Here is a 57,025-nt window from a genome sequence, read left to right as displayed (position 1 = left end):
TAGTTGAGAAAAGAAAAACAAATATGGCAAGCGCAGGAAAAAAAAGTTAAGGTTCATGAACATGTCAGAGGTTTTTATCACTCATGGATGTTAATGATTCTCTTAAATGTGTACAACTGCACTATTAAGTATGGTAATTAGTTGGAAATAATCACCATTGATTGACAATAGAACATAGTATTCAAAATTGCAATACACAAATTCTAAAATTTAAACATTTCAAAAGCAGGAATGAGACTCCCCCTTTCCAATACATACATGTTTCATGCATGCTAAGACTAGTTTTTGGGGTTTTTTTGGTCACGGAACCTTTTGATAGCATATTCCAGGGTGTTACAACATGAGTTGATGGTTTTGTATAAATGTGTAAAAAAAATAATTAGATCGTCTCAAACATATTTGCTGAACTGCATGCCTCTCACTATCAAGTTTTACACATATTAAAATTATTATTTTAGGAAATCATGACACATTTTCTTTCGAAACTGTTTGTTTTCTCACACGCTTCCGTACACATAAGATTAAAAAGTTTAAGACTTAATTTAACTCGGAACAGATCCGATCTGGGGAGACGTACTGAGCCGCCAACTCTCTCTGCCTTCCTCCACCGTGCCGACGTCATCGGGAGCACGTGGGTTTGTTATTGCAGGAAGTGAAGATGGCGGCTCAGTCGATCCTCTCAGAGTCTGTGCTCGGATGGTCAATTTTCACCATTGTTTTGCTGGTAAGCGAAGTCAGAGCTGTCCAGTCGCTTCGTGAAGTTCAGAAGCGTCAGAAAACTCCGCGTTAGACGTGTCAGTAATGAAAGAAGGGGTTTAAATATGCCATGTTAGCGGGGGCGGTGCTGCTACAGCATATGGACGTTGAGGTGATATTAGCTAACTTTAGCTATAGCATGCTTACAACTTGCTGTTTTACAATCGATCAGAGTAGCTTTTAGCTCAACATAGATTATTTCTTGAAGAGGAGTCGTTACTCTGTATCTCACATTGTTGTGTAGCAGCAACCCGATTCACTTGTGGCTCGTTATTACACTTGATTTGTTATTGTCCCTCGAATACATTATTTGGATTAATAATTTAGTGCTGCCAAGTGGGGCAGGCACTCCTCTTTACCGTCGGCACTTTTAACACAACCTGTTTGATTCGGGGAGCACATTTAGTGACCCATTTAGAGGGACTCGAGTGGTAGGCTCCTTAAATGACTGTCTCAAAGTTGTGCGGCTCGGTAATCTGCGGCCCAGTTTAGCACTCATTACATCAGCTGTCACTCACTGTCACATGGCTGAGTCTGAGGCTCACAGGAAGAATGCCCGGATGCCAAATAACCTGCTCTGTTTCTCTGCCCAACGCTGGCATCCCTCTGATCTGAAGTAACATTTCAATAAATCTTATTTGGATACAAAGCCCACGTCATTACCTGGCAAAACAAGCATCTATCTATCTATCTATCTATCTATCTATCTATCTATCTATCTATCTATCTATCTATCTATCTATCTATCTATCTATCTATCTATGATGATCACAATGCCTATTGAAGCAATAATATTCTCAAGCTTTGTTGTTCCAAAGGAAGTGAAATATTGGGAACGCTGTGTGATGAAGTTCACACAAATCTGTCACTGTAACTCAGATCAGTTAAGCTTAGAATACATGTAAAATGATGTCATGAATACCATTGTATTTCTTGGTTGTTTTAAACTTTATATAACTGTATTCTGCCAATAATGTCCTCATTCAATAACAGTTTTGTTATTTTGGATTCAATACACTGTATTAGACACCTTGAAAACATGTTGAGATGGGATTAAAAATAATATCCTAAACTAACTTACATCATTCGTATCTATTTGTACTGTGTTTGGTGTAATACTAATATTTTTGGTTGCACAATTGCTAGATCTAGCTTGGATAAACTTTATACATTATGTATTCACATGGGATTATCGTATTGTGACAACGGTTGTTTTTTCCCCCCCTGTTTAGGTAATCCTAGCATTCTGCTGGATCTACATTCGGAAATTTCAAAGCCGTCAGGAAAGTGAGGTTGTCTCAACCATCACAGCAATATGCGCGTTGGCCATCGCATTGATATCATCTGCACTTTTGCCAGTGGACATATTTCTTGTTTCATTCATGAAGTATTCTAATGGTACTTACAAGGTTAGTATTCTGAAAACTTTAACATTTTCCATGATGTTAAAATGTCATTGATATTGGTTTTGTGTAATCTTAAAGCTGAGATCATTTCATGGTAGTCATTTTGTGCTAAGGTACTGCTTTTGATTAAATCACCTCAAAGATTTAACAAAGTGTGCAATGACAGTTCATTTAAACAGCAGGTAATTTGCTGCTTTGTATGATTTGCTGTGATTGTAAGAGAGTATTTGTATTATGGTTCCATTTAGTCACAGTCATGTTAACATATGCAAAGGCCATTAACTCACCAGGAACACAATATCTCTCTTGGTCAATTAAACACAATTTCTTCATGAGTACACCTTACAACAACAAAGAAACTTCCATCAAATGAAGAGATGCTTCCTGCTGGAAATACACAATGCTAATATCACTATTACATTTTTATATATTATAATTTCAGTGACACTGTGACATGGTAGGATATTTAAAAAAAAAAGTGATGGATTAAGTATTATTTTAGCTTTCCGTTTCGTATTGTGTATCATGATGAAGCAGAACATGACAAACATTTATTTTTTGGCAGCTGTTCAAGAACATGTTTTTGGGCCTATTTTTCAGAAATTGCAGGAAATGGAAGATTATGAGGGCCAATTTTTCACATCTGTGCCTGAATAAAATTAGATTCAGACAAAGGCCTGACAACTTCATCCCCCTTGTGGTTGTCAGTGTTGTGTAATTTTCTGTTTGTATCTAAATTTAGTTTTTGAACCCGGAACTGCTGTGGCCCACATACTGTGAGGTCTATAAATACTTGGACATTGACACCATGTGCAGCATTTTGGCTATGTACACCACAACAATAAATATAAAATGGAACAATCAAGATGTGCTGTAAATATTGTATCTCAGTTTTAATTTTGATGGTATTTACATTAAAATATGTATGAAAACTTTGGGAATTAAATCACATATATGTGTAATCACCCTCAAATTCAGGCACACCTCGATTGTTTCACATCACAACTATTCTGTTGAAGCAGAGCCAAAATTATATGCAAATATTTATGAACCTGACTGTAAATTCAAATTTGGCATGATCTAATGGGAGTTTTGGTGTCATTCAGATGTGTGTTACAGTTTTGTGTCAGTATTTCATGCACATTTGTATTCTAAACTTTGATCATAATACTGAGCCTCATTTACACACTGCATATTTGCTTTTCTTTTGGTAAAACCCAGGAATGGGCAGCAAACAACGAGACCAGAAGTCAAATTGAAGACACTGTGTTATATGGATATTACAGTAAGTGGATTTTTGTTGTTGTTTTTTTTTGGAGTTTTTTGTTTGTAAATATATTAGTTAAAAAAAAATATTTGGAGAGGAACTTTTTTTTCCTTTTTTTTAGCAAAAAAAAAAACAACCTTTCTTCAAATTGGTTCTTTTGTTTTTGCATAATACTTGGACTTGTTCTGTTCTTTCACCTTAAATGACTTACCTCAGTCTCCTCTTTGAATTAATGGTAGTGCTAGCTCAATCCCAATAACACCCGGGGCCTGACTCACCTCCACAGTAATCCTAAAGGGTTAGCAGTCTGACTTCGGGATTCACACTGACTCTCTGTAACTCTCAGTGGTGACTCATTTTCACACAGGTCAACTGTGGATCTGGGTCGTAACTTTGGCTGCACGTCTGTGTTACTTCCCCCGGGACTGGGTTTCATCCGCGAAATGACTTGAGGACCTTTTCAAAGACTATTCAATATTGAGAATCACTTCTCGACTGTATTATATTCACATACCCTGATGTGATCAAAAAAAAATATTTAATTGTAATTGAACTGAGCCAAGAAGATGAGGAGCCATCAGTGGCAGTGCTGTTGAAATATTAGACAATATAAAAGTCCTCTTTCCACAAGTTAATGTGATTTCTGGGTTTTTAAATGGGGCAAAATATATGAAAGTCACCCCACTTTCATGAACTGTAGTTTTCTAAACGATTTCACTTCACTGCATCGTTGCTTTTTTATATATATTTACTCATGTCAGTGCAATTATTTACAGTAGTTGACTTCTACTTATTTTCTTGTCTTACCATTTCTAACATGGATATGTTTTTGTATGCATGATATGTATTCTGTTAGACTCTTTGTTTTCTGTGTGGCCGTTACAGCTTTGTTTCCCTCTGGGGCCATTTGCTTCATCATGTATGAAGTCTGCAGCTTTGCATTTATTGATGTTGCATAAGATTGCATGTTTGTTACTCATGCTTCGTGTGAGGACAGGACACTTGGAAGACTGCTGTGCTTGAAGAAGTGGTTAGTTGGAATTACGAGCACAGATTTGGAGTTTTGTAAGTCAAATATACATGTCTGCTTAATTCTGTTGTGGCCAGTGCTTCATAGAAATGTAAAGGGAAGTGCTTTGCTCTCTGAGCTGTCATTATTAGTTGTGCCTGTGCATTGGTTTGGATTTACTCCACATGAAGAATCTTAATAGTTAAATTGAGCCAGTTAGGTCGGGTTTATTTAGAAAAATCAAGTACAGACACAGGCGCAGATGCACACAGACACTAAGTAATAATAGTGTTGGTTGTTGGTTGTTTGTTGTTTGTTGTTTTATACAAAAATGACTGCATGTACAGTCCACCTATGTTTTTATTTTATGCCATCCAGTTTCTTGATGGGCAGGCTTGGTTGACAGGTTCTTGGATAAGTTAGCTCTACTTTTTAATGATTCATGAAATATGGAGACATCTTTAGTGCTGATTTAATCTTGATTGACAATTTTTTTTTTAGCAAAGCTGAGTCTAAAAAAAATACACCTTTTGTCATTATTGTATCATTATCTTAATATCAAATTGGACATACACATATCTCTGCAATAAATACAGATTGACAGGGTTTTACATATGAAGAAAATGTGTAATGAATAGCATTTATTTTGAAAATGTATGTAACTGCATGATTACTATTATTGCATTTAACCTTTTTAACATTTGAAATGATTTCAAAAGATTAATGGTTTGACATAGAAATAGGGCATATCACATGTCCCATTAACAATGTGCTGCCCTTTTCAAAAAACCAAGATGGCTATCTAAGAATTGGTGCTACGTTCCACAAACAAATATTATCGGGCTGTTTTAATTTTCTCAGTGGAAGTCTTTAGGCATCACTCCCCAGGACACTTGTGTTGCTTGTAGTGATTGTCACATTTCGAATAGAACCCCAGAAATTGGAACATTTCACTGGCAGTGATGCTTAGCTGTTGGCTGGTGGCACACTGCATTGTATCATTAGCAGGTTGGTCGAGGATGCAGTCAAGCATCTTTGACTCATCCAGCCGATCTCCTTGCTGTAATAGACAGCAGGTCTAGTTCCCATATTTGTGTGCGGTTCCAAGTCATGGTGACAGTATCTGAGCCGTTTTGTTGATATATTTCAAGCTGTAGGCTCTTAGTATCGCTGATATTTCCTCGTCATTGTTATGCTGTAGCTTAAACATGAGTTTGTTGCCTTTTTTTGATGTCTTGTGCTGCAGATTCAGTCATGCCACCGACAGTAGATCATGCGTTTTCTAACAGATGCTGGCTTAAAATCTCTGTCAGCAACACTGTTACGTACCGTCTGTTCAAAAATGCCAAATGCAAGGACGACAAGCTGTCTCCTCGCCCAGACAGCCCAATCAAAGACACCACTTCCACGGGTTTAATGGCATCAGAAAATTGGCTTTCACAGACCATGAAGACTGCATGTGAATCCTACATTCAGGCGGCTGAAGAACATTGTCTTCTGGATGCATAAATAAGTTTTTATACATGAGATTGATTTTCTTTCGTGCTATGTATAGGCACTATTAGACATCCTCTTAAATGGAAAGTTTGCTTTTGAGAGATTTTAAGTATGAATAATTCAGTAGGCTTAGTCGTCAGTGCAGGGCTGAGTCTTGTCAGTAATTTAATTCATTTAATGGCCCAACTGCCAAGAAACAGTTACACTCAAGAAATTTGTCACACATCAAAAGAAAAGCACTTGTAGTTGTTTTGGTAATTGGTTTATTATGTATAGCTCTGTCAGACTTGAAGGTTTATGAGTAGATCTTCACTCACTGGTCCTGTCGTTGGTTTGAGTGACAGCTGAAGATACACTTCATACTGTGGTGCATATTTTTACAAGCTTCTCGCAATATGTTTTATGCCGCTCGTTCAGCAGGTATTGTAGTTTTTACACAGACGACTGAAAGGGGAATTAAAAGTCTTCCCAGCTTCTTTATCCTGCACAGTGTTGTGGGGCGCTAGAGCTGATTGTGGAGAGGTCACAAGTCCATCATTGGGCAAACACAGAGAGACAGACATATTTGTAGTCAGCAGTTGGCATCAAAAGCATGTTTTTGGACTGTGGGAGAAAACAGGAATACTTGGAGAAAACTCATAAGCAGGGTAAACATGCAAATTCCATACAGAATCTAAACCTAGACTTAAACTGGGGACAGATTCACTATGAGGAAAGACAGATCACCACTATAGTATTTATTTGACTGCTTTAGGAGAGAAGTACTGCAAGAGCATGGGGAGGATTTTACTTGTTTCCCCTGGGAAGTGCATGAGCACATTTGATCAATGAAGAGTGTTTCAGAATCCTTTGTTGTTATTGATAATATACTGCCTGCCTTGGAGTATGCTTTTGAAAAACACTGATACAGAGTGAATGTTTTTTAACAGAGCAAATACATTACATTGGTGAAGCTTTTAAAGCTACTGTGACATGGTTGTCAGTTCACCGCACATGTTATGCTGTTTGCTGTTATTCTAAAACCACCATGATTATAAGTCATTTTAATAGAGTATTGCTCTTGATTCAGTAAGCACAGCCTGTTGCATACTGCACTGATATATTAGTTTATGGAAAATGCACACAATTTCTGTTCGAAAAAATTAAAATACAATAAACCAAATTTTTGCTCTGTACCATTGAACTCTTGATGTGTCTGTGGATAGAGAGAGACCAAACTCTGTTGTTTTCTTCTTTTTTTTTAATGGGCATCACATTATGATTTGCCAGTAGGTGGAGACCAAGCTCCATGTGTACTGTATGCACAGCTTCCTCACAAATCTAACCTTTTAAGTTGAATTTTCCTTCAGGCCACAATTGACAGTGCTGTCCATTTGTCTCTTCACAAATGGTATAATTACCAGGTTGACAGAGATTTCTGTTTCCCTTGGTGAAGCAAGTCTCTCTTCAGGGTAGACACATTTGCATTCATCGATGGTCACAGTTAATAACCATGTGCCTGTCCTTCATTATTTACACAATAACTGGAGGCATTTGATGGCTTTACATATGTGTCATTTGACAATTTGTCTAACATGTAAATTATGTGGACTGGTGTGATTATGGAAAATCTAAAGCTGGAATTCTAAGTGCGTATCTTGCAGCGTCAATCATTTCTTTGCTGGACAATTAGCCTGAGATGCATTGCAGCATTTTACAAATTTTGCACCATTTTAATGGTTTTTTTTTTAACCTTTATTTCATTTTTTAAAATGTACTTTTAACAGGATGACACTTTTCTATTCACAAGAAAATCAATGGTAGTGATACTTGTTGCATTAGTCGGTTATTTTGCAGCATTTAATTCATTAACCTCAGTTTATATTTAGGCTCACTTTGTCTCTGTTATAAAATCTGTGTTACTGTGTCATGTGATGTGTAGATAGTATAGAATAGAAGTATAAGTAGGTCAACTAAATGCATTCCAGCCATATTGCAACATGGAAAAGTATGTATGAATTCACAAGTGCAATCAGAAGGCGTTCTCTGCAAAAAATGACAGGAAGATGGCAGTTCCACCAGAGTACATTTCTAATGCTGTGAAATGGAAGGAGATTCTGCCTGGAAATAAAACGTGACATTTTAATCCCACCCGTTGTTCAAAGCTTCTACATGGTGTAATTTTGGATACAACATACTTTTAACTTGACAAAGGGGATGAGTATTTGCAGCGCAAACACCAACTTCCTTTTCAGTGATCAAATACCTTTTGGTGATCTTTCGTGACCCCCCCCAAGTTTGAAAGCTTAGCCTTTCAATCTCCGGTCTCTGTCCATTTATACATTTCCTTGGCCTGCTCAGTACTTCAAAGCAGTGGTGCATAAGACCCTTAAGCAACAGGGCAAAATACCCCTGGGCCCTTTAAATAAATCATCGGCTTTCTCCCTGCCTTTTTATTGCCATTTGTAGAAGTGAAGCTCAAGAGGAACTCGTCATCTTGGAAATAGCCAACAACGACTTCCAATTGCCTTGTGATTTTTGCCCACCTGCATATGCCGACTGCATTTCATGGAAAGGCTGGAATGTTGACAAATTGTAGTTATATTTTGAGAACAGACCTTCAATAATATGAATACAGGCAAGTGAATACACATGTAGAAAAAAAAAAAAATCTAATTTGCTGCAGTTTGTAATTCCCCACTTCTACCTTTAAACATTTACTCACATTTCGATAGTGGACAAACTGTGAAGTCTCAGGTCACTGTCATGAATAGAATTCTCTAATAGTATGATCATTTGTATAGCACGGATGAAAGTGAATACTTGCAGCTGATTTACAAGGACTTTTGTGATAAAACAGTATTTTGATTTAACTTTTTTGCTGTTTAAATTATCCACAATCCTTTAACAGTTATTTCTGAGTAGAATCGCTTGACATGTAGTACACAAATACTAAAGTCACCACCAACAGAAATCAAACTTAAACTGACAAATACACAGAAACAAAGTGCTGTACGTGTCTGTCAGAAATCATATGTTTTTAAAGGCATGATTCATTCTGACAGTCGTCATGATAATAAATAAAGTTGAGTTGGCATATATTTCTATGTGTCAACTAGGTTATTATGCAGTGAGAGATCTATATACATTCCAAATGTTCTACATTCAGAACGACCACTTATAACAACACACTTTTCACCGTACATATAAAGTATTGATTTGTTTTAGTGATCAAATGTAGTCAGTTTAACTGAGATACGGTCCTTGAGAATCATGCAACTTGATGGTTTGTTTGTTTCGTCTGTACGTTGGTGACTCTCAGGGCCTGTCTACACGAGAACGCCATTTCATGTAAATGCACGTTTTTTGGTCGATTTTCCACACGGGGTGGTGTTTTAGGGTCCAGAAACCTTTTTTTTTTTAAACACAGGTCCCAGAATGGGGAAATTCTAAAATGCCAGCTTGGCTGAGAGGTGTAGATGGTTAACATGTACATCTGCGGAAAACAATGATGTCATTTTTTTGAGAACATCGGGGAGAAAAAAGATTATTTGGGCTTGTGTGGACATAGCCTAAATTCTGTGTGTATGAATGTGTTTTTGGGTGATTTTGTGACTGTGTTGTAGACAGAGCATATCCAGAGGATGGATGGTTGGTGGATGGATAGTGGTACAGATAGCCTGCAAACTAAATAAATAATGGGCGTTGGAACAGATGTCCTTGTATTAAATACTGGTGCTTGTTGCGGTGTTGAGACACTGGTCTTTTTTGTTTGTATATAGCATTGGAGTGGCAAATGGATAATGTTGTTACTACTACAAACTGTCAGCACACTGCTTCAATGCATCTTAAAATAGACAAGTCATGAAAGACGTTAACTTGATGTGATGTTCTTTATTGTTTTGTTTGCGTTAATATGTTTGAGATATTTAATAATAAGCAATTAACCCACAGCAGCGTGTTCACTTGTTGTATAAACATAATTAAAGATACCAGTTCAATGTCATAAATGACCTTTAGGCAGGCTAACATACAGTGTTCTGTTGTTTTGCACCAGTTATATAATATAATACCTGTTTTTCAGAGAGGCATGGCTATCATGTTGCAGTGTTTTTTACTGCCATTCAAATTTATGTTGCATACTCACCAGTGGGTTAACCCATGTTTGGCCCTCTAAAGAGGTTGCCTCCTTGATATTTACAGCGAAGAAGAATGCACGCTCGTCGTGTCTTAGCTTTCAGCAAGTGGCAGCAGTGGCAGATCTGTCTCGGGGAAACTTTTGTCAGACACTGTGTTATGAGAATTTCCGCATTATCTGTGATGTGATGCATTTTGCTTGTTTCCATGGAGCAATTGTCCTGGTAAATGGCCACGGAAAGGCCAGGTCATAGGTCTGGCATGTATAATTATAACTTATATGTTGCTTAATGAATAATAACCGCTACGTTAGAATCAATTGATACAACAAAGAGGTAAAGAAAGAGTACCTGATATTTCCCCAGCTGGTAGACTGTAGACTTGTACAGCAAACCATTCTCCAAAATCTGTTGCCTTTGTTTTGATTTTTGTCTATGTGTAAACAGGAATTTACAGCCCATATGAATCCACACAATATATGAAGGGTTAAAAAGTTTTAAATTATTTAGTCCCTTCTTCTTGTCACTTGGATGAATGTGCTAAACCCTGGTCTCTGGTCAGGCGTTCTTCTCAGGATCTCATAGAGAGTAATGGATGATTCATGGTAATGCAATATGACCTATTCTCTCGGTATGTTAATATTCATGGTGTTATGATTAATTTTACCTATTGGTTTAACCTGCAAGCATATGCTTGCCACTGCATATTGTGCATGGTGTGCATTTATAGGCTCCTGGCATCATCCTGAACCCAGTTTGTCTGGCTGTAAATGAGTGTAAATGAATATCTTAGTGGAGCAGCGAGCATGCGTTTATTGAAAGTAATGCCCTATCACAATCACAGCTGGCAAAAAGCAAACCTCCACAACAGTGACGTTCCTTTGTTTGCAACAGAGAGAGAGAGAGGGGGGGGGGGGGGGGGGGGGGAGTGAGAGAGACAGTTTGTGAAGTGCAGCTCCTTTCACACAGGGCCATGCTTGTATTGCTTGAGGCCAAACATTTTTCAGTGATATGAAACGGTTGTTTTCCACGTGTACATTGAAGTTGAAGTGTGATACCAACGTTATGGATCAAATGGTTACCAGACGCAAGATTCCGATTCGTTTTTCCCACCTCAACTTTGTACTTTCTATTTCGACAGTCACATCTACAGTTGTGTGGTTTATCATGCCTTGCCGGCATTACTTAGGGACATGCATTTATTATAATGCGCAGGCCCAGGTCGTGTTATTCAGATATCAGTTAAACTCTAATGTTCTCATTCCATTTGAGTTTGGTGACTTTGAATTCAGGCGAAGCTCATACTTTAAATCGTAACGATCAGGTTAAATGTAGAGAACAGCTAACCGATGTGCTGTGTGGAAGCTGTTTGCATTCATACACATTTCTTTCAGTTGTAACTTGTGCTAATGATTCATATTATCACCTCGAGTGGTATTGAACAATGCCAACTATGTTGCTGAACACATCTTTGCGACATGCTTTTCTTTTAACTTATTTTGGGGTTGTCTGGGATTTGTGCACCCACATCCATTTGCTGCAGAGGGAAAAGCCCCCAGCCTGAAATAGAATCTCTCTATTTAAGTGTTTTTGCCTCACCTCCGGTCTATGAATTTCTAATGTAGCTGGATGTTGGTCTTTTCTCTCTAAAAGCTGCGAATACCAACAAAAAGTAAACAAAGAGACTGAGATCAGAGACAAGAGAGGTTCTTCTCAAAGGACAGGTGGTTTGCATCCACTCCAAAGGGAGAGTGGCACCAGCTTTAGCAAATGAAGCTGATGTTTTTTTTGTTGTTTTTTTTTTATTTGTGTTTTTATTTTTATTTTGCCAGAACTGATTATTACTTGCTTTGTGAAACACACTCAGAGCATTGGCAGGAGAATAACATGTTTTCCCTCTAAGTGAATCAATGTTTCAGTGCTGTGTGTCATAATGTGAAGAGAAAAAGCACCACAGCTTGGTTCACCGAGAACTCGTGTCGGCCTGTCTTATCATTAAAAGATGAGAAAAATCTGTTCAAAAAAACCAAAAATCCGGGTTGATATTCACATTTCACAAGTCTCCAAATTAGTTTTTGGGATTTTTTTTTTTACAAAGAAGTTATGCTGTAAAACAAAACCTATGTAGAAATACTATACGCAGACACATGAACATCTTTAACATGTACCTACTTCTCTGCTTGAGTGTTTCTACCTTAATATTTCCTTGCAAATATTTTCATAATCGCAGTCCAGACCATAAAAAGGCACTTGTCTAAACCGAGGTACAAAACAAACCCTTAGGATGTTAAAGGTGGTAGCTAACAGATTATAAAATGGATGAAAACATTTTACCTAGCATTGCCTTGTAGATGCAAATATAGCAGTCAATTTTCAATTAATCTGTTTGTCATTTGTTGTTATTATCTTTATTGTCTCACAATTTGATTCCTTGTTCATTTGCAAAATACCTCAAAGTGACTGACTAGATTGTAAACAAACCCCAGGTCAAAGGAGGAAAAGCTGTTGCCCAGATTCAACCTCCTTTTGTTTTTTTCTACTCTAAGGCTGAGCTAATATTACTGCCAGTTCCTGTAGCTTTTGTCAGACTAAAATTGACCTTTCAGAGGTTGTTGACTGATTTTCTTTTTTTTTGGGGGGGGGGGGGCTAAAAATGTGGTCATGCTGCAGAGATTGCACTTACACCTGGCTGACACCATTGGCCGATGTGATTACACTCACATGCTGATGTGCTGTGCATGCATCTTGCATGAACCTGAGCTTTCCCGGTCCAGACGAGTCATGTGGATCCAGATTTCATATCTATGCCAAGTACAGATGGGATCATAGTGTAGGTTTCATCTCTCAGTTATAAGATACCATTACAAAACATTGTTACTCTGTTAATACATCACAGGCAATAATGAATAGTCTGTTTCTATAAAATACAACTATGTCTAATGTAAGTTTCTCAACAAGATGTCATGGGAGATATTCATCACAAAAAACACACTCCAAATAATATGCTAAAACTGTTCTTTTCTCAAATCCACAAGCATGCTCGAGTGATCAGATGTAACTGGTATTAAAGATGAAATATCTGGACTGCAACTCCAGGAAAGAGATTCGAGAAGGGGACTGAGCACACAACGTCTGGCAATTAAAAACCATGCACACACAAAAATGAAAGCAGAGTGCTTTCCAGTAGGCTTATCTGCAGAAATTCTGCCACATCATGGGACTTAGATGTTCAGTGGTTATTTTTATATCAGATACTGCTGTGTTTGGTTAATGCCGTCTCTGTTCTACTGTTTCTCTTGCCCCTTTGGGAAACTGCACTCTTTCACATGTACATTTTACGTAACATAAACTTTGTGGGCTTCCTTTGATTCATAATCCAGCTGGTTGGGATTTCATAAATGTGCAGCTTTGTGTTTGAGTTGCCAGTTAAGTTCATTCATCTTTATCTGTTTATTTGTTTCTCACTGAAAAATAGTCTGAACATATGTGTTCATACATAAAGTGGATGGATCTTGGTGACTAGTGCAGTTCCATCCCATATCGAAGATTTATAAACAAATATCACAATTAAATAAAACTGGCCAAAGGGACACATTGACTGCTCTTAAATAAGTCTCATTTGTCTCCTTTATCTTAAGCAGACATCCACATTCACATATTCACATATAAATTCAGATATGATTTTTGTTTGCGATTCAACAAAGAAAACATCATAAACATAGAGATGCTATTAGATTATTCCTGAGGAGGGATTCCACAGCATATGCCTTCCTGAGATGTTTTGATGTGAATTTAACATTGCCTCCAGCCAGGCAAATGGACGAAGAGGGTACATCTTAACTACAGTGATATCGAACTTGCATGAGGGAACCGTGCTTTCTCACCAAATCTCAGAAATACACAAATAGCTCTAATTTATATACATCCAATGCACTGTACTTGACAACAATGACCTACAATATCAGAATATTGTTGTCATTTCAAAACAGTCAGGTAGAGCAAGTTTGAACACACTGATGTGTTAAAATGGTTATACTATTTCATTTTTAATAACATTCAGAAGGTACCCAATATGAACTGAATGTGCCACAATGTAATACTTTAGTGACTCTTTCTTACTTGTTTGTTTTTTTTTGCTTTATATCCACACAGCTCTTTATTCCATCATACTGTTCTGTGTCTTCCTGTGGATCCCCTTTGTATACTTCTACTATGAAGAACAAGATGACAACAACAAAAACAAGTGCTCAGTAAGAACACACACTTTCTTTTCAACACACAGGAGAGTCCTTGTGCTTTGATGTGGGAAATTCAGATTTTATTCTGGTGTTTCATGTGTATCTAACAAAAATGTATAGGAGTGATGTGCTGAGCATGTTTCGGCTGCATCTTTCATTCTTCTGAAGTCAACGCAAGCTGATTTGTTTCGATTTACTTTTGACGTACAATGAAATCAAATGTCTTTTGCTCTATTTGTTTAAATTTTGTTTATGTCTCTTAAGCAATTTACCTTTTGGACATTGTTGATGTTATTTTGGTGCTGTTGCTTTCCTCATCTAAAAGCTACTTGTTATGAATATAAAAATGTGCTATTTGCCCTCACTTATAATGAAGGATTTTGTCCTTTTACTACCACTGTATGTAAAACATTATACTATGACAAATAATTCAGCAATATTTCCAAATAAATTACTATTATCAGCCTTGCATATTGATGGCTTGAGAAAATGGCGTAAAAACAAAAAGAGAATATTAAAAAAAACAAAACAAAACCCTGCCGTTATTAAGACTTCAAGCCAATTTATTCGATGGGGATTGGAGACGTAACATACAATGAAAAGCAAGTTGTGGCACAGTAAATAGCCACATTGCTAAACCTTTTCAGATTTTTTTTCCTGCCTTTGTTAAACTTTTTCACTGCTGCATTCAAACTGTGGATGGTAGTGGTTCTTACTTGTCACCTGATAACATTTTAATCCTCAACTTTATGAGATGTGTTAGCAAATGATTACAATATTGAGTAATTACTGAGTACCAAATACCCCCCCCCCCCCCTCGGTGTGTCACTTTTGTGCTGACTGAAGCACTTTTTTCTCCCAGATAGGAAGGTCTATTGTATTGCTACTTTAAAAGCACCTTGAATAGCATTAGGAGTTGCATGTTATCTCCACCAGGTCAAACGAGGATCGACACCGACTCTATAGCTGCCACTCATTACAGTCACTCCCTAAATGGAGTGTGACCCCCTTTTTCCTCCGTCACAATGAATCAGAATATTTCACTTCACGGCCGTGATTGACCAGTTAACATTTTTTTCTTTCATTACAGCAAGTGAAAAACGCTCTGAAGTACACAATTGGATTTGCCATTGTCTGCGTGGCGCTCCTTTTAATTGGGTGAGTTGGAGACACGGATGGTTTCTTGTGCCTCAGTTCAGCAGGTAAACCGGGACGGGTGCGTAACATGATGAGCCTTTCAGGAGTGAATCTCACATCTAGATTTGATTTTTGTCCATGTAAGTTTAAACTAGATTCAGTGAATTATACATTTACAAGGAATATTGGATCCTTTTTTGACAGTCTACATTGTGGCATCCACAATGTGGCTGGAAAATATGTCCTGTCACTGCATGAATACCCAGCCACCGTCTGTTTATATTCAGGTTTTACACTGGCTGTGTACAGTCGCACAGTCACAACATAATTGATTTCCTTCGCCGCCGTGACAGCGACATACCTTGTATCCAACCTATACGATTGAATGCGTTCTCTCAACCATTAAATGGTGCCATGGAAGAAGGCTTATCTGCTCTGGGAAATTAAAGGACATATGGCTATACCTTCTTCCAGACTAAAGTTTGGACATTTTTATAGACAGAAGCAATTTAGCTCCATTTTTTTACCCCATGAATTGGAACTATTGCTTCTTGGCAGTTGTTATTTGGGTTCTTTGATTCTCTTCAACGTAATAGCTTTTGTCCCAAACTACTACTGTACCACCAGGAGACGTAAGGCCATCAGGTGTTGTCTGTTGACTCAAAAGTTTCTTCCCGAAATTTCCAAGACTTCTTTTTTTTCCTCCTTTTGTTGTAGCTTGCAAAGCTACAAACTCCTGAAATGCTCTGTTATTTTACTGCTGCAATGCTCCTCCCCCCCGGACTATTATACTGTTAAGACATTATTTTTGTCTCGCTCGATACTTACATTTTCTATTATTGTGAAAAACTATAAACACCCATTCACATGCATTGATTGCTGGTTGATTGACTTATTAATTTAATGAATTTAAACTCAAGAGGGCGCAGATGACAGAGATTGTAAATAATGCAGTTTTAATTGCCCTTAAGACTTTGTTTGGTCCACCTTCTCTTAGAAGCCTGGCCATACGGCTCTACAACAACTTAAGACAGACCAAACAAAAACTGGTTTCTTTGACATCCAGATATTTATTGTCCGAGTTAAGCTTGAAGAAATCCTATCTTCTTGAGTCAGATATTTTTTTATTTTAAATTGTTTTTTCGCCTGCTCACTTCTTCCTGGGTCATGAGATGTGATCTGCATGTTTGATTCGTCTTTGGCATATCACTCCCTGAAGCGCAGACACTGCCCCTCCAGTGACCTTTTACATCCTTGTAAAGATCAGCACCTGAAGAGCAGTCGGGGCTTTTGACCTGTAATCATTAGAACTCAAAACACTTTCTGCTCACTTCTTTAAGCTAAAGCTTCAGATATATGGTACTAAACAAAGCAAAAAATGTGCCAACTAAAAAAAAAGTTATGGATAAAATTCTCCCAATAATGCCAAGTAGGAACCGCAACATTTTTCCTTTTCAGCACGCTTGCAGTCAGTTTTTCTAAGGATGTCTGCAGGGAGGTTTATTCCAAACATGAAAGCTCCTGTCTCTTTCTGTAACCCAAATAGATTCCACTACTTTACAGTTCTTCTATATGCTACGGAGCGTTCCTGATGACATTGTCTGTGTGGTTGGTGTTGTTTGCTGCAGTAGACATTTGAAGCAAATTAGATGATTTCTTGAATGGTTTACTCAAAAGCTCCCCAGAGTATACAGTACAATTTTGTAGAAGTTTTTTTTTTTTTTTTTTAAATCAATATGAAAAATGACACATGACACACGAGTTAAAACTTGTTTTATTTTTAGGGTTTAGCCATATGATATCCAAAATCGATGTCTTGTAGTTTTACTGTTACAGATGGTTTTTTTTTTCTTTTTCTTGCTTTTAACAGCATTTTTAACATGTGATTTGTACAGTGTCCTTCAGTGTTTTGAAAGGTGCTGATAAATAAAAATATATTATTATTGTAATTAGATGTGTTTTCTGATGAGACATATTGAAACATTAAAGTTAATATTTTAGTTAGTTAGTTCATTTGAGCTTTTCAGGTGTATTTTTAATGTATTTTACTCTACCTTTGGTGAAGATTTTAAAACTGTTATTTAATTTAAAAAAAATTGTGTTGTCCTGAAAGAATCACCATACAATAGTAGAGCACCATTTTCCAATTGACAATTTCAACTTAAATACACAATGTTAGTTTTGTTTACAAATATCCGTGGACTTGCCATTGCCCTGCATGTTTCTTTTTGTTGGTGATTTCCATCTTCATCTTCTTTTCATATTGTATTTGGTCTTTACATGTTATTCTAACATGAAATACAACACCAGATAAAGCTATCCTTGCCACTCATATGCTTGAAAGCAACTCGGTAACTATTCCTAACTCGATGTTTCATTGCTTTCAGGGCTTTTGTTCCTCTCCAGGCGCCACCGAGCCAGAATTCTACACAGTGGGAGAAAGTGCAGCACCTTTTTGAGGAACTGGGAAGTAGTCGTAAGTTAAATCACATCCTGTTTTGTTCAACTTTTCTTTTTGTACTTGTCAGATTTTAATTTCCATATTACATTGTGAGTCAGTCACTCAAGTCTTATAAGCATTACTTTACTAAAGGGTTCAATTCTCAAATCTGCATCAATGCCTGTGTCTGTTATCCAGCTATTTTAACCACAGTATAAAGTAAGAATGAAGTTTTGTTTAGATAACTCAACAAGCTCGTTTCAAGATGCTGTGCAATGCCAATCAAACCAAAAAACATGTGTCCCTGCAAACAGAGTTTATGAGCTGCGTGTTGTAAATAGTGGGTTTATCCTATTGAAGTATTGGCGGGACTGTTTTTGCAACCAACATACTCTCTCAGCTCCTCCACCCTCTTCATAAATCAGCACCTTTACTGACTGTTTTCACAGCGGGTTCCCTGCTGGGTTTTTGTCATATACATCGTTACCTCACCTGGCTTCTTTTCATTTTCAGAATGCTTTCCTTCCACCCAGTGCTACACTGATTAATAATCGACACTGACAAGAACAGCCGCAAAGGGAACTTTAATACAGAGGTTATTATAATACACAGCCATATTGTACCCAGCTTTATCTCTTGAACTATAACAGTACTGCCACTTTATTTTATGAGATCAAGTTTAATGCAAATTAAGATCAGTCAATTGTCTTTTTTTAACTGAAACCTAGCTGAAGACTGAAGCTCCATCCACATGAAAGTAGACGTTTCCAGCCAACCATCGCAGGACTGAAGCATATGTGCTAAATCATTAAGAACCTCAAAATGATCCAAAAGGGTTTTGTGTTCTAGGCTACCCTGACTATGGTCTGAATTCTTGATGGTACTTTTTAAATTCTATCAATTATGTAGTGATTTGCACAATCCCCGTTTCACTGTCTTTCTTCATATGACTGAACACAGATTGTTTGTTCGTGATAGAGCTGATCTTAAATAGTAATAGATTCCTTAAGTATTTCTATCCTCATATTTTTGGATTTGATTGCCATGAATCGTAGTGAAAAAGGCTGCTATTAACTAATGCACTCGTTTCTGGACTAATGTCAGAAAGAGGGCATATTTCCCGACTCTAAAAATCACATTTTAACAATATGATGTGTGGATGTACTTTTATTTTTTCAATAAGTACTTCACTTAACTCATGAACTGTGTCCCAAAATTCAAGAGCAGAAAAATAAAAAAAAAATCTGAACTGATCAGGTCTTCTGGTTTTGTTCATTTTTGTGTTTGAGGTGAGGTTGACCACATTGTAGAAACACCTCCCATGGGCTTCTTCACTTGTTGAACAATTCTCATTAATATGCTCATTGAAATGAAGAAACATTGGCAAATGTGAACTCTTAACAGTCCTTTGGCCTTTTGCCACCTTAGGATCAAGGAGGAAGTTGAACCATCTGCCTCTCCGCATAATAGTGGACCCCTACATGCTCTCCCTAACCTTCCTACTTTGGCACAGGGGGAAATTGCTCGGCTGCTGAGGAAATGTGAAGCTCATCCTTTCTCTAATTCCCCGTCTCTCCACTCTCCAGATGGGAGGTTAATTGTGTAAAGAAAAGGCACTTTGGCCGCATAACCCTCCTGACTGTGTTGCAACAACTGTTCATTAAGGCCTGTACATCTTCAGTGGCTTCTGCATTACATGGGTTTCAACGATCCAGTGGTGCCTGAATGTACTTTAGATCAGGAGCTCTTAATGTCGTTATTCTGGACCATACAATGCAATCTTGTATTTTTGGTCACTCCTCATGGGGGAGTGAAGAGGGCGGGAGACTAGCACGCTTAACTTGTACTGCCTCTTTTTCCCTTCTCCAGCAATGAGAAAAGAAGTAATAAACTCATGACCCTGACATACACACATGTATATCCAGTGTGGACAAGCAGGTCTTAAACATAGCAGTGATTTATTGTATCTGGCCCTGACTCACATGGGGCATGGGAATATTACCATGTCACCTGTGATGACAGATGTTGCACTTAATGAAAATGAATCATAAATAGATAAAAAAAAAATACATTGAAGTATTTTTCAAGCTCGAATAAGATTTCCTTTGCTTGCCTTGCAGTGTCTGTCAAAATGATCACATAAAGCATTTTAGATGACCGGCATCTTAATCTGTATTGCTCGATTTTTAAAAATATATCATGTAATATATTTACACATAGTTTGACAAGACCTCTGCTTCCAAAGGATATCATTACACAGTCCTTGATTATCTAATTGCTCTTCCTTGTTATGTGTGAAACTCAACATCAAAGACACTTTCAATGTAGTTATTGCTCCAGCCACTGGTTTTTCTACTTATGCAGCAAAGGTGAAGTATTACGAGGGTTTTTCTACATTTAGCTGACACTTTTCCCCTTTCTCTGGTTTTATAAACACTGTGAATACATGGAAATCAGATAATGTATTCATCAAAATTCTCCAGATTAACCAACACTGAGCATTCAAACACTTTTTTAGACTTTACATTTACAGGTACATAGTAGTAAAGGGTGACTAATTATTAAGGTAATATTTTATTGGACGAGAGCTTGTGCACAATTTTGTTTTGTCCAATCTGCATTTCATTACAAGTTAATTACTGATATTCAAACAACTGAAAAAAAACACACATGGATCTAGTTTTTCACTTGATCTCTTGCATATTTCTTGATTTGTTGTTTAATGTCGTTGCTTCAGGAATCAACTTTATCAATATCACAGTTTTGTGTTTCAATGATTAAGGTGAATATTTTTATCTTTGTAGAAAGTTACATTTTCAGTACTGGCCCATGTTTCCAAAATTGTTCCTTTTCTGAGGGATTACAACTAAATATCAACTGAAACTTAAATTACTTAGCTGCCCCATTTCTCCAATTTCCTTGCGCATAAAGGAGACCGATGATAAGTCATCCAACTTAATTTTTTTCTGTGCTGCTGTTTGATGGCTCTATGTGGTTCATGGTGCTGCATTGGTACACTCTCTTCCATCACTTGAATGTACAGCTTCCTCCTGGTTACTTTTGATGATTTTACCATTCTTTCGAAATATGCTGCTCAGGCTAAGAGTGCCACTTAATAAATACCTTTCTTTACAAGAGCCTGAAGGGCTACATGCAGGGTGAGATAAGAGCTAACTCATTCCATTGCTGGTGGAATCAAAACTGTACAGATGTGGAAGCCCTGCTGATAATAGACAACATTCCCTATGTTTAATCCCCGGAAAATCTGCTCAAGAAACCTAGGAAGTCTGGCAGCAAACATCTATCCTTCGCTTTGTGCAGAGTTCATGAACAGAATGTTCTCTATGCAGAACATCAAGCTATTGTCTACTTTACCAAGCTCACTGCTAAACAATGGCAGCGAAATCGCAATGCAACGCTCGGGAATAGGAAACGCGTATTCACATGTTAATGTTCTGCCCAGCTGTCAGACTTCAAAGTTTTGTTTTTGCATATAATACAATAGGGAGCAGGTATATAATTTATCTCCATTTTCCACCCCTTTGTCCTGCTGCTTGTGAAATGTCTGTAAAAGAAAGTGATAAATGATACAAACAGCACAAATTACACATGCCCTGAATACTTACTTAATATCCCCAATAAAATGGCACTGTCGAGGAGAAAAGCAAACAGAAAGCCACCTATGCCGGTGTTGACAGGTGGGCTGGGTTTTATGAAGTTGCTGCTGAGAGGATGTGGGATACCTATAAAGGGACAAATGTGTGGCTTTTTACACGGAGCCCTATGACAGGTGGGATCTTGACAGGGGAGTGAGGCAATCAGTCTCTTCATCAATCCCTGTCTTCCAACTCCAACTCTGACAGCTGGTGTGACACCTACTGTTGCCCTTGCCTGATGGGTGGTCCTCTTTCTGCCTCAATCAAAGGTGACACACATCAACTGAGCCTACATATATTGAACGGCCCAGCTGTTTAAGCGCTTATTGTGATCAATGCACAAAAAGACAATGATGACAAAAGCGGTTGACCAGATGTTTCTCCAAAAGGAGACCATGCATTCATTAAACTCAGAAGCTAAAACAAGGACGACCCGTATACCAGCATAGTGCATTGTCCTTGTCCAAGAGAATGACATGGCTCCCTGGTGCTTCCAAGAGAATTAATTTCCTGATTATTCCCTTTAAGAGCATTACCACAGACATGGATCCTTGCAGTTGATAATGGGCTACAATCTGTAACATCAGCTGTGCAGTTGTTTGACTGTGATCAAGTCTTAAATTTCTTTCACTTCTATGCTTGTTATTTTTTTGAGGTTAAGCATTTTCCTGGGGCATTTTTTCCCCCTGCAAAACATCAAAAACATTGACAATTTCTACTAAACTAACATACTGAATTATTAATCTAGAAAAATGCAGTAATTAAAGATTGTTCATTTGCAAGTTTTGGGGAATCACACAAGACATTTTTTATTTTTAATAAAAGTGATTCGGGGAAGTATTCAGTGCCACAACAAATTCTAATTCAGCGTTTGTTTAAATCGCTCATCCAAACACTGGACTTGCTAAGAAAATGGATGTGAACTCCTCGGAATTTCATAGTTTCTAGAATTATTAAACTATAGAATTCAAACATTTTGTAATCTAAAGTTTGCTGTGTGTGATCAAACGTTCATCCATCACTCTATGAATCCTTTTTTAGCTTCTAGAGAAAGTCCCCATTCACAGAGAGAACACGCAAACTCTGCATACAATCCTGGAACAAAGCTGCACAGATCAAACTGAGTGTTTCGCACTCATGACTTGACTGTGCAGCCCAAAGATTACACTTCCTCACTTTGATGATCACATGTGTCAACCAAGTAGCAACTTATCCACTGTTTCTTTCTATATATTGTTTTTCATTTACACAGAATAATTAAATCCAGATGCTCTCTATGGACAGTTTTCACCGATTTATAGATTGAGATGGAGAAAGTTTCTACTGTTCTTAGATTCCATCTACTTCTGTTAGAAATCTAGATACAACCGTGACATTTCACAACCGTTGCATTACCTTATTGACACATACAGTTTAGAAGAGAGTTGGAAAGTTAATCTTGCTCAAAACATGTCAAAAGAATGAGTGGCTCAGCTTTGGGTCTCTCCTGAGTGAAGGCAGGTATATCCTGGACAGGTGACCAGGGAGACAGACATGTACTGTTGGAGGAGATGCAGAGAAAACCTATGCACAGGAAGAACATGCAAGCACCACACAGAACTGACAGACACAAACACACGATATTCTTGTATCGAGTTAAGAGAGCAGCCCCCAACACATAACAGACATTCAAATTAAATATCTTAACACACTCTCTGTGAAATTTGTTGTTTGCACTTATGGTAAATAGTTACTAAGTACCGCATTGGAGGTGTTCTAAATGCTGTCCTGTTTTTTTTCACCTGCAGATGGCCTGCCTGCTCTGTCCTTCTCCATCAGCTCCTTGACCTTGATTGGCATGTTGGCAGTGATCACTTACACGGTGAGTAGAGACCGGAGACACGTGGCTGGTGCTGTTTTATATACCCATTGGAGCGAAATATGGCTGTGTGGTAATTAAGTAATCATCCAACGGGGCGATATACAAATCTTGCCAAGTCTTCCCTGCAATAAGATCTGTGGTCATTGAGGCATCTGTCTTATAAAATGTTTTTAGAGGCTATGGAGAGAGACTGAACAGAATATTGTCTGATTAACATTATGTTCTAAAAATATTTTTTAAACTACAGTGTAGTTTCTTGAAGTTTTCGTGCACAAATGGATTCCCATATTCTGGGTTGCAAAGCCTTAATGATGAAGTGGCCTTTCAAAATTCGTATTGCCTTGTGGTTTTAGAGCACTGGCACTCAATTGCTCAAATTGCCCAGACTGCTGTCTTTTCACCTCAGCACATGATACTTTTTGCATGATGAATTGGCTCTCCTCGCAGGCTTATCAACCACTTATCTGCTGTCTATTTATATATATAGATCTACCTCACTGTCCATTAATATATGCCTATATTTTGATACCCTCAGCATTCTGCGGTTTTTCATTTTTTCCTAGATCACAAAAAAAAATTGACTTGTTAATGCTGTCCATTTGTCATAGCTGTTATCTTGGTAACTGGACTGTGATTTTCCCCTGGAGCTGGTAGCACTGGTGTCAGAGTGAAGTAACAGAGAGCAATGTCTGCTGGGGAAAATACAAAAAATATCTACTTTGGTATCAACCCAGGGAGTGTGAGGTAAATTGACAGGCAATGCTAATCTTTACCATTTCTGGTGAGCTCAAAGAGTCCTATTTGACAAATTACACAACAATTGAATGTGGAGCCCTTAATGAATAATACACAACCTCGTCAAGTAAGTTGTAGAAACAATCTCCCTTTAGGACATATAATCCATCTCAGCTGGGATTTTATCCACTGCTTTCTCACTTCCCCTCCCCAACACTTTACTAAAGAGCATATAATTACCTAGTACATTTTCAGGATGGAAGTGTGCTCAGATTCAGTGCTGGCCTATGTTGCTATGGACGCTGCATATGCCTTGTGGGAATCAAAACCCCCAGTGTGTACTTGTTTTTCAAGTTCTTTGTTTTGATGAAGTCAATCAAAGAAATCGAGCCTTTGGGCACCAACAGCAGCTGCCCCTCCTTTTTTCTTTTTATTTCACCAACTGAATGCAGTTGTTCTTTTTATCTTTCTCTCTATCCCTGCTTTAACTGTATTTGTGTGTCTAATAACTACAAGCAGGAAAACTGTACTTTGTGGCAACCTACCCACATTTACAAGTATCTGTGTGATTTATCATCTGTTACTTATGGAAAGCCTGATTAACCTAATGGAATCCAAGTTATGGGCTCTGTAAGCAACAGAAATGTTGTCCATGACTCCTGTGCAAATTTATCACCCACCTCTGTGCAGACCAAGGCCTTCTGCTGTTAATGCAAGCAGCTATGCGATGTAAACAGTATATAACACTGCTGCCTTGTGCACAAAAAAATTGAGTGGGGAAAAAAATAAGAAGATCGTAGGTTTTGTCCTTTGCTTTAATTTTTTTCCTTGTGTACACATACTCATTCAAAATAGTTTCACGCACCATAAGCAAACACTATCTTTCAGTTTGTTTACATTTAGTGTCCAATTCTAAATGAAAGCTAAAATTATTGCTTCTTGTTGAAAATATGTTTTCTTACCACCTATGAAGATGATGTCGATATACCAAATGAAGATTACATTTACCACAATTTTTATCTTGTGTGAACCACTTTGTATTCATCTTTTACTCTGTGCCAAGGAATTGTCAAAAAATTGTTCTCACATTAAGTATTTTCTATTTTCTATCATATTCGCTGCTTTTCTCTTCCTGTGTTTGATGTCTAATGGCTCACCATGCACTCCAGGGTGATCACTTACTTTGCATCTAATAGATATGTATAAGCAGCTTCTGCAACAACAGCAGCACTATGGGCTTGTGACTGCTGTTACAGGTGTGTAACATACAATTGGAAGTCTTGACGTCTTGAACATTTCTCTTGAACTCTTGAACAACACTTTACTTTGAAGCATTTTTAACTGGGATCACTTGGATATACAGATGGAGATATGGCTCCAATAATTGCTTTATCTAAATCTTTCGTACAGACGCACAATGTGCTAAACTCAGCACACTGTAAGTATGATTTCATACTCGTCAGTCACCTATTTAATTTGTAGTTGTTGGTTGTTTTCTCTGTAAAAATAATTAAATTTGAGTACTTGTAATTAGTGCATACCTCAATCATCTGCTAATTATTGAAGATATATGCCAGTTTACTCTGTGCTGTGCACATGCATATTCCCTCTATGTTATTGCACTCTGTCCTTGATTGTACCCAGCAGTGATAAGATGAGACTGATCAGAGGCATCTCAAAACTCATGCATCCTTTGCCTTCATTTAAAAGCCTGGAAAGCATAATGATTAATGACTGTCACGAGTCTTTCATTTGTAGATCTAATGCCTGTTTGATATATTCACAGACCGTGAGATTGACCTGGGTAAACGGGCTTTCCAAGCAACCTGTAAGATTATATGTACTTATAATGTATGCCTGTGGTTTAACTTATAGTTATATATAATAAATATTCATGAATACAGTTCTGCTGATCAGCAAATGATTCATCTACATTTAATTTTTAGTATGAGAAAACTACTAAGCATGACATCAATTATTCTTATAGCTTTTGTAACTTCAATTGTTTCAAAAACATTAAGTGCTGATGGGTTAAACTTAAGAAATTCAGACACCACTGATTGTTGATGGCATCCTGGGAAGCCTGTCAATCAATCTCAGCAGGCCTTTGCATAACATGGTTGCCATTTGAAGTGATGCAGGCTTAAGAATAATTAATATTTTGATAGAGGGTCTGTGTAGGACAATTATTCCTGCTTATCATACAAGAAAACCCTCAACCCAGTTTAACTTTTTTCCCTCCTAAATTATTTGATTTTATTAGATTTTTTTTACTGTATTAACAATTCCATGAGTTCACTTTTAATAACTGCAAGATATAGTTGGCACAATCTGGCAACTCCTACAAACTGTTAAAACAAGCTTAGCTTCCTCACATCTGCAGCTGGAGGGATGCCACAAAAACAATGGTTTTCATCTTGTTAGAGATGTAGATGTACAAAATGTACAGCATTAAAATGGGTTTATCATTTGTGCCCTATGTAGTTCATGTAGGAGTTTAATGTTATGCTGGACAAAATTGCAGAAGCTAATATTTGAACATCAACTTTTTTGGCGCTTTCATTGTTTCACTTTTACACATTGTAAACAGATATATTAATATTAGTTATTGAGTGCAATGTTTATGCTTCATACTGTTATCTGATAATATATAGTACAGTATGAGGGCTACATCTAAATTTCAGCCTCACTTAACTGATTGTTGATCCCCTTTAGTTAACTGTCTTAGTTAACTGTTCCTGTCATCGTAAATAGTAAATTGACTTAACTTATATAATGTATCTTTTTCCGATACTTCAGCAAACTCTGCAATACCAATCCTGACTGTTGCCATGCAATACGTTTGACCTCCAATAGAACCAATTCATGGTCCAGCATGTTGGCTAATGACCCTTAAAGCAGGTCGAGACAGGGGATCAAACTCGCAACCTCGCTAATAGACGACATCCTCCTCTATCAACTGACCCACAGCCTCCCTACATTGTAACCACATCGTGCTATTTATGCTCCCATCGAGTAAAGGTTGGCTGTGTGAGTGAGGTACCTTCTGAATGTGGTGTTGAATTATCATAACTAGTGGAGATGGACTTTACATTTTATTCAAAGTGTTTTCATGTTCATGTGGGGTTTGTTTTATTCTCTATGTTTTACTTGAACATTACATGTTCTTTTTGGCACTCAATGATTAAATTGAATTGAGTCAGATTTTAAAACTTATCATGGGAAAAATATCTTAAATAATTTACTGCAGGTGTGTAGAGGGGCCTCATTTTGTCCATTCAGATCTACCCACACCATAACAACAGTGAAGGCCATCATGCTGAAGGCATCTCTGCTCTTTGGATTGGTAAAGGCTCAAATATCTCGATTTTCCTTCACAGGATCAGGAGTGTACACAGCAAGAAGCAGCTTGATGTATTGACACACATTTTTTTTTTTTTTTTTTTTTTTTACCAAGCATACATACTCCTCGTTATTACTTTTCTTTCATGTGCTGTTTTCAGTCAATGCTTTATATTTCATCGTAAACATGCTTACATGTCGATAAGGCTCTAAATAGGTTGGAATGAAGTGACAATGGCTGTGAGGCCTGAACTCAATCAACCATAATAATAGACTGTGAAGTGTCCTTGACACCATGTATCTAATTTCCTGAAGATTGAATGATCTTGACCATGAAGGAAACAAATAGTCTTTAAAGCTGTTGCTTCTTTCAAATGGCCAACATTGGATTTTTTTTCTTTTTTTCTTTCTCTTTATGTCAAGTTAATCACGTTTATTGTCTTGTTTGTGCTTTGCTTCTCAAAGTGTGATTTCATGATATAAGAGATGCTATGTGGCCACATGCAAGCGGGAATTGGAGGATTTGTCCTTATTATACATATAAATATATTCAAAGTTTTTATTGAAAATGATTGAATGCCAATCATATGCATAAAATTGTACCTTTAGAAATATGAATGCTCTCCCCTCTGTCTTAACAATGGTTCATTCCATATTTCCAGCAGAATAGTGCAAAAAAATCCATAGATACAATGGATTAGTGTATTAGTGATTAGTGTATAATTAAAAGAAATATAGAATAAACAAATAGTCATTAAGATAATATGTTAATTAAACATTTTTATTAAATAGTGTATTTCTCAAAAGAAGCATTATGGTCTGATCCCAAAATACATTTTGTCATTACTTATGTAATCTTTGTAACATATTTAACCTGAACTAAACTTACTAATTTCATTAAATGATTGATCTAAGCGGTTGAATCAGCAAAATTCCAGTTGCAGGCTCTCCTCACTAACTTCTAAGCTATCACCGCTAAGATTTAGAAATTCCAAAAAATTATAGGCAGTATTCTTGACGAGTTTCTTGTCTCCTCCCCCTTGAATAATCGATTTCCCCAGCCATTGTCGTGATATTTTCAGGTTGAGCAAGTGCTTGTTGAATGAGACATTAAGAAAAGAAGGTATGGGTGCAAAGCTTAACACATCATTAAATATAAAATACTGTCAGTATTTCATTGAAACACTGTTCCCTTGGCTGAAGTTCACATGGAGGAGCCACACATGGCGAGGAGGTCTTCAGTTGTCACGGCTCTAAATCGAAAGTGTAACTGTTACCTTAAATGACTTGTAGCACAGACACACTAACAAGACTGTTCTACATCAGGTTTCTGCAGCTTATCTTGTTCAACGCCCCCAAACTGTCTTTCTAATGAAATGGCTGGGGAATATGTGGCAACACTGACAAATTTGTAGGCTTAATGGAAATGTGTTAAGTTATGTCTCTCTTAATAGATTAGCTCTGTTTAATGGGATTATTTATAAATCGACGTGTGTGCTGAGCAGTTTCTGACAGGTATGTTGGACTGAGTTCTCTTTATCAGTGGGTATGGAGGATATAGGGGGAAAACTCCACAACCTCTCTTTTTGGCTCCTTTATCGCAAGCAGAAAGAGCAACAGAGGAGGCTTGTGTGGGAGACGTACTTCCAACTCGTTCTCCCTCTTCCCACTCAGCAGACACATGACTCTCTCAATGATTTCAGCCAGAAGCTGAAATCCCCCCTACAACTAAATGCGCACACAGTCACACACACACATTTCTATCCAAGACTCTTAAGTTATTTCCGATTATCACTGGCCGCAGTTGGTTTTAAAATAGCTTTAATAAGCATGCAATAATCTGTGAGCACTAAGAATATACACCCAGCAGAGGGACACCTGCGAGTGTGTGTGCATGTGTTTGTTTGTTGTTGTTTTTTTTCCTCTTATGTAGTTGCAGATTTGAAAGGAAAGGAAATGTTTCTCCTGGGATCCGGGACAGGTTTTCCTTTTATGAGTGTGTTTGATATTCGGAACATGCTCTGGCCTTAAGAGCTCCATGATTCATTGCAGGAGGCGACATTCGCCCGTAGCAGACATCCATAGCAGAGACTAATAATAGTGTAGCCTGACTTAGTATCCCATGTGCTTTTCTTAATGCTCCCTAACACTCAAAACCTAGTAAAAGTTGTTTCGTGTGTGTGTGTGTGTGTGTGTGTGTGTCTGTGTGTCTGTGTGTGTGTGTGTGTGTGCGTGTGTGTGTGTGTGCGTGTGTGGGTGGGTGTGGGTGTGTGTGTGTCATTTTAGCACTTGAGAGGGCAGTGTCGTTTGACAGGGTTAAGAGTATCTTTGCACAAAAGGGCCCTTTGTTTTAGCATGAACACATAAAATGGCACTTGTCCAAGTTGGTAACCGTGTGACTGCACAGTGGTTGAAAGAAAGCATTGGCCTGTTGCTACTACTTTCATTTGTATTGATTGGTGTGTTTCCTGGTATTGAAGATGTCTCTCATTTTTAATTAAAGTTCAAACCTCTTTCCGGGTGATTAAAGACCACTGGTGGTTCAAGAGCATTTTATGAATCTCTCGCTCTTCAGTTGTTTATTTTTTATTTTTTTTGTCCATGTCTGTCTGCATTGGTAAATACCACTATCCCATGCTGTATGTGCACTGCCATTGTTTATTATTCATACACTCTTATCATTTATTTAGATTCACTATCTACTATCTCACTTCAACAACAACAAAAAAGACATATATTTATTTAAATTCAACATTGATGGCACCTTGTTGCCTCTGTGTCCATCCCAGCTTTTGCTCCCTAAAATTATGTTCATAAAAATTTCATTCAATCCTGGATAGAGGGTAGAGCTGTCACATGGGGGCACTGTTAAGCTGCAAATGCATGAGGGTGATATGAAGCAGTGATATCCACACAAAATGGTTGCAGCACATTCTCCAATAAACCTCAGCACAATTATAGATTCCACCATTTTAATCTTTTTCCTCTCCCAAAAAACGACAGCCTGGGAGGCCAGGAACTATATGGTTTGCTATGTGTGCATTTGATTACCCTCATTTGACTGTTGACTGCCATGTTTCATGTTGTGGTGGGCTCGCCATCAGGCAGGAGAAGGGTATGTGTGGGTGGGTACACGTGCCATATGTGCCATCTCACTCTGACAATAATGTGTGATTATAATGGTAGTTTTGCTCTTTGTCTTTCAGGCGTACGGAATGTCTGTTATGCCTTTGAATCTGATAAAAGGCACACGGAGTGTGGCGTATGAACGCCTGGAGAACACAGAGGACATTGATGATGTTGAGCACCAGATAGAAAAGCTAAAGTCTAAGGTGAGCACCATCAATTGACACAAAGCAGTCAGACATGACAATATGAGACTGATGTACCAATTATCTTACGGCTTATTTATGAGTTTAAGAAGAGCATCATAGAACAAAACCAAAATGTGTATCTTTACTATACCAATGTTTATTTTATTAAACATGATCGATAAATTGCAGTTCTTTGACCAGTTAACTTTGACTAGATCACAACATCTGATCAGTTCTTCCATTGTTGATTTTATGCCCCTTTGTTTTTACAGAGAACACGTATAGTTAGCATTATGCCTTCTGGCCTCAGGCATCACAAGCAAAAACACAAATAAAGACATGTATTAGATGCTCTTAGTTGCCTGTGGCAACATAAAGTTGAATACAAAGGACCACTGGATTTGCCATTCCTTGTTTTGTGCCTTGTGAACACACACTCACTGTGAGTGTTGTGTGTCTTTCATCAAGTTCTAAAACAATGTAGACAAAAAGGAAAACCGAGGACATTTTTTAATGGGTAAATAGTCCAGATTTTCATATTCAAGAATCATACAGGAGGAATTGTATCACATTGTATATAACATTCCTGATTTCTTGGCATCCGTTTTATCCAATCTGAATTAGGCAGACCTCAGCATTTTAATGATACATACTGTAGGCCCACACATCTTGACATAAATAACTATAAATGCCGGGTTAAATGTCAAGTGATTTTTCTTAATGGATATTCTTCATGATGGCCAGGAAGGTCAATAACCTATATTTTTTCATTATTTGTGTGCTTTGCTTTAAACATCCTCATAAAGCTTCCAGCTATGTTATATGAGAAGAGAACATTCATCCGGCTGTGCATTTATTGATTTATTTGGTTATTTGTTGTTCTGCTTGCCAGTGTAAAGACGGACGTCCTCTATCCTCGAGGGACAGACACAACCTGCAGGAGCTGGAGGGCAAACTCCAGGTCCTCCATAGGAGGGGGAGACACCTGGAGATTGCAGAGAGACACTGCTGCACTAAAGTGGACTGTGCTCTCAGACCTTTCAAGGTGAGTCTCCATTATGGAATTGGCTCCTATTCCCAGCAGTAAATGACACGTCCTGGCTGGACATTATTCCACACAAAGTCAAATCACATGGACGTCTGTATTTTGAATGCAAAATACACAAACACAGCCACTAGCCATGCTTCTGTTATGGCTTAGTTTCAATAATCACAGTTGGTTTAATTAATGTTGGCGCAGAAGTAGCTTTGGATGCACAACATGATAAAATGTATAATTAATTTCTTAATAGTTGCAATATTTAAAAATGTAAAACATTGTGCTTTTATTCATTATTTCATCTACTTTATCCTGAACATTTTTCTTCTTTCTAAATTCTAACCTCGACTGCTCTAGATTTGTTTCCAGTTCTACTTTGCTCAACTGCATATTTACCTGATTCCCATGGGTAGTCTCTTCACCTAATTTACTCTCAAGTCTCTCAGGGAGTCTTACATTTGTCAGGCAGGATATCATGGTTCCCACAAGGTAAACCAAAGTACCAGCAGACATGAGCAGTTTTATTATGATGATATTCAGATTTACTTTTGGAGTTTCAAGGACAGCAGGGATCATAAAACATTGCTACTTTAAGGACACCTACACTAGATAAACAGACCCTCATCTGGAGATGATCATCCCATCCCATCTTGTGATGATACCTTTAAAATCGATGGTTTTTAACCTTTGCATTGGCTAGTCATAATATTATATTTCCAGGAAGTCTGACACCAGGACTTCAGAAAAGGGTACATCTGTGGCTATCTTATACATAACATAATAACCGTCAGACATTTTTTTAATTATTATTTGAAATGATTCAGGACTGTTGGCTCTAGAGCACTTCAACGTTATAAAATCTGACCATATTTATTTTCACTTATACCTTTTTTTAATTGAATAGATGGGGGGGGGGGGAAGAAAATTTCTTTTTCTCGACGATATCACTTCTAAAAACCTGATCAGCCTTTGGTGACACATTTACATTTTTGTCACCTTGTTATATCACGCAGACAATACTCCTGTTACTCACTCACTCGCTGCTCCAGCTGCAGAGCTGATAGGAGAAGACTAATGTGGTTGGATCAAGTGCTACTGTGATGATTCACTGCAATAATCTCCATATCCTCCCATATACATTTTGTATGACGGAAACTATCTTGGAGAGCTACATAGATGCACACAAATCCACCTCATGCTCACAGCAACACAACAGTATTCATACTCAGTCTTTTTACATACAGTAAAGGTTTTCAATGGCAGTAGTTCAATGACAACTTCCAGCGCCACCATTCTTGTTCACGTTTTCCTTCCCACTGTTAGTCATTTAAGGCATTTTTCTGCGCTGCAGGGTTGCGCAAACATTTTAAACCAGTGTCTGTAACAGTCTGTCTTTAACCATGGGGGTTGCTGCTAATGACAGTCCCCCGACTCAAATTTAAGCTGTAATGAGTTGGGAGATTTATTTACTGTATACCGAGAGACTGGTGTCAAAGCCAGACGAAAGTGATTTCACTTGGCCTAGTGTTTCTCAGTCACATGCTGTCCTTTTTATATCAATCCCAGAGTTTCACTAGTAATAAAATACTGAGCATATGGAACCTGACAGCTCAAAAGTGCTTCAACTTCACTGAATACTCAGTAGTTTCATTTCATTTTCAGACGAAATTGTGACAAATAAGAAGCTTTTTAATGGAAGCACTGTGCTGTATATACTTCTCTTCATTAGAAAGTTATATCACCCAAACATTTAAGATATGAAAATATATGCCTGCTCCTTCTGATTTTAGAGAGTGTCTCTTTCTAAATGTGACAGCTGTTTTCTTATTTGACTTTATTATCATCAAACAGTTCACGTAATGAAGTTCCTCTTTCTTGTCTTCCTTCCTTTCTTTTCTTTTGTTAAATAAGGAGGCGATGGCAGTTTCATCAGCGGATTGGAATTACTGTGTTTCCTTCCTGTCTGGACACCCAACTTATTTATTTTTTTACTTGTTTATATCAAAGCAATATGATCAACAATAGTGTGAAAATAAGTGTGTTGATCATCAGCTTCTTGATTGTAATTGATGCTTTGCAGCAATTGAGGAATTATATGAAGAGATGCTTTGTCAGATATAATTTGTTGTAGTCATTGATACGGATATGTCAGACAGTTGAACATGTTTGATCAATACACTTTTGCACATATCTGATTACTTTTATTTGATGAGACAAGATAGCTTGTGATTCAATTTGTACTTTATTGAAGATATCAAGTTAACAACTGAGACATACAAAAGATAATGTCAGACTCTTTTCCCATGATGGAAAAATACATATTAAATTTAAAAAAAATGCAAATAAGGTAACCACTGAATTTTCCAGGACCTTGTCTCCCACGCAGTCTCATGCTATGAGGTTTACAAGGTTAGTTAAAGATAACTGTTACAGCTGTCTTTGCTCCGTGGACTTACAAATACATAATCTCTAAATATGTCAGTATCCATACACAAACATTAACTTGGAAGTTTCCAGTGTTGGGTGTTTTTATTTTGAGTCAGTTACATGTTTTAAGTCATTTAAGTTAGTAAAGGGTCCAAGCATGGCACCTTAAATCTTTAAGGATTGATTAAGATATGAAGGAAGAACATTTATTAATATCATTGTATTATGTTTGTCTAAAATTGCAAATTCATTGATTATAGCTTGAAAATATTGATTAAACATCCCATTGTCACGTTCTATACAGTACTGAGTCATACTTTTCCAGTTGACATGTTGTTGAATGGAATATGATTTACTCAATACACTCAATGTTTTTATCTTATTGTTGTCCATGCAAAAGGAAGCTGAGAGTTACCGAATATGTTCAGTTTCCAAATCGAGGGTTCATCTCAGAGATTTAGAATATCTAGTAAGAAGAGTACTTCCTAACACATTGCTTCCCCCTACAAAATTCTCTTATAAGGGTTCATGTTGTTCTTTTCTTTGCTCGGGCTTGTATGAGATCTTCCAGTAACATGTTTCACCTCAAAGGCAAGCAGTTGATAGGTTGTATTGCTTTTTTGGCTGCCACCAGGCTTTTGCCTCCCTGGTTGAAACTGCCCTCTCCGATCTGGGCTGGGCTCTCCTATCTCATCTCCCCACCGACCCCCTCCCCGTCACCATAGGCAGTGCTGCCAAACTGTGGCTGGCCATGCCATATGGTCTCTCCTTGACAAAAGACATGACAGAAAGGTTATATGTGTTGACACACTGGATACACTGAATACATAAATTTCTCTTTTGTTTGTTAGGCTAAAGAATCTCAGCATTATCTGTTCAATGGTTAGAAAAACATCCAAAACCAGAAACCACTTCCTCGTGTTGATATTTATTTTTGTTTGTTGCTTTGTTTCTTTTCAGATAGTCCTGGGAATCTTCTTTATCCTGGTTGCACTGCTGTTCACGGTTGCACTTTTCATTTCAAAGTAAGTCATGATTACACAAAATTGCTCACACAATACAGTGGGCAAAGCTAGGTTATACAAGCAACCATTGTGCTAAAATCTATTGAACTTGTTTTCTCCAGCTATATTTAGTAATGTTGGAGCACTTATACACAACGTTAATGTTTTGTTTTTATTTTTGTGCTTTTCAGTTTGGACAAAGCTCTCCACTCTGCTGGCATCAGCTCTGGGTTCATAGTCTTTGGCACCAACCTCACCAATCCCCTGAATGAGCTTCTCTTAGCCTTACAACCAGTGAGTAGCCTCTCATCCCTCATGTCCAAAAGATGATTATCTTCAATTAAGATATGCTTAAAGCCATATTCCCTTGTTTCCATCATCATTAAACCAATTGATGCATAATTTGAAAGCTTTATCGCTGGCCATTCTTAAATGCACTTATAATAGTTTTGATGTGTATGGGCATCAATATGCTGCAGATGAACTTTAAAATAACCAAAGCCACATCACAAAAGCAGCAACTAATTGCCTTAAATGTCACTTGGCAGTTTCTCACTTTTTAAATATTGTTTGATAGGCGTCACTGATGTTTGACTAAATGCCATAAAACAACATAAAAAAAAAAAAAAAAAGATAACGGGGTAATTATAAATACATAAGTCATTCTCAAAACGCCCCTTTGCTTTCTGTGCTATCTTCCAAATAATTGGCTGTTAGGGAGAAAGTAGAAAGAAAAAAGTCTCGCACAAGCACAAGTACCATACCATGATCAGCCATAATATTATGCCAGATATTATGTGGGTTTGCTGCGACACCATATCTGTCACTGTTTCCATGTAAGGCTGTACGTGGTCTGCACCAATGCTCAGTGAGGTGGGAGGTGTCACTCAAGATTCCCCAGCATCACATTGCCTTCCTTTCTCAGTGTATTAGAATTTGATGTGTTTCTTAGGAAAGCAATGCGCACGCACACACACACACACACACACACACACACACACACACACACACACACACACACACACACACACACACACACACACACACACACACACACACACACACACACACACACATCTGGCTGTTCAAGTGATGTAAGTAATTTATCAAAATAGGCCAACTTCTTCAATTTCTCAGTCGTCCAGTTCCGATGCTCATGGAGCCACTGTTGGTATGGTGGACAGCGCTTATCATATTCTACAACCATGCCGATGCAAAATGCAATGCACTGTATATTGTTGCATCCCAGTTAAACTCACAATGCGCGACAAGAGAGTGGACATGGGTTTGGATACAAGAAGTGTAATTTCATGTGAAAAAAACTGGTAATGGGGTCAGGAGTTTCACTCATTTCTGCAGTGTGTTGATGAGTAGTGTGGTTGTTCATGGGAGTGTTGTCGGGGTGACACCAAAAGAAAAGGACAAAGGACAAACAATTAGCTGTGTGGCATAAGAGAGCAGTAGGAGAATGACTGGGCATGGCTTAAACAATATCAAGCGAGAGGCGCACAGTTGTTGCCAATCAGCCCGATCTCCATTCCTGCTTGCAGTCCCCTGAAGAGAAAGACCCGTAATAATATGCTGACACTTTTTTATCACAAACAGCAGTAATTTCTGCAGCATGTTGAGCCATGGGGCTCATCTGCTTAATCAAGCCTTTGCTCCCCACGTGCATCAATAAGCCCTGGCCTCCCATAACCTTCTCACCAGTCCACTGCTTTTCCATTCTTGGGTCATTTGTAGTTGATCCTGATGACTGCATACCGGGAATACTACACACTAGCTCAGGGGTGTGCAATCCTGGTCCTCGAGGGCCGCAGTCCTGCATGTTTTAGAGGTTTCCCTGCTCAAACACACCTGTTATCATGATGAGGCTCTGCAGAAAGCTTGACAAGGAGCCACTAATTGCTGTTGGCTGTATTGATGTGAGGAGACATCTAAAATGTGCAGGATTGCCCACCCCTGCCTACAGTTCATAATTTTCTCAGTCATCTTGCCATCACAAACTTGCTCCATTCCTTACACTTGCCATTTTTTTCCCTACTTCTGACACATCGACCCTGAGGACCAAATGTTTACTTGCGGCCTGATTTGTCACAATCTTTAAATGTTATTCACATCGCCTGTCTGGTTATGATATTATGGCTTATCGGTGCGCCTGATAGAGGCCAATGTTCAGGAGATGTACTATTGTTAGTTTTGTTTCTCCACATAATACCCTCAGAGATCGACAAACAAATTAATCAAGTCATTTGTTAGTCAGCTCTGACAAAATATGGATCGTACAGTTGACCCAAGTGTTGGTCTGATTATGAAACACTCAATTAAAATGTTGTGGATATAAAACAGGTTATTGTACGTTTGACCCCTGGAATTGGAATCGGTTGACCGAATAAGGAAAACCCAACAGATCACTCTCTTGTGAATGATGATTATGATTGTGCCTGCTGTAGCATAAGCTACCCACCTGACTGATGTTTTAAAGATTTTATGGCGGAATCACCAAATTCCTATTTTCAACAACCTCTCAAAAGCACACTCTATTTGTTTATTGATGCTTCTGTGTTTACTGAGGTCTAATTGTTGGCATTTCAGTGTCATTTATGGATAGAGGAATCGAAAAGCTCAAATGTCAAGTGAGCCACATACCAGGCAAATGCACACAAGGATCAAAATAAATTGTCAATGGCCCCAATTTACTCTGTTTGAATATGGAACATGCATAGATGTTTAGTTATTAAAGTATGGCTGAGAAATGTGTCCTTACATAATATCTAAAGTAATGCATTTATTTTTGAAAAGCTTTTAGAAGAGAAGAGTCCCTATTACATTTTTGAAGTTTTGATTTATTATTGTTCTTCTTGGGGAAATTCTTTCTCAGTATTTAACCTATCTCTTTGATTGGTTTATCATAACTGTACTCGCTACATTATTTTCTCAATTAAAAAAAAAGAATAATCCACCTTTACTGTATATGAAATAACGTGAAGATTTGTTCATCCTTTAGTTTTGGATAGACACATGAAGATTTTTGAATCAACCACGATTGATTCAAAACGCAAATTCAATTGCTTTCACTATAACTGAAATGTTATGATTCATTTACAAAGAATACTCAGCCAGTTGGAAGAATATAAGTGAAGGAGCAATACAGATATTTGTAGGAAGTCAAAGTAAAGAATTATTTATTTTCTTCCGGCAAGTTCTAGTGAAGAAATGATTGAGTCTAAATACTTAGAAGTAGATTACAGACTTAAGTCCAGAATTTTGATATACTTTTAAGAACTTAACTGCATAGCATGCAGACTACATCCAAAATACATTGCAATTGAATGCTGAGTTGAATCAAGTGTTTCTTGTTACAGTTTTCACAATGTGCATACTAACCACCTTCAAAATGCTTCAGCTGAACTTAGCAAGGCCAAATGTTAACAAAAACACCAATTCATCAGTTCTAACTGGTTATTGTTAACAGAATGCCTCTTTGAAATACTAAAAGTCTGAATGCATTGTGTTTGTACGAGAGATGAGAGCTCACCTCTGTCTCTGACATCACAGGTTTTCCCACTGGATTACATCCTGATCACAGTCATCACCATGTACTTTGTTCTCACATCTATGGCCGGCATTCGCAACATGGGCATCTGGTTCTTCTGGATAAGGGTAAACAAAGATTCTATTTATGTTTTTTTTTGTTTGTTTGTTTTTCTTTTAGAACTTTTGCAAAGACTATACAGATATAAATAGTTGCATTTTAATGTTTTTGTTTACAGCTTTACAAAATAAGACCTAAGAAGACTCGTCCCCAGGCTCTCCTGTTCCTCTGCATGATTCTCCTCTTGATTGTCCTGCACACCAGCTACATGATATACAGCCTGGCTCCCCAGTATGTCATGTACGGCAGTCAGAAGTATCTTGTACAGGTGAGAAATAATGCATGTGCCTTTGTGCATGTATGGCTTTTAGTCTCGTGATCAGAGCGAGCTTCACAGATGGGTTTATAATGATGAGAGTGTCACTTTGTCAGCGTGCTCAAACCACTTTGGTCCACCTCGGAGTCTCCCTGGGCTAGCAGCGGGGGCTTTTAGTTTCCTGTTCGGCTTGAGTTCTGTCGCCACATATCAGACTGTGTGTCTTTTGTTGTGTGGATCTGTTGTTTGACAGCCCTTCGTGTGATCCTATGGAGCTCTGCTTTCAATTGGCATGTGGGTGTGTGCATGTGGTTCAGATGCACTCCTTTATCTGTGTTTTGCCATAAAAAAACATAAAAAAATCTTGAGTACAACCTAGTTTAAGTGAACTGCTGTGTTGCTTTGCTGAAACATCCTCTTGATAAATGAGAGAAAAGAACCCTTCAGAAAGAAAGCTCCACATGACTCACCAAGTAAAACACTGCTTGTTGTCATCTGACACTCCCGATTCACCTGCAGTTCTTGAATACATCGTCTTTTTGTGAAATGTATTAATTTAACACTGTTGCTTAAAAACATTGACTATGTGGAATTGAGCAATTAAAATGAATGTTATGATAAATTGTCATATTAACCTCTTTTACAATCCTTTTATAAGACGTTATTCTTCAAATATGTTCAGATTGCCTGAAAAGATGGCTCGATTTCTAGATATGGAAAAGGAATTGAAGAGTTGTTGGCATACACACATCTTTATCTGGGCTGTGTTACTTCATCAAATCTAAATCCCCTTATCCTGCTTTGACACTGCTTTACTTGTTTCCCACAGCATGTGATTTGATATGGCAGGCATAGTTAGCTTACTGCAAATTACATCTGATTGGGTACATTTATGTAACCACCCCTGAGTGCAGGATGAATCAGGAGTAATGGTGTTTCAGTACAAAGGTAGAAATATTGTGTGTGTGTGTGTGTGTGTGTGTGTGTATATATATATAAATTAACATGACTCTTGTGTTTTTTGATCAGAGTCAGATGCCCTCACCCGATCCCACTTCTGGGAATACTACTTTTGGTACCACAAGGATATGTGATGCAGAAGCACCAGAGGGTGAGTTTGTCATCTCTGCTACTGTAGTAAGGTACCTCTGGTCCAACACTGAGATGTTGGAGGAACTTACAACTCAGCATAAAGATTAATTCTACACATGTTAAGTCTTTACCTGAAAACAGAAAATATGGTGGACAAGCAAGTCATTCAATGTAGACCACTGTTCAGTAATCCTTTTCACCATTCATTATTCATTAGAGCGAATAATACCAAGGACAAACATTTCCTAATGCAGCACGTGACCTCTCGCTGTCCCCATGCCAACGCTTATTACAGTAAATCAGCCATGAAAACACAAATGTGTGACTATACACCATACCACTGAGCTTTATTATGATAATTTATTCATTTGGATAGAGCTCAAGTCAGGTTATTGCTGATAGTGTAGATGATACTCATTAGATATGAAGGGCCAGATGGATTTATAATCACAAAATGTGTATTTTGTTTGGAGATGTCTACATTGAAAGGTGTCAAAGGCTCCTCTCCCTGCCTTCAAGTCTCTACCTCTGAACTTCCTCTGAACATAGAGCCTAATCTACTAAAAGTTTGTGCATTAAAGTGGGTACATACTTCTGCAGCAGCCACACAAGTGTGGAAGCTGGAGATTTTGTGACAGATCCTCCGAACGTTACACACTATTGTTTTAGCATTGACTTTATGAATATGGAATATCGACAATGTCTTCTTGAGTGTGGAAAAATACTGGGAGGAGTTCATGCTCATAGAATAATGTAAAATCTTATTTACGACACCTGAAATGGTTTGTATTACGTTTACATCTAAAAGAAGGTCCAAATTGAATCAGTCTTCAGAGGAGATTCTGCTGTCATTGTGCTGAGAATCATTTCCTGAGCTGGCTCTCCACAACTTTATATTAAGATATTTCCTATGTTTCCCTCCGTGGTTTTCTTTGTTACCGAACTTTGACTTTGTGATTTATCATCTACATTATTGTTTTTATCTTATTTATCTTATCTTATCTTATCTTATCTTATCTTATCTTATCTTATCTTATCTATCTATCTATCTATCTATCTATCTATCTATCTATCTATCTATCTATCTATCTATCTATCTATCTATCTATCTATCTATCTATCTATCTATCTATCTATCTATCTATCTGTCTGTCTGTCTGTCTGTCTGTCTGTCTGTCTGTCTGTCTGTCTGTCTGTCTGTCTGTCTGTCTGTCTGTCTGTCTGTCTGTCTGTCTGTCTGTTTAAAAAATCAGATGCATGTTCTGTCACATATAAGTTCAACATGTTCAAATCTATGTTATTCAATCTGTGGTTCTCAGGTCTCAGCGCTCCAACCAATCATGGGGAACTAAATGAATATGGAAATTATGTTTCCAGCAGATAGTTCCTGTGTAAACGGGCCTAATGCACACAAAACCCTAATATGAAATACTATTATTCTTTGATGATCATCCACAAAACGCAAGCAAATTGCCCCATTTACATGTGTGAACATGCAATTTAAGACACTTTATACAGGATTGCAGTAAATAAGCCACACAGTATTGGTCGCAGAGTAGTTAAATCATGCTACTTCACATAAACTGGCAGTAAATGTAAATTCATCACAGCCATCCCAATAAAAAGGTTTGATGAAAAGAAACGCAATCAGAAGGACACCTTCAGCTGATCTTTCCATGTGGAATAGTCATAACGTTTCCAAGTCTAGATTCAATCTGTGTGAGTATTTAGGCTTTTGTGCATCTTTGTTTTTGCCATCAGAGATCCATTAGTGCAGTAGCTAATTATTTTTTCATTTAAATGAATCGATGTTTGGTCATGAATGTTCTCCCTGAAGACACAGGATGTGAATGCAATTAGAGTAACTAATGAGTGTTGATGAGTTTAAATGTCAAGTATATAATAAAGGAACGGAGTAAAGTTCATGAGTCAACAGTTACAATGCAGTGCTCCATTTTTTTTTTACAGACAAAGTCATTTCATATTTTGAATCATTTACTTGTAAATGTATTATTTATTTATTTATTTATTTATTTATTTTTTACAAATATTTTGGATTTACTTACCAAGCCTCATATTAGAACATTGTATAACAGTTGTAGTCATTTATCATTTTTTTTGTGTTGTTTTCAGGTTTAATATTCCTGTTTTAAATTAATTTCTTTCCCTCAGAAATCTCCTGAATGAACCAAACACGCCTCACATGTTATATAAATATAAAGAGAAGCACATCTCAGTTTGACTAGCCTTACCTGGAACAAACTTTTCATAGGATAAGGTAAATTAAGAGTTATATGTTATCTCCTGTCAGAAAAAAGCTAGATTACTGTTCAGAATAGTTATTAGGTCTGTGTGTCGAGTTGGAGTGAAGTCTTGGATAACATAATGATCTCCTGTAAATTCAATATTATTAGGCACTATTAAGTTGGGTTTCATATGTATTCTTCACTTCATCCAACAGAAAATGCATTAAGTTGGGCAAAAATACAAACATAAAAGTAAGGCATGAGACAAACTGCAAAGATTAGAAAAATAAAGTTGTGTCTTTACAATTCTGTGATTTGTAGATGCATACATTTCAGTTATCTACTTCCAAAAATCCTTCCATATGCTTTTGCATTAATTATGTTGGAGTTATAGAACAGAAAGAAAAAAAACAATTACCATTGGTGGTAGAGTTGTGGATGAGATATTGCTGCACCTTTTCACAGAATCTTCAACTTTGAAAAAGTCTACTCTCTGGCTAATTTCAGCACACTGCAGTACATATTCACAACCATGCTCTGCCACATACCTTTTGTTATAGGGCAGAACTCATTTTGAGAATGAAGCATGACCCTATAGTGTGTGTCATTAAAGTAGTATCTTCTCAATTCCACAACTTAGGCAGACATAGATCCTGCGAGTGTTAACGACTGTGTCTTATCAATGGTTTTATGTGGAAAACAGTCAAATATATATCTTTATTGTTAAGGTTATATGCAAATGAAACAAGGCTTCATTTAGCATGTGCCGGCACCTAATTAGGTTGGATGTAATTTATGCCTTTATTTCTGTCTGTGTGTCTGTCTGTTCATTGAACTGGTTGTGACAGAAAACTGTTTTGCAGGGATGATCGATTTGTTGATTTCTTGTAAAAACTGCAAAAAAAGGAGTATTATTGTTGAATGTTGTTTACTGAAACTGAATTGAGCCCATTCAGTGAATTGACACTTGACATGAGTCTTAGAGGAAGTGCTCTGAAAGGCTCATGGCTCATGTAAACAGGACTGATTCATTGAATTATTTTCTGATTTATGAAAGAAATCATTTGCGAAGGTTAGATGTACAAAATAGAAGTGCAAACATCCAGTATGTGTGGGGCATTTGATAGTCTGTTTAACTGTTTAAATTAGTGGCCAGTTCAAAGCAAGATTGAAATGTACTAGAAAGTTAAACTATAGAGGAAAAACTGCACAATGTGGTTTAAACCTTTGAGAAAACATTATATTTTATTTAAGAATATATAATACTGTGAGCAACTGCCTTAATTAGGTGGTTCTCAAAAAGTTTGCAGTGTGCAACACCTGAAATTATATGGAGCTCTCCAAGTACCATGATTATAACTGACCTTAACACACAGTAGCAGAGTCTTACCCTATTAGCTGTGGACTTACTACTTATACACTCTAAGCTTTGTACTGTTTTGATAATTTACATATTTTCAAATACATTTCATAAAAAAATGGTGGTGCAATAGAAATGACTCCCTGTTTCCAGAAACTCCTTTTAGCAGTCTGGTTAATTCATAGATATGATTATATTTGGATGAGTGTGTGCATACTTCAAAAAGTATGCCAACGTTGCATAGGAAAAGTTAATTTAAATGAGTTGTCTCTGAGTTTTTTAGGTAACATGCTCATGAGTTTGTATTAATTTATGTTTTGTGTGTTGTTTTTTGATGATGTGTATGAAGCTGAAAAATAAAACTGTCCCTCTGCTAAAAATTCAGACAAACCTTGAAAGAGCTATTCTGGATCATGAATGAAAGACTTGGGACAATGCATTAACGGCCATAAGCAACTAATTATTTCATTAAATCTCACCAAAGAGATTTTGTGTAATCCCACTTTAAATAGGAATGGAACTACAGAGACTTTATTTTTGTGAATGGAAATGTGTAATTCTTTTTGCTATTAAATGCATGATTGTAAATACATAGTAATTACAGCAAGAGCACTGTGACATTTATAATAAATTATTAAAAAATACAGTTCAAAGCTTTCAAATATGAATGTCAGCAACACATTATTTTCACATATTGGCTGAGGAGAACCAATTGTATTTAAAAATTGGAATCCACCTATGTTTGGATTTAATTAAAATGTAAAATAAAATATTGCAAAGCCCCAACTTTATAAGGTTTGGTATGATATGTATAATACAGGCAGGCCTCTTCAGTACCCAGTCATGTTTCCTGCAAACCAATGTTGTTGTGGTCTCTTGAAATAGAAAAGGCACTGGATGGGCCTCTGTATGCTTTCAAAAGAACATAGCATCCTTCTTTTTCACCCCTCAAAAAAAAAAAAAAAAAAAATCCAGATTTGCCATTTTCTGAACACAGAAGAGTTTTTCAATTTAACTTTTGTTGAGAGAAGACCAGCGTTTGTTTTGTGATCACATATAGCTTCTCTCAGGAATAATACAATTTAAACTTGTGAATTTCACAGCAGTCTTGGTTCACAGGTTTCTGGAACCCCCCCCCATGTTATTCTATTGGTGAAACCGTGTTCAACAATTGTACCACAATTGTTGGTTAGTATTGTCTTCGCGAACTGGAAACTGTTATGACTGTACCCTGTCTGAATACTTTTTAGTTTTCTTGCTGCAAAATAAAAATTAATTCCCAAATTGCATGAAATTATTAGAATCCTTTTCTTCACACCTAGTTGTCTCTGTGCTATTATGAGTGAAATACTTGTTTTATAAATTTGTTCAACATATTTGAAATCAGGATTGTATGTGTGAAATGTTTGCTTTATCACACTTACTGTGTTTAATAAGGTTCTATCTGATTTCTCCAGTTATGTTTACATAAGTCAATGAAGCCAACTCTGCCAACATACAGTAATTACATAAGATAGCGATCCTATTAAGGCTATATTGTGTAAAGTAATTAGCTTTTCTTTGTCAGTTTATTTGTTTTTCCTCAAATACATAATTCAGCCCCACAACTACCACAAATAACCCACAGATCCAAACAGGTTTCTGCAGCACTTGCCATTTACAACGGCACAAAAATAACATCTTATCTGATGAAATAAACATTATATTTAGCTGTATATTTGTAAGCAATAAGTCAAGCACTCCGGGTCCTATTATCATTTTGTTCCAAAGCCATGATAATCGTGGGATCTGTTAATTTACGCAGACGTTTTGGAACACTTCAACACTTTTTAAAAGCTCTGTGCCGCTAGAGTCACTTGGCCAGCAGAATATGTACTTTCTCTTTTGACCAGCATAGGGAAACTGATCCCAATTTGGCCATCTTGGAAATGGCTCCTGTTTTCACAACAGCCGTTGTACCACCTACCATGAGGAGGAAGTGTCAAGCAGAGACAGCACATGTGACAGGGACTGAACACAATCAGACACAGACACATTAGATGATCTAGTGTAAAAGTAACAGGTGACAGATTTATTTTGCATTATACACACTGTCCCTCCTTTCTCTTTTTTTTGATCCACCATATTTTACTATAATACTTCATTACTACTAGATATGCAGTCTTGTCTGTAGCTGAAAAGGTTCTTGACTGATTGAGTGGAACCAGTTTTCTATGTCTAAGATAACCGGTGCACAATTTCTGTTGTCTGCTCGGGTATAAAGCTTTATTGGAAAAAAACTCCCCAAGATGCAATAGACCCAGTATAAACAATGAGAAATGTTTGCACATCATGGATGGTAAAACATTTCAGTAATGACATCGACATGGGCCCTGATGCCCTGCTGACTACCATGATTGTCGCTCATTTGCCTATTCATGAATAAATTGTAATACATCAACACATTTGTGGATACCTGCAGTATACAAGGAATGAAAGTAACAAATCTCATTTAGTCTTTCTCATGAGAGAAGTATGATGTTTACCTGTGGATTTATCACACAATTGATTTTTAAATCTCATTATCCCTAAAACACAGAGGAATTGTAAGAACATATATGTTTGGTTAAGTTATTGAAACAAAAGGTCCTTACCATTACCATTGAAAAAAAAAATTTTTTTCCCATTTTAAATGATCCCACGATTGTGATTACAGTGCATTCATAGATTGCAAACCACAGTTTCATTTCCATAGCCTGGATCCAAACTGCCAACTCCAAAATGACAATGATCGCCTCCTCAGAGCTAGTTTATCAGACGACTTCCAGAGAAGGTGAACTGACCAGCCAGCGGTGTTGACCTCAACACCATTGAACACTTGTCGGATCAGTGACTATCACGCTAGCTTTTGATCAGTAGTAAATGTTGGCTGATGAATGGGATTCATACCACAGAATTGTGTGAACAGGCTGTGTCTGTGTTCTACTGAGGCTGACTTACTGTTGTTAAATGAAAGAATTGTTAAAATATGTCTTCCTCAGATTTAAATACTCTAATCCACCAAAAAAAGAATCAACAACAAACAAGACCTGTTTGGAAGCAGAGCACATTAGCAATTTATTTCAGCCCTGCTGCTCATGCCACACATGTACACTTGTCAAGAGTTTGGAGACACATCTCATCAAAACTAGCCTGAAGAAAAATAAAAACACAACACTTCAGTTTTTGCTCCCCTTTTTTCATGAGCTGAACTCAAAGATCTAAGACGACTTCTATGACTTGACCACAAATGACTTGTTTATCTCAAATACTGTTCACAAATATTTCTAAACCTGTGATCGTGAGCATTTCTCCCATTGCCGAGATAATCAATCCACCTCATTGCTGTAGCATATCAAGCTACTGGTTAAACAGCAGGATTTTTGCACCCATGTATCTTAGACTGGCCACAATAAAAGAACATTCTAAAGAAGGCCAAGGGTTTGCACCACTGTCAACAAAGCAAAGGGTGAGTACGATGAGAAATTGAAGATATAAAACAAGTTTAAGTAATTTCACAATATTTTTTTGTTTTGTTTATGACATATGTGTTCATTCATAATTTTGATGCCTTCAGTGAGAATTCACAATGGAAATAGTCAATAAAATAAATAAAAAAATAAGGTGTGTCCAAACCTTTGACTGGTAATGTATATTATTTACAAATACGACACCATTGAAAATTGGGGTAAAGACTTATTATTTTTGCCAAAATGGATTGTCACATAAATCAAAAAGTTATACCAAACAACTCATCCACCAATCAGCTTATTCCATACAAAATGAAACTGTCTTGTCGAAAAGAACTTTGTCTTCCTTGAGAAGGGAGAGAGCAGGTGGGGACACAAAACAAAAGTGAGCTGGTCAGTCCAGCAGACTTTACAGTCTGCACATTAGGTCGCAGAGCAGCAAATGTTCTGTTTGCTCTGATCCGGTTTTAATAACTCAGGCGTGTCTGTCAACCTTGAAGAGCATTCAGTCTCTAATAATGGCCACTTTTAAACTGTCAGTTGATATGATGGCAAATTTGGAAGAAGAAAATTGTTTTACAGGTGGTCTTTGGTCATACATGAGATTTCAAACAATCTGTTGTCTATTGGAACCAGAGATGAACTTCCTTAAACTTTCAAATCATTTTTAAAGCGCTACTCAAAGTATTATATTGTGTCATAATACCAGATTCTTCGGCTATTTGTCTTGAAGAGAAACTATGACATTTACAAATGTGAAACATGTTATAAGCTTTTTAGTTTTTATGTTGTGTGTAGAAATAGTATAAACCTTTTCGAAGACGGTCAGAATTCTTTCCTAACACCAGTATATGTTTTAGTCTGACTGAAAAAAAGCAAATGTGCCACTTGGATTGACTGTGTTGTTATATTAGTGACATTTCTTATAGACAACTGCCACCACAATAGACTGTTGTGTGCAGTTGATGCATTTCAACAATATAGTAATATTTTTCAACTTCAGTTCTGAAAATTGTCGTATACCTTTTATTCCAGAGATTTTCATCAGTGATTGTTATAGTTAAACATATCAGGGTCTGATCCAGTCTCGCAAATCATCATGTTGCTGATGCAACATCTTAATCAGATTTTGGAGACTGCATACATTTCTGTACAAGCTTAGGAAGGCCATCACTTTGTAAAATCCCCATGTATGACACAGGGTCAAAAGACAGCTCAGGCACAAAAGGGTTGAAGTCAAGCTGGTGACTGATTGGCCAATTGGTCACAGTGGGGTAATGACACTAACATCTTGGTGAGCAGGTGCTCAGTGCCAAGCTCTCCATTATCTAGTCTAAGGTCATTACCATGCTATTACTCATTTACTCAGTGTAATGGAAATGCATACTCAAGAATTGGCTGCCAACATTTGAGGCAACCTGAACCTTGAAATCCTCTCCTCTTCTCATCAGTTCATACTGTTTTTAAAAGAATATTGGTTCTGTTTGTGCATCATTGGAAGCTCTGCTCAGTTAGTGATGTTGCTTTCATCTCAATCCATTAAATTTTTTATCGCCAGCATCTTTCAAGCCACTAACACAAAGTTGAACTTTTGCAGAACCACATTTTTTTTTCCACGTTTGGCTTCACTTTGTTACAGCCTCACTCACTCTGGCTGAAACCCGCAGAGTATCTTAGTGTTCGGCTGCTCTCAGGAGTTATTCTCGCCACATGATGCTCATGCTGCATCTGCAGAGGGTGGGCTTTGATCTTAAACTCAGTCTTGCATCTACAATTAGTACCGAAGATATGACCTTGTTAAGTGTTTGGCTTGGTTCTGTTATTTTGTTGAAAATGTGCTGTCCTCTGATGATCATGTGAAAAACCTTCTTAGTATTTTTTTTTTTTTCAATCTATTTCTCTGATCGACAACTGGGTAGATGTTACAGACCTTAATGATGTCAATAATCCATCAGGGCTATTTAGGTAGCCCTCTGTCTCTTTCATTGATCCATTGAATTTTATTTAATTATTACTGCACTACTGGCATCCATTTCTAATGATTACTCCCCATCCTAAGTAATTAACTGTCCGTAACTCTTATTTTATTGCAGACGTGCCAACACCTATCATCAGTTCAGCAATCTCTGTTATTGGTTACATTAGTTCGCTTGACAGTCTGACCAATAATTCAATGACTTCCTGTCCTGCTGTCTGTTTTGGTTTTGGAAAGCAAAAACCCAAAGCTTCTCTCAGAAAGTCATCTGCATTGCACTTTGCATTATAAGATCATGTCTACATTTATAGCTGTGCATCTATAGCACTATATTTTCTTTTGGAAAGGCACATAGAAACCAATAAATCCTCCCTCAAATTTTACTTTTCATCCATTAGTTTGAATATAAATATGAGTGGAGTTATTACTTTTGTTGTTTTTTTGGAGTCATTTCTTTCTGTATTTTACACCACGAAAAGGGAGCAAAGGCAGCTTCTGTAAGCCGAGTACCACAATCACAAGTCCAGGTTTTACCTGAGATGACATGTACGGTTTCTGTATTGAATCCCACTGATGAAACTTCTCATACAGAGGAATTTTTTCACAATATACACTGATGTCTGTTTCCTAGCAACTTGCCAGTTCCCACAGTATTGTTTTAAAGAGCTTCGGGGGGGGGGGAGATGGTCACAATTCTCTGTTACCTCTGAGATGTAGGGTGCCCAAGCAATTTTCACCAGGAAACTCCCTCAACCCCAACACAAATTAATAGTAATTTCCTGTGCATCAAGGGGATCGTCCTCAATTTGCATTACAATGGAATATGTCAATCAAAAGTTAATCTCTTGAAAGATAAATGTCACAGATACATCTAACCTTTTACTGGAGGTTCACCCACAATGAATGTTTGCAAGGCATTGTGTTCAACAACCTCCACTTGTATTTGATTGTAATAAAAGCACATTTTGGTCACCTAGCTCTGGTGAAATCTAATAAAAATAAGTAGCGCTGACCAATCAGTGTTTGACAGCATATCTGCTGCACACTACCTAAAGTCAGCATCAAGTATACAGATAGTGTTCTTGCACTTCATCCAAAAACAAAATTTGCAGAATTAAAAAGGTGAAATGTTTGTGTTTGGTTTCCAATTGATGTGATCAGTGGCTTTTTGGTTAGGTCAAGATAACCTGGCTAACTGTGTATCATGTTGTCTATGCTTAGAGGTATTCAACTTTCCTGAAATGGATATTCGTCTATGAAAAGATGCTTTTGGCGAACAATAATGGTAAATACAAGTACAAAAAGCTGGGGGTTTGAAAGTGTTTATGCTAAAGGAAGTTCAACATCCTCAAAGGAGACTGGACTAAAAGTGCCCCCCTGCTTTTCAGATAGGGAGAAAGTAAAAGCATACAGTGCGGCTACGAGAGCACTTTGTGATGGAGAGCCTTTCACAAGAGCACAATGTGTGCATGTTGGGTTTATGCATGTGTTTGTGCTTGAATCCAGAGATGAAAGTTATACATAATGCATCATGCTGCGCGGGGCAGCACTCGCGTGGGTATCACGAGTCAAGGTGAAATTACCTGCACTCGCACACTGCCCCATGCTCTTATCGAAGAATGGTGATGATTTCAAGGTGAAGCCGGTCAGTGGTGTACATGATAATATATTTAGGCGGACCACTGTTGTGAACCATCTGTAGGTCCCACTTGGAGCCCTGCAATTCAGGTAAGCAGCTGGAGAACTACAGATGGCTGAGGCAGTGGAGAAAAAGAGTGGGGTCAGGGGAACTAAGATAAACTTGCTTCTTCTATTATCTGTTGATCCTCGTGAAGGCAAAGCTGATTGTTGTTACACCGCCACAACTCTCCTGGGTCGGCTCCATCTAATCTTTATTATAGATAGAACGGCACAGACCTGAGTGTTCTCTGCATCTTTAAAATTCAGCACTCTGGTGAGGGAAACTTTTGAAAGTATTGGCTTTAATGAATAAATTCTCAACCACACTGAGTTATTGCTGGGGACCTTGACGTCATGCTGCTTTGTGGAAGTCTGATTGCACTGTTCATAGGGTTCAAGTCAGTGTGAGGAGCTGTGGAAGAAACAGTGTGAGAGGAGCAGCTCAGCAGGGTTAGCGTTAATGCTCCAGATGGCTCTCTGACATAGCCAGACAGTACATTTTGTCTCTCCTTTGTGGACTCTTTCCTCCTGCCTTGTGCTTTTCAATCGACACAGGTCTTATTAGGAGTGCATTTTCTTTTTTTTTATTTTTTTCCTATGCAGCTTCATTATGCTCTGCAAAACTAATTAATAAATTTGATCTGAAGGGAAGCAGTTTTTTTCCGCTCTTTGCTTTCTTCCTGTGCTTTCACGTGAAAACAATTGGAGCACGGAGGAGAAACCCAGACACTGCATGCATTTCATTGGCACTTTCCTCCTTTGACGTCACCTGCATTTCCCATGCCTGCCAATACCCACTCAAGCACATAGAGGAAGAATGACTCAGCTTAAGAATTCTTTATATCATTCTTGCATCTACCCTAGTCGGATCAATAACAGTATCGGTTCTCTTCAAAGCCGGAGAGCAAAAGCTCAGATGTGATGTCACCAGTATAAAGCAGAGTGCTGCTCCACAGACAAGCAGAGAAATTGGATTCTATGGGCTATGAATTTGTTTCCTCCCGCAGATCTTTCAATTAAATCTGTTTTCTAATCAAAATAACAGTGTTTGGTCACAGCGGCAAAATCTCATTCAGTGAGCAGCAGAGACTGAGATCGGCTTACGTTTTACTTTGCTGGAACGAAATGTGATCGAGTGATTGTTTACACATGCCGAGTTCAAATGAGTTTGCTCTGTACTTCACAATCTGAAGCAGGTAGTGTCAGCTTCTTAAAATATGTGCATTTTTTACTTTTGCATATGTAACCAAGTGTTTTGTGTATTTTTTTCAATTTCATGTTTATTTATTTTAGGCTCTTATTTTTTAAGAAAACTTTCTGGAACCAAACTTCCCCAAAGGTTTTCATCAAATTTAGTTATTATCATAAAATGTGTTCCAAATTATCTTTTTCACATTTTAAATCTGCACTCTTTGCACACTTAGCCTCTTGTTCTGCCTTTGACTTGACATGACCTTAAATGCTCTTTATCTTTCCCTTCTTCATGAATGTTCTTTACCAACCCCCTTAAATTTCATTAGCATTTCAATATCCTCTTGCTTTTTGTAGTCTCCATGTCCTGAATTCATTATGTTGAGCCCCGCTGAATTACACAAATGAAGTCATTTTCAATGTTCCAGAGGGTAGTTATCATTTTGTACTGCTGTGCATGTGTGTCGGGATTTCAATATGAAAATCTTTTGAGAGTCTCCTTTCACATATGAATCTGAAAAGCTTTGGAGCTCATGAAGCTTGCATTCCCTTTACCTCATCTGAGAATTTGGGCCAGCATGCATAACCCATAACCTGTGGTTCACTGTCTGCACAGTTTGTTGGTGTGTGGGTGTGTGTGTGTGCGTGGGTGCGTGCGTGCGTGCGTGCGTGCGCGAGTGAGTATACCCATCTTTTGTGCCTCTTCAGTGTGTAACAGCAGATATATTTGATGCAATACATCCTCCATTAAATCTTACATCATTTCCAGTTTTATTCATTGGTTAAGCTACATTCACATTGACAGTGACATAGCTTTCCTCTTTTTATGCGACTGGTTGTCCTTTTTAGTTACAATAACAACGATTGCCCGAGGTGCTGCTCAATGTAGTAATAGCAGCCTGTTTTGGGCTCTTAAGTGAGCACAGGCCTCTTTATAACACAGATGTATTACAAGTGCTACACTTGTGCAATTAGAAACGCCATGTAGCAATGGATATGTCACATTTTATTGCACTCCTGCTGAGTTGGGTTTTTGTTTTTTTTCTGGAATGGAGCACAGACCAACGAAGAAGTTATCTGCCTCTTGCAGAAGCCACCTCACTGATAAACTTGAGCGGAGCGGATACAAAATGCTTCTTCTCCACTTGGTCCCACATTAGTGAAATATTAATCCAGCGCCTCTCATTTGAAACTAATGGAAGGTAAATCAAATTTCTGTGAAAGAAATAGCTTAAAAAAAAAAAGCTTTTTTTTTTGTTAATTTATTCTTTAATTTGCACAGATATTTTGTCAGCCACTGCAATAACATTCAGCTACCTGCATGCCCTTTGCCCAACTCTTAAACTTCAAAATCATTCTGAAATCATTTCTTTGTATTTACAGATATAGGTAATCAGAAGAATTACACTTTCCAGATACATTTAGCAACCTTTGTTTCTAAATCAAATATATGAAAACAAAGAGACCACAGGAGAGATATAATTTCAACAGAATGTGATTGAGTCTATGACAAATATATCTCCATCCATCCATCCACCCATCTACTGTGGGAGAAAACTGGAGTACATGCAATCTCCAAACAGAAAGGTCTGGCACATTGAACTCACTTTGAAGTGAGAGCACTGTACTGTTCACCTAAACTAATAGGGCAGGCAAGGAGAGCTTTGATCAGAGAAGCATCCAAGAGTCCCATGGTAACTCTGGAGGTGCTGCAGAGCTCCACAGCTCAGGTGGGATAAGCCTGTCCACAGGACAACTCTGTCTCGGATTCCACAAACCAAAGACTGGCAAGAAGAGTGCAATTGATGAAAACTGGCACTGCATATCACCCTGAACACACCACTCACACTGTAAAATATGATGGGCATAGAGACAGAGCTACAATGGAAAGGTTTAGTTCAAAGTATATTCATGTGTTCGAATGGCCAAGTCAAAGTTCACATTTTAATCCAAGTGAAAATATCTAGCATGATTTTGATTTGTTGTTCATTTTCGGCTTATTTGCTTTCAGAAATACAGCTGTTGATGTTTACCATTCATCCTAGGCCAGTGAAATGTTACATATAATTCACTTAACAACATGCTTTTATTTATTTTTACTTCCCCACTGTGATTTTAAACTCAGTTTAAAATGAAAAAGTCTCACAGAGTAAGTGCATTGTGTGCCCATTGGCTGTAGGAGGTACGCGCGTCACCCATACAGGGGTGAATCTGTAGCACAAACGCTCCAAATCCGTACGGAGGCTGTACTCACCTCCGACGGATCCCGCAATTTTGACATGGGTTGACATTTGTTTCCTATCTATTTCTTTCAGATCAGTGCACTGTGACACGGTCCTATCTCTTCCTGCACAAGTTCTGGTTCTTCAGCACCATCTACTACTTTGGTAACTGGGCCTTTATTGGGGTGAGTCCCAACAACGTGTATAAAATGTCCTTTTCTTTGGATGAAGTGGAATGAGAATCTGAACTGTTCATCTGAGGATTTGGAGGCGGAGAACAAGCTCACACACGTAAAATTTGACTCTTTTGAGAGATTAATCAAAACCAGTGGCTTTTTAATTTACTTCAAAAGCCTTTCAAGAAGATTTCCCTGAGTGTGGGAGCAGAAATATATCATTCAATTATTACTCGGAGAAGGGCTACTGGAAAATTTATTTGCCATGACTGCACAGTGCTTATCTCCTCAGCAAAAATATTTAATAGCCTCTGTCCTCTGTGCTTTTGCTGTGTTTTATTGATCAAATGATCCTTACGAAATGCTCCCTAATGTGTGCTTTGCTTATTATGTTTTTAGGCTTTCCTCATCGGCCTGGTGGTGTCCTGCTGCCGAGGGAAAAAGTCTGTGATCGAAGGAGAAGTGGAGGCTGATGACTCAGACATGAGCGATGACGAATACGTGCACTGAAAGCTTCCCTCTCACCTGTAGATAACGCAACCATATGCTAAATAGGCTAGAAAGTACAATTCCATCACAAAATGCATGTCTGTCAGCGATGCGTCTTGCTTTAATTTATTATGGGTTTTTTTAAGGAGACGGTTCAGCTTTGTTATGAGTTGTCGCGACGTTCCCTTTAATTAGATCGCTCAGAATGATTGTTGTGTCCTTCTCAGTCAATATTATTGATGACTTTTGGGTCCTGGGAGCGTCCGTCAACTCAAACCTACCTTAAGACCTTCTCAACACTTTGAAAGTCACAGATTGTTTAGGAGGAAGATCTTATTGCTTGCTGCTCAAAAACTTTATTTCTAAATCACTCATGGCCATTTTACACTATTTAAGCCCTTTCTGAGCATCTCATTTGGCTTCTATATACCTTTAATGCTCAACTACCAAGTGAATGAGGCAGTTTGTGATAAACTAATTGGTGTAAAAACGATGATTCCTGAGGTGTTGTCAGTGGTAGCACACACGTCTATTTTGCTTGCTTCTATCTGAGGTTAAATATAGTGTTACTGACACTGATGCATATTTACAGTCGTCGTTCTCAGTCCCACAACATCGTATACTGAAACTGTGTGAAATGTGAAGGACCAATCACGTCTGTTGTGTTCATAGAATATCAGAAAGTAAATGTTTATAATTATGGCAACAGTTTCTGCCCTTTGTGTTGAAAGAAATATGAAAAATAAGTGTTGGGGGTTTTTTGGGGAGGTGTTTTTTTTTTTAATTTCTTATTAAAGAGCACTGATTTGTCAATACCCTCGAGTTTATCAACAGCAGGCTTGTGGCATAGAGCTCTTCATGTTTTGCTCAGCGTATTTGCTCTTTGTGTATAAATCCAAAGTGAGGATTTAATTTTAAACTGAAATGTTTGTGCCTCATGAATGTATGGCACCATGATGGGCACATACCCACATGTTTATCTGGTACGGTAACGTAGCCTCCCTTCCTGGGGTTTCAAAATTTGGACTTTTCTTTGAGATGTGAGTCCTGCTTGTGGTGTTGTGCCTCAGTGGATGGAGTTACATGATGATGATGATGACAGATAGTACATCCCTGATTTAGTGAAACGGCTGCATTTGTGGATTGTTATTGAATTATAACTATCTAAAGAAATAAAAAAATAAAATAAAAAAACCACCAACTGCAGTCCTCATCTTTATGTTCTTTGTTTACTTTTTCTCTTGACCTAAAGCCTTCTGTTTGGGTGTGGCTTTGTGTGCCATACCAATCATTTTCATTTGCTATGTTTTTAAATCCAACAGGAAGCTAAAAGAAAACAATTCCAAGCTGTGCATCAAAACACACACAAACTATTATTGTTCTACTTATATTTCAGGTTCATGTTCAGTTTATGTTTAGAGCTTTGTTGATCGACTACATCTCAGCCTCAATCATGATTGTTTTTAGGGCAACTGGACGGGGTGTTTGTATGGAAAAGAATGGAAAATGAAATGGAATAGTAAACAATATCTACTCTTAGTTTATTATAAACTGAATGACATCTCAAAGATCATTTTGGGATGTGCTGCTGATATAGCTACCATGGCAGCAGGATTTGTCCTGCAGTTCAGGTTAACACCACAAGATGGTGTATGGATTTTTATTTTTATTTTTGGCAAACCTACAAAAAAAAAATAAAATAAAGATTGGCTTGGAGGAGGAATAGTTAACACGAGCTGGCTCTTGGGCACACTACAGTGGCGATAAGCAGGTAAACACTGTTGATGCTCTGGTCTACTGCAAAAACCATCCAAAAGAAAATACAAAGAACCAAAACCAAAAACCAAGTGAAGAACAGAATGCTGACTCGACACTGTCACAGTGTGCAACAGAAGTATGATGTCAATGTTACATATTGCACCTTTAACACGTTGACTCCACTACTATCAGAG

General features: G+C 37.7%; 1 protein-coding gene across 1 annotated transcript; it reads left to right on the top strand.

The window, feature by feature from the left end:
• Positions 1-636: 636 nt before the first annotated feature.
• Positions 637-56,240, top strand: lmbrd1 (LMBR1 domain containing 1). Its single transcript, XM_080507094.1, has 16 exons — positions 637-724; positions 1,989-2,165; positions 3,384-3,447; positions 14,203-14,300; positions 15,379-15,446; positions 17,813-17,901; positions 23,309-23,382; positions 30,666-30,791; positions 31,666-31,818; positions 35,200-35,264; positions 35,435-35,537; positions 38,802-38,906; positions 39,017-39,166; positions 40,184-40,265; positions 54,502-54,593; positions 54,984-56,240. The coding sequence occupies exons 1-16, from the start codon at positions 659-661 to the stop codon at positions 55,092-55,094; spliced, it is 1,623 nt and encodes a 540-aa protein (XP_080363220.1). The 5' UTR covers positions 637-658; the 3' UTR covers positions 55,095-56,240.
• The last annotated feature ends 785 nt before the right edge of the window (positions 56,241-57,025 follow it).

Source organism: Blennius ocellaris, assembly GCF_963422515.1.
Source record: "Blennius ocellaris genome assembly, chromosome: 13".
Lineage (NCBI taxonomy): Eukaryota > Metazoa > Chordata > Actinopteri > Blenniiformes > Blenniidae > Blennius > Blennius ocellaris.
Note: the sequence above shows the minus strand (reverse complement) of the source record. Positions and strands in the feature narration are given on the sequence as shown.

Coding starts and splice junctions, on each gene's coding strand:
- lmbrd1 (XM_080507094.1), top strand. CDS start 659: ATGGCGGCTCAGTCGATCCTCTCAGAGTCTGTGCTCGGATGGTCAATT. Junction 23,383..30,665: donor TGGCAGTGATCACTTACACG/GTGAGTAGAGAC, acceptor TTTGTCTTTCAG/GCGTACGGAATGTCTGTTAT. Junction 31,819..35,199: donor GTGCTCTCAGACCTTTCAAG/GTGAGTCTCCAT, acceptor GTTTCTTTTCAG/ATAGTCCTGGGAATCTTCTT.